Source organism: Marmota monax, unplaced genomic scaffold (genome assembly GCF_021218885.2).
Source record: "Marmota monax isolate L192 unplaced genomic scaffold, Marmota_monax_Labrador192_F-V1.1 WCK01_AAM20220418_F8-fsc00765, whole genome shotgun sequence".
NCBI classification, from domain to species: domain Eukaryota; kingdom Metazoa; phylum Chordata; class Mammalia; order Rodentia; family Sciuridae; genus Marmota; species Marmota monax.
The window spans coordinates 89,111-160,949 of NW_026694828.1; the positions used below are offsets into that span (position 1 = coordinate 89,111).

At 39.7% G+C, this 71,839-nt stretch overlaps 3 protein-coding genes across 5 annotated transcripts; 1 reads left to right on the forward strand and 2 right to left on the reverse strand.

The window, feature by feature from the left end:
- Window positions 1-11,469: 11,469 nt before the first annotated feature.
- On the reverse strand, window positions 11,470-42,445 carry Rpf2 (ribosome production factor 2 homolog). The gene is made up of 10 exons (XM_046426095.2): window positions 42,334-42,445; window positions 38,755-38,887; window positions 35,852-35,889; window positions 34,363-34,402; window positions 31,303-31,384; window positions 30,011-30,087; window positions 24,537-24,636; window positions 18,168-18,270; window positions 13,136-13,280; window positions 11,470-12,187 (listed from the first exon to the last, which is right to left on the reverse strand). The coding sequence occupies exons 1-10, from the start codon at window positions 42,354-42,356 to the stop codon at window positions 12,008-12,010; spliced, it is 921 nt and encodes a 306-aa protein (XP_046282051.1). The 5' UTR covers window positions 42,357-42,445; the 3' UTR covers window positions 11,470-12,007.
- Window positions 42,446-43,927: 1,482 nt separating this feature from the next.
- Window positions 43,928-44,363, forward strand: LOC124080242 (ragulator complex protein LAMTOR5). The gene has a single exon (XM_046426096.2). It carries the CDS (start codon window positions 43,959-43,961, stop codon window positions 44,232-44,234), a length of 276 nt encoding a protein of 91 aa, XP_046282052.1. The 5' UTR covers window positions 43,928-43,958; the 3' UTR covers window positions 44,235-44,363.
- A 6,943-nt stretch (window positions 44,364-51,306) lies between these two features.
- On the reverse strand, window positions 51,307-60,107 carry Gtf3c6 (general transcription factor IIIC subunit 6). 3 transcript variants are annotated; one of them, XM_046426098.2, is made up of 6 exons: window positions 59,903-60,107; window positions 59,457-59,537; window positions 58,841-58,904; window positions 58,633-58,677; window positions 55,702-55,815; window positions 51,307-52,953 (listed from the first exon to the last, which is right to left on the reverse strand). In XM_046426098.2, exons 1-6 carry the CDS (start codon window positions 59,957-59,959, stop codon window positions 52,655-52,657), a joined length of 660 nt encoding a protein of 219 aa, XP_046282054.1. In that variant the 5' UTR covers window positions 59,960-60,107; the 3' UTR covers window positions 51,307-52,654. The 3 variants fall into 3 exon arrangements, with proteins under 3 accessions (XP_046282054.1, XP_046282053.1, XP_058429154.1); XM_046426097.2 differs by having other exon boundaries at window positions 59,457-59,540; window positions 59,903-60,102; XM_058573171.1 differs by lacking the exon at window positions 55,702-55,815 and having other exon boundaries at window positions 59,457-59,540; window positions 59,903-60,100.
- Window positions 60,108-71,839: the final 11,732 nt, after the last annotated feature.

The following is a 71,839-nucleotide window of genomic DNA, read 5'->3' on the forward strand; positions in this document are numbered from 1 at the left end:
CAGCCACTGATCCTGTAGCAGAGACTCTAGGAAATACTGGAAGCATTGCCTTGACATGGCGCCACCAGCACCTGAAGAAGATCAGAGCAAAAAAAAAAAAACAGGATGAAGATAAAAATTAAAGCAAATGTCAGTTTTTGGCAGAAGTTCCATGTCAGGGGACTGCCAAGGGCCATGAGGAGGCTTAAAAGGACATAAAGGCTCAAGAATCCAGGATGGCAGATTAAGAGGTTCTCTGGGCTCGTTGTCTCCCACTGTCCGATGTCCATTGCATTCCATCGCGCCTGGTAGTGAGCTTCAGCAATGAGTGAGCTGTTCTCTTGAAGATGTTGGGGGTTCATCAGTCATCAGAGGCTGGTAGTACCTAAGCAGAAGCTGGTTGAAAGTTTGGTTAGAGATCTTCCGTAATTGGCCCTGTAGGAAGCGAAGCAGACAGGGCAGGAACAGACACATCACGAAAAGGAGACATATGGGCCCTAAAAGAGGCAACAGCCACAATTGGAAGTGGGCTAAAAAGAAGGTGGCAAATGGGTTTTGGTTTGGTGGATTTTTTCAAAGAGGTAGCCAAGTCAGTGAGCTTGACTACATTAGTTTCCACAAGGCCTGATTCATTGATTTAGTAACAGCATTCTTCCCTCAAGAAAAGACAGGTTCCACCTTTTTTGGCTGTGAGTAAATCTATAGCTCGTCGATTTTGAAGAGTAACTTGAGCCAAGGATGTGACCTGCCTTTGTAAAGATGCTAGAGATTCTGCCATAGAAGTGAGCGCTTGTTCAAGTTTAGAACTTAAGTCCTGTACAGCCCATAAGGAGTGTCCTAGAGCTCCACCACAAATTCCTGCTCCCGCCGCAGATGCAGCCAGTGAGAGACCCACCAGTATTGGAAGGAAAGCAGCCCACTTATTCCGCACTGGGGGAGACAAGAGGGCCTGCACTTCAGCTAGGGTATAGAGAGTCAATTGCGGGAAAAGCGTCACCAGTATACATGGGGTAGAGGTGTTGGTGAATAAGATAGTGATGAGAGAACCATTACACCAGAAGAATGAGCCAGGTGGTGCATAGAGGGTAATGTTAGAGTGGCAAAACTTTGTCTGGGAGACACCCAAGCCCAGGAGACAGCGCCGGGGAATCACAGTATGGTTAGACTCCTCGGGCTCCCATAATGGAATGTCAGGTGAAAGGGTTCGGAGAGAACGGCAAGCAGATGGAGTGGAGAAATTTGAGAGGTCAGAAGCCAAGAAGTTCAAGGGAACCGCTGCAAGCAAAGGTGGAGTCAGAGAGGCGCATAAGTAGCAATCAGGTGGTGTAATGGTGGGGAGGGTTAGATTTAAGAAGGTTACAGTTTCAGTAAGTAGTCGTAGCCATGAATACTGTGGTGAACTCCCGACATTAGGCTCATATGGATCCTGTATGGAGTCTAACAACTGCTGTTCGGAATGCTTTATGTCAGTAGAGATTATAGCTACTGAGGGCTGGGAGGGTTGAAGCTCTCAGGAGATGGAGATGGAGCCACAGGGGGTGGGAGAGGATATGTCACAGTAGAAGGAAGCATTTACCCTAGAGGTCCAGCGTGTATGGTTAGGGTCAGTGATAGCCAATTGATAGCCCCCTGAGATCAATCTGAAATTTCCAACACAGGAATCCCCGATGCATGCACGTGGGTTATGAATGTTGCATGACCAGTAGGGGCACCCCCCATAGGTTTTGGGCCACCATTTGCAGTAATCCTCTGTCTGATCATATAAGAAGCAAAGGTAAAGCCTAGTGGCTGTTTTTAAAAGTTCAGAATTCTGGGAGGAGAGGGGAAGGAAGATAGATGCATTACATCCCGTAGGGGCGCGATCAACCAAAGAAACTAGGCGAGTGTAATGAGTGCTGCCTTGGACATATGTCTCTCTGACTTTGAATCTCCAAGTATAAGAGGAGGACGATGATGTCCCCGGGAGAAGGGTGATGACTGTGAAAATACCAATTAGAAGAGTGGGAGTCATGGTGGAGTATGGGCGGTTACGCGAGACAGGCGAAGCTTTAGAGGATGTTAGGATGTGGAGAGCAGGAGTAAAGGGGAAGTTTAGGAGGTGATTCTTTTTTTTTTTTTTTTTTTTTTTTTTTTTTTTTGAATTTTTTAATATTTATTTATTTATTTTTAGTTCTCGGCATACACAACATCTTTGTTTGTATGTGGTGCTGAGGATCGAACCCGGGCAGCACGCATGCCAGGGGAGCGCGCTACCGCTTGAGCCACATCCCCAGCCCCTAGGAGGTGATTCTTGAAGTTCCTCTGGGGTAGTCTTGTCATCAGCAGGTGGGGCGGCCTCCTGGTGATATGGCTTCAACAGGATTCCTCAGTTTGATCTGCTATGAAGCATAGCATTGCTGAACATAAGTGGGATGAGGTGGCCCAGTTGAATCCAGTAACATTAAGGGCCCAATTACAGCCAGTGAAAGGGCAATTGCCTTGGCCCATAAACTGAGAGCGGATGGTGCCATCCTGCTGCCATGTCACTTGGATGTAGAAGCTCCATCTGTGGGTTGGGATAGAAGCTTGAGAGAGATTAATGATTAGTAACAGGAGAGGGTTGGCGAGAAACTTTAAGTTTGGTGGGCCCCAGCATGGTGGAAACATGACTGTATGGGGTCCTGTCTGGCGAGGTTTCAACAACTGAGAATGTAGCTCTCAAAGTAAAACTGCATCACCCGGTTGAAGAGGGTCCGATTTAATTCCTGGTTGTGCTGGAACAGAAGTAACAAATGATGCAGGAAGACACCGGTCTGAGTGTTCTCTTAGGAGTTTGTATGGAAGCATGAGATAGGGCAGGTAGGACACAAGGGGAGGAGGAGTGACAGGAAAGTTTTAGTTGATTAAGAAAGGCACCCATAGAACAGCTCAAAGGGGCTAAGGCCTGAGGGGGCTCTAGGGGTTGCCTGAATTTGGGTGAGGGCCAATGGCAAAAGATTGGGCCAGGACAGTCTGGGTTCAATAGCAAGTTTAGTGAGATGATCCTTGAGAATGCCATTAGGCCTCTCAACCTTACCCGAGGATTGGGGTCAGTGGGGGATGTGGAGCCTCCAAGTGCTGTTAAGGCCTTTGGAAAATAGTTAAACAATCTGAGAAGTAAAGGCTGGACCGTTGTCTGACTGGATGGAGGCAGGAAGTTCGAACCTAGGAATGATCTGCTCAAGGAGGATTGAGGCGACAATGTCAGCAGTTTCTGATGGTGTCAGCAGTTTTCCTGGAGGTAGGGAAGGCTTCTATCCAACTGTAAGAGAGTGCTATCCCCAAATTACAAACAGTTAAATCCTGTGTCAAGGCCTGACCAACGTGGTAGGGACTGTCCCTGAAGTCTTGGGGTAGGCCTGTCCATATCAGCTGTTGAAACCTAAAGAATGTAAGGTCTTCCCATGTGAAGGCAAAGAGGTAATAAGAGTCAGGATGCAGAGACACTTTAAAGAAATCAGCTTTAAGATCCAGGACAGTAAAGTGAATGGTCAAAGGGGGATATGAGAAAGAAAAGCATGAGGGTTGGAAACCACTGAGTGGATGGGAAAAACTGCCTCATTAATTAGGTGGAGGTCCTGGACCCAGTGATAGGCTCCAGAGGGTTTGTGCACTGGCAATATAGGGGTATTACAGGGGGAGTCAGTAAGTATTGGGAGTCCCTGGGCCAGCAACCAGTCTATAATGTGTTTAAATCCCTCCATATGGGTTTTGGAGATAGGAAATTGGGAACACAAGGAAGTTTAGTTTGGTGTTTCAGCTGGGTATGGACTGGCTTGGGGTGGGAGGCAATAACCAACATGGAGATGTCTCAGACCTAGGGATTAGGGGGCAATGGCACAGTAGGTACTGTCAGGTCATTAGAGAGGGTAAGAGTTAAAGGCCGAAGGAGATGGGTGGTAGTATTCTTGGGGTGTAATTGGAGGGTGGCTCCTAATAACTGGAGAACATCTCTGCCTAGGAGAGGAACTGGACAGGATGGAATGACCAGAATAGTGAGTGAATGAGTGTCCCTCCAGGGCACAGGCCAGCTTTACAGTTGTTTGGGGAAAAGGGTTTGTCATCAATCCCCATAACTGAGACCTGGGAAGGAAACAGAGGCCTAGAATGGGCAGGCAAGACAGAATAGGTAGCCCCTGTGTCCACAAGGAAGGTTATGGACTTACCCGCTGCCTGGAGCATTACCCTGGGCTCGGAGAAGGCTGAGGGGTTCTTTGAATCTGGGCTTCTTCAGTCTTCTGCAAACCCCAAAAGTTCAGGAGAAGGGACTGCCTGACTGGTCATACTCCTGCATAGAGGCGCCGAGGAAGGGCCAGCCATGGGGCAGTCAATCTTCCAATGTCCTGTCTGCTTACAGGTGGGGCATGGCCCGGAAGGAGGCCGTGGGTTTGGGCATTGGCGGGCCCAGTGACCTTCGCATCCATATTTGAGGCAAGCCTCTGGTGGAGAGGAATGCTGGTTCCCCTCTGAAACTTTTGCTGGAGATGTAGGCCTCAGGGCTGCTGTCAAGGCCTTAGTTTGGGGTGTTACCTTCTTTTCTGCAATTGAGCCTGCTTTAAAGGCCATTTTCACCAGATCTCAGATAGGGGTCTGAGAGTCCTCCTCAGCCGATTGAGTAATGAAATGGGTTGCTAACACTGTAGTCCTGATGGGAGTCTCAAGATCTAGCTTAGTGTATTTGGTTAGGGCTTCTGTAAGGCAGTTGAGAAATAAGGATGGATTTTCATCAGGGTTCTGGGTAATGTCCTTCAGTTTATCAAAGTTAACTACCTTATTAGAAACGACTTGCATGCAGTCCCAGTTAGGTTCAGTTATGGGACGTGAACTCGGACTATCCCTTCAGCACCAGCTACTTCCCTGAGAGGACAAAGGAACTGTGAGTTATCTGATAAGAGGGATCAGTGGGACAGGGTGTGGGCACTGACAGGAGAAGAGAGGCATGAGTAGGGGGAGGGAAAGGGCTTATCAGTAGAAGAGGTGAGCAGAGTGGCGGGGGTGGTTCCGAGGGATCCGGAGATCCCACCCATTGCAGCCAGGTAGGACCCATCCTGCCTGCCCGTTGGAACCGGGCGGCAAAGGGAGGTGCGTGCCAGTCGGGGGCTCGTGCGAAAGCTGCTGTGGCGCAATGAAGGTGAAGGATGGCGGCTCGCCCACCGGCTGAGGTGGGATCCCGAGGCCTCTCCAGGCCGCCGAGGGCACACTACCGGCCCATTTCGCCCACCGCACTGGGAAGGTAGAGCACCAGCGCATGTGTCTGGTGGCCAGGAAGAAGAGGGAGGGGAGGGGGATGTCTCTGCAGAGGAAGAGGAGGGGGAGTGCGCAGACAGGGCCTCGGGCGGTGGCTGCAGCAGGGAGAGGGAGGGGATGCGGACGCGGTACCGCTGGGAGGGAGAGCAGACATGAAGAGGGGAGGGAAGGGCACAGAGGGAAGATCGGGAGCAGAGAGCAGAAGGCAGGACGGGGAGACCTGGGAACCTCTTTCTACCCTTTCAGGTGCTAGCAATAGTTAAAAAGGTCCTGGAGGATATTTGGATCTAGCGAGCCTTCTGGAGGCCAATGATTGTCATTATCTAGCAGATATGTTGGCCAATCTTAGGTACAAAATCTGATAAGAATTTTGGGCTTGAGGTCCGGGGAGAGAGAGAGAGTAGCCAAATTCTTAAGGAGACACTTGAGTGGTGAGGTTTCCAGTATAGACGAGGAGGCACCCATAGTTAAAGATTGGAGGAAGGGACAGCAAAGGGAGAAAAAGAATTAACCCGGGCAATAGGGCTTCCTGGAAGCGTAGAGTAGATGGAGGGTCATGTGGGCATCCCGGAAGTGACCAGTCCACCGCGAGTAGGCACAGAGGGCACAGCTCGGTCGTCACCGATGAAGTGCAGTCTGTGTGACCCTGTAAAGTCGAGGCCACGGGCAACCTGACATCAGGAAAATTTTTCCACCAGAACAAGAGAGAGTCAAGGAAAGAAGGAACAGAGCCCCAGCAGAACGCAGCTCTGGGCCAGAAGTTCAGCTCCGGGCTGAACACAGCTCTGGCGAGGCACGGCCCCGGCGGGGGACGCACCTTCTGCGGAGGAGGAAGAGACTAGGGAGCCTCTCTAGTGTAAACCCAGAAGCCTCATGCCCCAAAGGAAAGCGGGTCGCCAGAGGGTCCACTGAGAACAGTGAAGGTCTTAGTGGGGTGCATTCCCTCCTCCCTACGGCGTCAGGAGCGTGCCGGACTCTCACGGTCTTGTCCCCTGCTGGCAGCCTGAAGGGAGTTGGAGAGCCTGGGAGGGGGAACTTACCTAAACCCTATCGGTGGTGAGTGCAGGGAGCCAGCGCCCAAAAAGACAGACAAGGGCGAAATGTGTCGTTGGTGACAGCAGTGGCAGAGACAGGGCTCGGTTTGTCGAGCACACCGTCTCCTGGGTTTTTGGCACCACAGTAAGACGCTGCATCACACTACGAATGGGAGACTCCACACAACACAGATCACCGGAGAGGTTCCACTTTATTACAAAAGACTGTGGGGTTTATATAGACCTAAGGAGAGGTAGCAGGCCTGAGGTAGATAACGGGTTGCCCGTTTATTGGCAAGCTCTTCCATATGTCAGTTCCGGAGCCCAAGAAGTTAATTCTTATTGGGGTTAAGGTTTCCCACCCACATTGGCGCACCAGTGAAAGAAAAAAAGAGGAGAAAGAGGGTCGTTAGGCGCCATGTTGGGGTTTTTCTTTGGGGTGCTGCTGCCGTTATATGTTTTCCCAACATCAGGTATTTTCCCTGTCTCACTCTGATTGGTGGTTGCTAGGGTGTTGCTATGGGTCCTTACCTAGGGTAACTGAGTCAGGGACACCTGGCACTGCAGATCTGTCCAGTTATTTACAGACAAACAACTCAGTAGGGTGAGAATCCTAGCCAATCACCCCTACCCAACTTGTTCCCAACAGTGAATGTGCTAATCATGTTTTAGAATTGTTGTTTGATTTTCCCGCAGTCTGTGATGATTTGCTATGAGATGCTATGATGTATGTGGGGTCCCTGCCTTCCCCAAAGAATGTATAAAGCTGCTGCAAACCCTGGGCTTGGGGCCTCTCAGCGTCACCAGTTGCTGTGTGTGCGCAGAGGACCAAGTAGCTTGCAATAAACACCTCTTTGCTGCTTACATCAATCTTGGTCTCTGGTGGTCTTTTGGGGGTCCCAAATTCGAGCATAACACCAGTCCTATAATGCTTAATTTAGGGACATTTCTGAGAAATGCATTGTAAGACAATTTCGTTGTTGTATGAACACCATACTTATACAGATGACTAAGATGTCCCTAGGTGATACAATCTCATGGGACCACTCATGTATAGTCTGTCATTGACCAAAATGTCATTATGCAGCACAAGACTACTATCACAAAGCCAAGCCTCACTTATTGTCCTCTGCATTTTTTTAAGCGGTTTGTTTATTTATTTTTGGTGCTGGGGATGAAACCCAAGACATTATGCATGGTAGGCAAGTGCTCTACCACTGAATTATATCAAAGCTATTAACTTTGACACTGCTCTCAGAGAACCATGCCACTAATTGGTATTGCTCCGCTTTATCTTTTTTTAAAAAGTATTTTTAGTTGTAGATGGACACAATACCTTCATTTACTTTTATGTGATGCCAAGGATCAAACCCAATGCCTCACATGTGCCAGGCAAGTGCTGTACCACTGAGCTAAAACACCAGCCCTTTCCCCTGTATCTTTAATTGCCTTTGTCCTTTTAAACCTCAGCTAAGCTCTCAACATCAAGTGTGTAGTTTTCTTTAAATATTTTTAAGATGTTGATGAACCTTTGTTTTTATTTATATGCAGTGCTGGTAATTGAACCTGGTGCCTTACATGTGCTAGGCAAGCACTCTACCACTGAGCCACACCGCCAGCCCAGGTGTGTAGTTTTCTTCTAATGCAAATTCTTGCCTCCCACCCTTTGCCACTCCCACTTGTTCCCAAGTCTCCATTGTGATTCTTCAGCCCTAAACTGCCAGAGGATTTCCCTTACCCTTGCAGCATTTACTTACTGAGTCTTCTAGATTCTGATCCTTCCCCAAGGATCCCTAAATGAAAGAAGGTACTGAGGGTACAACTCAGGACATATTTGTGGCATAGGCTAAATGACAAGAAATGGCTGGAAAAGGGGCCTAAGTGCCAACAAAAAATTCTCATGCACTTTCCCTCAGTACCTTAATACCTAGGGCTCCCTCTGAAAGGACAAGCTAGATGTACTGCTACAAGCTGTGTCATCTGAAGTGATGTCCATATTCAGTCAAGTCACTGTGCCATTTCCTTCCACATGTAAGTGACTCTGGCAGGGAACTAAGTAAGAGAGTAGGAAAATAAACTGCTCAAGATTTTTCTCTTTTCAGTGCTGAGGATCAAACCCAGGGCCTCATGCATGCTGGTTAGGTGCTCTACCACTGACCCACCCATTGAGCCCAATGGTTGCACTTATATATGTTGTACTCTGCCTTCCAAGAACCTCTTCCTGTCTTTACCTGTAGTGTTTGAAGGACAGAAAAATCCTTAAACCTGAGCATAAACCTCAACTTTGGCTTAGCTCCAACTCTGGTCACAAGTCCCTTCTACTTGATCTGCATCCAGAGGTATGAGTGTGCAGCTCAGGGTCCCAGTTAGGTGGGAGGGCATGACTCCAGGGCAAATATCTAGCATGTGTGAGGCACTGGGTTCGATCCTTAGCACCACATAAAAATAAACAAATAAAGGCATTCTCTCCATCTACAACTACAAAAAAAAATTTTTTTTTAAAGAATGCATTACTATACTGGGCCAGGCCTAGTGTCACCAGTCCTTGTAATTTCAGAAACTTGGGAGGTGGAGGAAGGAGAGATTGGGAAGTTAGAGGTAAGTCTCTGCAATTTAGGGAGGCTATCTCAAAATTTTAAAAAATAAAAGAATAAAAATAAAAAAGGGTGGGGATGTGGCTCTGTGGCAGAGTACCTCTGGGTTCAATCCTGCTTAAAAGAACATCATGTGAAGATTGTATTTTTGCAATATCTCTTAATTTTATGGTGGAAAAAGTACCAATTTCTGAAAGAAAAAAAAATGCTCCTTTTTTGGTCAAATTTGAGAAGTGGTTTTAACTTCTTTGTCTTAAAACTTTTTTGAATCATTCTGTCCCCACCCTCTCATGAGTGGGGGTAATGAAGGCCCTGAAATAACTAAAAATATAAAGGAGAAATTAGAAGCTGCTAGATTATCAGATTATTGAACATTAATATTTTTCCTTCTCCTTCCTTTTTTTTTTTTTTTTACAGTACTGTATTTGACACCAGGTCTCATACAGCTAGTGCTGTACCCCCAGCCCTTTTTGAGACAGGGTCTTGGTAAATTGCCCAGGCTAGCTTCAGACTTGAGATCCTCCTGCTCCAGCCTCCCTGGTAGTTGGGATTGAGCAGGTTGTGCCACCACATACATCTTAAATTTGGTAATCAGTGTTCTATTTTGGATTTTCCATAGGGGGAAAAAATCTATCTCATCTACCAAAATCTAAAGAAAACTTGTAGTCAGGTCATTTACCTCCTCTGGGATGAATAGTCTCCCATTTATATAAGCTGTGTTGTGAAGTTCAAGGACAACTAGAAATTAGAATCTTGACCCTGCATCCAAAAGTCATATAAATGGAGAAACAAGGGTTCCAGCTGTTTCAACAACTACAAGATAGGTTTCAGTAATATTATATAATACTTCTAACGAGGACACATTCTCTAGGGAGGCTGAAGCCGAATAACAAGTTCAAGGTCAGCCTTGGCAATTTAGTGAGATGTTGCCTCACAGTAAAAATTTTAAAAGGGAGGGCTCTGGGTATGTAGCTCAGCTATAGAGTATTTTTGCATAGTAAGGGCAAGTCCCTGGGTTCAATCCCCAGTACCTGCCCCACCCCCCACAATTTACATAATAATGGAGGGACGTATTACCAATCTAAAATGAAGAAAGATTACTGATGAAACCACCCACATTTATTTTGATAGGGGATAGAACCCAAGGTCCTTTCACAATTGAGCTACTTCCCCAGTTCCTCCCTTTTAAAATTTCAAGACAGGTTCTCACTGAGATTCCAAAAAGTTGGCCTTCAATTTGCAATCCTCCTGCCTCAGCCTCCCCAGTTACTGGGATAACTGATATGCACCACCATACTTTTTCCCCCAACTTCAGGGTACTGGAGACTGAACTCAGGGGCACTTACCATTGAGCTAATTTAATTTCTTAATGTGAATTTTTAGACAGGGTGTCACTAAGTCATATCAATAAATGAACAATAGCTAGGAAGCAGGGTATCAGAAACTGGATGCTTTTCTCTGACTTCTGACCCCTCGTTCATCAGGTCAGGCAATACCAATGGAGACAGTGATTAAGGAGGTAAACAATGGGCTTCACCAGCTGTATAAGGGACCCTGCCATGCCTTAACCCTTCTCCATCAGCAAGACCTACCATACAATTTACTATATAGTAACTTCAATTATAATCCACAGAAGTCTGGTTTTCTGTAATAGGATATTGTCTTACAAGTGTTTGTAGCCAGGTGTGGTGTATATACCTGTAATGCCAGTGATTTAGGAAGCTGAGACAGGAGGATTCCAAGTTCAAAGCCAGTCTCAGCAAAAGCGAGGTGCTAACTAAAAATACAAAATAGGGCAGTACCACCTCCCCAACAAAAAAATGTCCTTTGTCTCAGAGAAGTGGTGGAATTCCACATAATAGCAGCATATCTTTTGGGGTCAGGTAATTGTCAGACTACACTGTGAGAAGCAAAACTATATACCAGACTAAGCATTGTCATTCATCAAGAGAATTTCCTGTGTTTAGGCCAAGAAATTATGACTACTGCAGTGATTCATGCCCATAATCTCAAGTGATTTGGGAGGCTGAAGCAGGAGGGTTACAAGTTCAAAGCCAGCCTCAGCAACTGAGCAAGACTCTGCTTCAAAATAAAACAAAAAAGGGATGTAGCTCAGTGATAGAGCAAGTCTGTGTTCAATTCCCAGCACACACACACATACACACAAAGTGACTATAATTTTTTCCCCCCAAAAAAATGAGAATTTAGGGCTGGGGACATAGCTCAGTTGGTAGAGTGCTTGCCTTGCATGCACAAGGCCCTGGGTTCAATCTCCAGCACCAAAAAAAAAAAAAGACAGAATTGAACACAGCACTTCTGCATGCATGCTATAAGCACCCTATCACTAAGCTTTCCCAGTCCTCTACTTTTTTTTTTTTCTTTAAGTCAAAAACATTAATTCTGGGGTGTTGGGAATCAAATATGTTACGTAAGTGCTGTACTACTGAGCCACACTCCCAGCCCCACAATCATGTCAAATAATTAATTACATAGTAATATGTCAATGATCAGGTAAAAGACATCTGTTTCAAGGATCTGTGTTTTAAAATCGCAAATGAATCTTAGCAGGTAGAATTTCAGACAAAATAACAAAAAAGTAAAAAATAAAAATCATGTTGTAGATATACATAGGAGATGGGGGTTGACATTCCAGGTAGTTCATATTGAGAATGTACATGTATATATATCTCCTTCTATTCACTTCTGCTTCCCATTGCTTTCTCCCTTTATCCAAGACCCAACCTAGAAACTTAAATAACACCAATGGTTGTGGAGATCCCTTCTCCTTCATTCACCCAGTGAGAAGTTTTGAGAGGCAGGGGATATCACATCAGAGAGAAGACAGTACACCAGGATTTAACTGTATAAGTAACAGGCTTACTTTGTATTATTGTTCATAATAATATATAGTTATCATGTTATAAAAATATATGATAAAATCGTGTGTGTGTTTGTGTGTGTGTGCATGTGCACACGTCCTGCTGAGGACTAAACATCCTGCAAGCTAGGCAAGTACTCTACCACGGAGCTGCATCCCCAGCCCTATGATAAAATCTTGTAAGAAACTGAATGTACTGAAGCTTGGCAACTCTTTTTAAGAGACCAGAATAAAACTACACTGGCTGTCTAAATTCACTAATGTTTTTTCATTCTCTTTGATTTTTTCTCCTGATCTTCTGTTATCCTTTCTGCAGGTCGTTTTTTCAACCCCTTCATTTTCCTAGTTTGTAGTTTGCTTAGGTCTTGCTTTTGCATATGAATCCTTCCATAAGTTGTGCCAAAAGTATCATGGGAGATATTTTTCTTCTTCTTTGGCTACAAAACAAAGAGAAAAACGTGTGAGTGTGTGCATCTTTTTTTTTTTCCTTTTTAAATGGCATTTTACTTTAATGAATTGCTAAAAAAACAAGAGCTCAACAACTATCTTAGTAACAATTTTCATCAATGAGTGTCCCCTCAATGGTACATTGTATAGCATTATATACCTTTCTTTTCAAACATAACCATCCATACCTATCACTTGGGAATCCTGTTAAAATGCAGATTCTAATTCAGTAGGTTTAAGGTACAGCCCAATATTGTGTGTCTCTAATAATTCCCAGGAGAATTGTCAGACCACACTGTGAGAAAACACTAACTGCTGTCATACATCAAGAGAATCTCCATGTTGAGTTTAAGAAATTGTGACTATCATTTTTCCATCTCTAATATCATTCCAGAGGTAACATGTCTACTTTCTAAAACCACTTAAAAATCAAAACATATTTTATGCACATATGGTTTATATATCCTTGCTCTAAATCCCCAGTCTTCACAATGCCTTTAATGATTCTTTTTTGCTAAAAATGTCAGTCCTGGCTACCAGAAAGCTCTAAGCTAAACTTGATGCCTGTTTTTGTTTGTTGAACTGATGATTGAACCCAGGGGCGGGCTCTACTTTTGAGCTACATTCCCAAACCTTTTTATTTTATTTTTGAGACAAAGTCTAAGTTACCAAGCTGGCCTCAAATTTGCTATCCTCCTGACTCAGCCTCCCAAGGAGCTGGGATTATAGGTGTGTGCCATACCTTGATGCTTGGTTTCTGTAACTCTTTTTATTATTCTTTATGGTTATCTTTTTGGCTCTTTCTCCCTTTCCTGACTCTGTGACTCTAGCTTTATTTATTTATCTTTTTATGTATGTCCTTTAATACATTGCAAATCCTTTTGGAAAGAAGGGTGGAATATAAAAATAAATATGGCACCAAGTTATAGGTCACATACCTTGAGAGCTTTTGGCATTTTCATGGATAATTTATAAAGGTCATCTGACGCCAGGTGTGTCCTCCTCACAACCAGATCCAATGAAGGTCCCATCTCTTCCAATTCAATCCGTGGTGTTCTGCAACCAGATTTCTTCAACAGCAACCTTAATAAAATAGGAAAAAGAAATACTGCTTTGATTTTTATAAAACTCCTCCCCCCAAAATACTCCTGTTCAAGGGATTTATACTTACATATAGTGACATATTTAGAAAGGCCAAGTTTCTGGCTTTTTTGTTTTGTTTTGATACCAGAGATTGAACCTAAGGTCGCCAAACCACTGAACCATACCCCTAGCACTTTATTTATTTTTTAGGTGTAGATGGACACAACACAATGCCTTTATTTTTATGTGGTGCTGAGGATGGAACCCAGGTTCCACCCATGCTAGGCAAGAGTTCTACCGCTGAGCCACAATCCCCCCAAGCCAGTACTTTTTTAATATTTTATTTTGAGATAGTCTTACTAAATTGCATGCACCACCACACCCAGCCAGGCCAAGCTCCTTAAACACTTTAGAAATTAGACCAAGTATATCCTTTAGTTTATTTTTAAAAGTCAGAAGTCAGAAATATACTTGGGAGACTGAGGCAGGACAATCACAAGTTCAATGGCAGCCTAGACAACTTAGCAAGACCCTGTCTCATAAAATTAGAAAAAGGACTGGGGATGTAGTGTTTGCCTAGCAGGTGAGAGGCCCTGGATTTACCCAGTACCACAAAATATAAAACAAAGCTCAAAATATATATTTTTTTGTTGTGTGTGTGGGGATACTAAAGATTGAAGTCAGAGGTGCTTTATCACTGAGCTACATCCCTAGTCCTTCAGTCTTACTATTTTTTAAAAATCCTCTGACAGGGCCTAATTTTCTGAGCTGGGCCTAGAACTTACAATCCCCCTGCCTCAGCCTCCTGAGTCACTGGGATAGAGGTGTGTGCTACCATGCCTGGCACAAAACCCAAATTAAACCACTTCCTTCACCTTATCCCATCATACATACTGTACTATTTTTCTTAAGAGAAATGCTTCAGGGCTGGGGATACAGCTCAGTTGGTAGAGTATTTGCCTCACATACCAAGCCTTCATACTTTCAGCCAAATATCTACTGACCAGAACTTTATACCACATGGCTAATACTCATCTCATAATCCAATCTGGTTTTTGTTTTGCTTTTCCTATATAAGCTCTAAATCAAAAGTAATAACATTAGTTCTGCAAGATGGTATGGTACAAAAATCAGGGACACAAAGACAAAACCCTGTTACTTCTCTTTCAGATGGGCTCAAGTTATAGACATGCTAATTGCAATCCCTATGTTTAAATATCTGCCCATTTCTTGAGAAGACTGGTATTACTACTCTTGATCCTCCTGCATCAGCCTCCCAAGTCACTGGGATGACAGGTTACCACTTCCCATTTGGCCTATTTAACTCCGTAAAACCTAATCAATGTCATGGCAAAGGCATATGTGGTATTTACTAAAGATTTTGTTTCATATTAATGATTTTGAACCTATAGTGAATAAAATTTTCCAAGGAATACAAATGATACACACAAATGAGTAATTAATTATCATAAGATGTACAGGAGGAACTGGGAGCGGTGGCGCATGCCTGTAATCCCAGCAACTTGGGAGGCTGAGGCAGGAGGATCAGGAATTCAAAGCCAGCCTCAGCAGATTAGTGAGGTACTTGGCAACTCAGCAAGACCGTTTCTAAGTTTTTATATAAAAAAGAGCTGGGGATGTGGCTCAGTGGTTAAGTGCCCTGGGTTCAATCCCCAGTACAAAAAAAAAAAAAAAATGTACAGCAGGAGGTCATTAATACTATGATTATTCAACCAAAATGACATGTTGAAGGTTATATCAATTTCACATTCAAAGTTCCTTTCATTCAAGAAGCTAAAAATCATTTTATAAGCCTTATTAATTTTCACAAACAATGTCTGTGAATATTAGCTTACCTTTTACAAGCTGCTTATGGGCTAATATGCAGTAAGAGAGAGGGCAAGGACACAGTAGTACAGTTCATGAGAATGGCTGAGGTGCTGAGTTAAGTGAGAAAGACTTCTCTAGCATATTCCTACCTACATCTGTACCCTTTTCCCTCTTATAAAGGAAAATGATTGATTCCAGAATTTGCTGATATCATTCAGAAATACCTAAATGCTATTACTACACTTTTTAAAGGAAGAAATAAGGCCCTGAGAAATGACCTGGGGCCAGGTCACCAAGCTCAGAGATGACTCCCATACCTGGAAACATCCTTCTTCAATTTTCCACACCTCCCAAGCAGCGCCTATCCTTGCTAAGCTGTCATACATTTAGTGATTCTTTCCAGTAGTTCCCTCTTCATCACACTGCCCATTCTCTATTTCAAGCCAATGGCTAGCAGGTATTAGAGGTCAAATATGGAAAAACTGTGATTTAATTTCCTACTAGGGTCTCTGGTTTTATTTTACTTTTTTTTTTCCCCAATGGTACTGGGGATTGAACCAGGGGCACTTTACAAATGAACCACATCTCCAGCCTTTTTATTTTCAGACAGGTCTTGCCAAGTTGCTAAGGCTCCTTTCTCAATCTTCTGAGTTGCTGGGATTACAGGTGTGTAACATGGAGCCTGATCCATAACACTTTTTATTTTTTGCACTGCTGGGGATTGAACTCAGGGCCTCACACATGCTAGACAAGCACTCCACCACTGAGCCATATCCTTAGCCCTATAATACATTTTGGTTTTTTTTAGAGAGAGAGAGAGAGAGAGAATTTTAATATTTATTTTTTAGTTTTCGGCGGACACAACATCTTTGTTTGTATGTGGTACTGAGGATCGAACCCAGGCCGCACGCATGCCAGGCAAGGGCGCTACCGCTTGAGCCACATCCCCAGCCCCCCTACAATACATTCTTGAAAGCCCCCATATCAAGTGAGGAAATGCAAACAACACACTTTAAAAAAAAACTTCAATTTTAACTAGTTAAAAAATAATGGCAAAGCTCCATCAGGTACAGTGGCACATGCCTGTAATCCCAGCAGCTCAGAAGGCTGAGGCAGGAGACTTGCGAGTTCAAAGCCAACCTCAGCAACTCAACAAGGCCCTATGCAACTTAGCAAGACCCTATCTTAAAATGAAAACTATAAAAGGTCAGGGATGTGGCTCAGTGGTTAAGTCCCCTGAGTTCAATCCCCAGTATACGACCCCCCCCCCCAAAAAAAACAACTCTTAATTGTATCTTGCAATTAATAGATATTTTATTGTATTTTGCCTTATTATTTTTTTGTGTGTATGTAGTGGTAGGGATTGGGACAAGAGCTTCACGCATGTTAGGAAAGTGCTGTAACACTTGACTACATCCCCAGTCCCTATTATTTTACTTTCAATGAAAGGAAAAAGCATAAGTGGTACTATTAGGCAAATGGTGGGAAAAACTAAGTAAGCACTTCTGACTCAGTTCAGTTGAGATCATGATGAAAATTATTAAATAAGAGGTGAATGTTTATTTTCATTTGGATATGCCATTAGACATAGTTAGTCAGCTAACTCTTTTGTTATGAATAAAAATGAAAATCACCTTAGCCAGAAGTGGCAGTAAATGCTTTTAAGTCTCAACACTTGGAAGACTGAGGTAAGAGGATCACTTGAGGCCAGGAGTCTGGGGCTAGCTGAGCTATCACAGCAAGACTCTATCTCCCTGGGGCTGGGGCTGGGGCTATAGCTCAGTGGCAGAGTGCTTGCCTAGCATGCTTCAGGCACTGGGTTCGATCCTCAATACCATATAAAAATAAACAAATAAAATAAAGGCATTCTGTCCATCTACAACTACCACTACCAAAAAACAAAAAAGACTCCATCTCCCAAAAAATTGGACCAAAACAAACCAAAACTCTCTGTTTGAAATTCTGGACATAAATGATTGTACAATAGTACTGATGAACAGAAGATACCGTCAACACTCAGCTGCTAGCTTACAGGCTGTATTACCAGGCCACTGCTCAAAATGTCCAGAAACAAAACTCATTGTACAAAGAAAGGCAGTTTGGAGAGTCAGCCCAATTTCTAGGAAAGTGAGGCTCTATCAGCCAGTGCCAATGTTTTATTTTTTACAAAGAAGAAAAAAGGCATGCTTACCTCAAAAGATAATTTCAGCACATCATTAAGCTCTTTAATAAAAACAGAATCTGCTTGTTAGGATTTACATTTATAGCTGGACTATAGTTTTTAAAAAGATTTAGGACTTAGGGCCTAATTCCTTCTGGATTATCCCTTGCATTCTCCCTTGAGTATGTATTCCTTGCTCTACCCCAAAAGCATCTCATCTTTTGAGACTGATAGCCACCCCATTCTCTCTTGAGTATGTATCTACTTTCCTATTTAAACCTCTGTCTATGCCTTTGGGTGGGTGGGGGGGGGGGGGTTACAATTTTGAAATTTGTTTTGGCTGGCCTGATTTGTGGCTATGTTTTCTAAATCCAGTTAAGAACAATAAAGAAGTTGAGCACCTTGGTGCACATACATAATCCCAGGGGCCCTGGAGGCAGTGGCCAGAGAATAGTAAATTCAAGGTCAGCCTCCTCAATTTAATTAGGCCCTAAGCAACTTAGGGAGACTCTATCTCAAAACAAAAAAATTAAAGAGCATGAGTAGCTCAGTGGTAAAGTACCACTGGGTTCACTTCCCAGTACCTATCAAACAAACAACACAAAACCCATAAACAGATAAAGCTAAAGAAGATCATTCCTGAGTTAGTGTTCCAGACTCAGACAGCGTGCAGTATTAGATGGACCAGGACCCTGGAAAACTAGAGTTTCAGAGGCAAAGATTAGCAGGATCTAATCTCATCCTGATGGAGTGTCAGCACGAAGCTGCTGCCATTACTATTCTGCAGACTCTCCAAACTCTTGAGCAGATGCCAATTTTGCTTGAGCCCTATAAAACAGTCACACTAACATGCTAACCCTGAGAATTAAGAAAAACATGCTAAGAAACGTACTTACTTATAGCTTCGAAAGTAAATCTTCCCATTCAGTGCAGTGAAGTGCAGAACATATTCTAATCCAGCCAGGCGAATATTTGATACTGTGGGACCTCTGAAAAAGTCTAAAAGCACATGTTAAGTTATTTTTTAAAAATACATGCCAGGTATGGTAGCAAACACCCTGTAATCCCAGCAACTTGAGGCTGAGGCAGGAGGATCACATGTTCAAGGCCAGCCTCAGCAATTTAGTGAGACCTTAAGCATCATAGTGAGACCCTGACTCAAAATAAAAAATAAAAAGGGCTGGGGATGTGGCCCAGTGGTTAAGCATCCCTAGTTCAATCCCCAGTACCAAAAAAACTCAACACACTTTTAAAATCCAGTTTCAAAGAGCTGCATTCTAAATGCCCCATTTTGCTCTAATACTTACTAAAAAGATAAGCAGCACAAAAATGATTCCTGAAAAATGTGTGAAAGTTTCTCCTCTCAATTATTTAATCTCATGTCTTTTCCACTGAAATATGTAATTTTTCAGTTTTGAAGTTCTTCTTTTAAAGCCAATGTTTTTTTATTGGAGTATCATATTTACCATGGATATTAACTTTTTAAAAAATGTTAGTCAAGCCAGGCACAATGGAGCAAGTCTGTAATCCCAGCAGCTCGGGAGGCTGGGACAGGAAGATCACAAGTTCAAAGCCAGCCTCAGCAACAGCGAGGTGCTAAGCAACTTGGTGTGAGACCCTTTCTCTAAATAAAATACAAAATAGGTCAGGGATGTGGCTCAGTGGTTGAGTGTCTCTGAATTCACTCTCCAGTACCAATGTTAGTAAAGGCATAAATTTTTAACCTACAAGACAAACAGCTGAAGATTCCAAGACCTGATCAAGGAAAGTACAGATGAGTCTAAAACAAAGAGGTAATAGATTAAAATGTGTCTCAACAGAATGCTGACAAAAAGCTGGCAGGGAATGAGAGTTCAAGAAGAAAGAAAGATATTATGAGGGTACAGATAGAGGTAAAACTGCAGTTAAAAAGAAATAAGGGAGTCAGCCAGGGATATAGCTCAGTTAGTAGAGTGCTCGCCTTGCATGCACAAGGCCCTGGGTTCAATCTCCAGCACCACAAAAAATAAAAGAAGTAAGGGGGCTGAAGATAAATTAGTCAGAGATGGAAAGCTTCAGTTTGATATTTTGCAATGGATTAATTCTAGGCAAAAATAAGACTTTAAGTGTGTCTGTGTCTATAAATAAATACAGTGGAAGCTGGGCAAGATGGTGCATGCCTGTAATCCCAGCGGCTGGGGAGGCTGAGGCAGGAGGATTGCAAGTTCAAAGCCAGCCTTAGCAACTTAATGAGGCCCTAAGCAAATCAGCAAGACCCTGTCTCTAAATAAAATACAAAAAAAGGGCTTGGGATTTGGCTCAGTGGTTAAATGCCCCTTAGTTCAATCCCTGATACCAATAAATGAATGAATGAATAAATGAAGTGGAAAGGAAACAGTAGGCTGACCAGCATATTTACAGCAAAGCCATGGGATCTGTAGTCCAGGAATACAATCAGATCCTGAATCTGCCACTTACTTTTCTTCAAGCTGGGCAATCAAGCTAACTGGTCTCAATTTCCTTATCCATAACATGGGAGCAATATTACTGTTATGTACTGAATGCATCTATTCTCTCAATATTTATACTTTGAAGCTCTAGTCACCAAATAAATAAAATACTATTTTTATTTATTTATTTATTCTCTTTAGAGAAGAGGCCACTAAGGATATACTGAAGTTTAAAGGAGGTCAAAAAAGGTAGGACCCTAATCCAATACAATTTATGTTCCAGTAAGAAAAACCAAGCTGGGCACGGTGGCACACACCTGTAATCCCAGGAGCTTGGGAGGCTGAGACAGGAGCATTGAGAATCTGTCTCTAAAGAAAAAGAAAAAATGCCAGCAAGCCTATTCGGAAGCAACTCTGATCTTGGACTTTTAAGCTTTTGGAACTATGTGGGTTAAGCCCACCAAGTCAATGATGTCATGCTATGGCAACCTGAGAAGACTAATACAACTACCTCTGTGAGGCTGTAGAAAAGATTAGTAAATTACCTGACCAAACCTTTAGCAGTTATTTTCATTATTGCATGTTTTTGTTTTTTTGGATACTGGGAATTGAACCTAGGGGTGCTTTACCACTGACCCATATCCCCAGTCCTTTTCATTTTTTATGTTGAGACAGGGTTTTGTAAGTTTCTACGGCCTCACTAAATGCTGAGGATGGTCTCAAGCTTGAGATCCTCTTTCTTCAGCCTCTTGAGTTGCTGGGATTACAAACATGCGCTACTACACCCAGCTCACTGCACATTTTTCAAATGGATTAAAAATTTAGGAAATAAGGTTAAAATAAATTAAGACAATGTAGCTATGACCACTGTTATAAATAAAGGCATTAAGAAAAATTAATCTTGTTAGGTAGATAAATAACAGAGACCTTAAAGGAACATTTCATGAAATTAACCCATTTCTTGATTTACTATCAGTTTAATGTTCAATGAACAGTCACATAAAAACAGTAACAATAAAAATTAGGATAGACTAAATCTAAAAAGATTATTTACTGGTTGATAAATATTCTATCAAAGATGCAGTTCCAACCAGGCATGGTGGTACATGCCTTTAATCCCAGCCAGTTTGGGAGGCTGAGGCAGGAGGATCACAATTTCTTTTCTTTTCTTTTTTTTAATATATATATATTTTTAGTTGTAGTTGGACACAATATCTTTATTTTATTTATCTATGTGGTGCTGAGGATCGAACCCAGGGCCCCGCACATGCTAGGCGAGCTCTACTGCCAAGCCACAGTCCCAGCCCCAGCAGGATCACAATTTCAAAGCCAGTCTCAGCAACTTAGCAAGACCTTATTTTAAAATAAAAAATAATAATTTTTAAAAAGAGGGCTGGGATGTAGCTCAGTGGTTAAGCAACCCTAGATTCAATCTCTGGTACCAAAAAAAAAAAAAAAAAAAAAAACAGTTCCAGAGCTGAAGATGTAACTTAGTGAAAAGCACATTCCTAGCATTCATGAGGTCCTAGATTTCCACCACCAGCACTACAATTAAAAAAAGAAAAAAAAAAAAAAGCAATTTCCATTAGATTTATAAAACTTTTTTTTTTTACAAAAAAATTATATAATATTTAAGTAACCAAAAAAGAAACTTCCTATAAGAAAGCCCTTCATTCATTTCCTTTCCTTTCTGATCTACCATATAGTCATGTGCTACATAGGGAGATTTCAATGACAGACCACATATATGACAACGGTTCGATAAGAATACATCACTTAAGTGAGCCGTGGTGACATAGACCTGTAATCCTAGAGACTCAGAAGGCTAAGGTAGTAGGAGTGCAGGTTCCAGGCCAGCCTAGGCAACTTAGCAAGGTCTCACATATAGTGAGACTCCGTCTCAAAATAAAAAATAAAACAGGCTGGGGATATGGCTCAGTGGTTAAACACCCTGGAGTTTAATCTCCAGTATGCCCCCTCAACCTTAGGAAAAAAAAAAAAAAAAGAATATATCACCTAGTGATGACATAGCCATTTAGTTTGGGTAGATACACTTTGATGCTTATACATTGATGAAATCACCTAACACATTTTTAAGGCCACATGCACATTGTTTTGTTTTTTTTTTTAATAATTTTTAATATTTATTTTTTTAGTTTTCGGCGGACACTATATCTTTGTTTGTATGTGGTGCTGAGGATCGAACCCAGACCGCACGCATGCCAGGAGAGCGCGCTACTGCTTGAGCCACATCCCCAGCCCCACATGCACATTGTTAAATGACACATCATTATATTTCATTTGAACACATAACATAACTAAAGGACAGTTATTAAAACCCACTTCCCTTTGTGTCCTACAATTTTATTCCATTCCTCTTCTAACTGTCCCCAGATTCCATCAGGTTTTCACTCGCTTCGCTCATTATTACATTATGTGGTCATTAATGCCATCTAGTGGAAACACAAAATAATGAGAAGTTTAGGGCTTAAAAAAGCCATTAAAATAAAGGCAAGCAAAAGCCCTCTCTCTGCTATAACAAATCATAAGTACCTACCTCACCTAACATAATCATATGGGGACATGGTGGGAAAAGGTAGGAAATCTGAGCCAATAGAGTATAAGTAATAGAAGTATTGCCTGAAAATCTGGCTGAAATATTGGCTAAAAAAATAATCTTGCTGGGCACAGGGCACATGCTTGTAATCCTAGCAACTCAGGAGGCTGAGGCAGGAGGATCACAAATTTGGGGCTAGCCTCAACAATTTTACAAGACCTTAAAGTGAGACCCTGTCTCAAAATAAAAATTAAAAAGGACTGGATATGTAACTCAGTAGTAAATAGTAGTAGTAGCTTAATCCTTAGTACCAAATAAACAAAAACTCTTGATATTTTGGGCTTTAATATTAAAAGTAGAAAATATTAATCACTGTCACTCATGTATGAATTTACTTCATGGACAATATAGGAAAGAACCTAAAAAAAAGATTCTGCCAAGAGAAAATGGACAACAGAGGCAGAAAAGCTCAGGTATTGAGTTTCAATTCTGCTTCACCTATTTAATACCCCTTATTTAATCTCCATGAACTTCTGTCTCCCATTTCTGAAATGAATGTCACCAAATTCCAGAAATTTTGTAAAGATTAAAACAGATAATACTAATGCTCAGCCAGGTGTATAGCTCTGTGGTAAAGTACTTGCCTAGCATTCAGAAGGCCCTGGGTTCAATCCCACCCGATCCCCAAAACCAAAAACAACATACCCCCAGACTTATTAAGAGAAATGAGAACTCTGGAAATTATAATCTCAACAATAACACTGTTAATAGTACCAACAATAAAAAAGAAAAGCAATGTGTCTCAACGTATCTACCTCAAACTTTTTTGATATTTTGGTGGGCTCAGATTTGTAAAGTCTAAGAATATAATTTAATACATAAGCCACCAACTTTCCAGCAATAATCTAGGGCAAAGTATATAAAAAGTTTTTAAAGGGCAATTTAGGATAACAAGCCTAAATTTATAAAAGGGATGCAAAAAAAAAACACAAATGAAATACAGTATAAATTACTGAAAATTGAGAAAATATTGCTGCACATCAATAAGGAACCTTGAGGCTGTCAAAGCAGAGGTGAAAAGGGAACATAAAAGAGTGCTGCAGAGTTCACCAAAAAGTTAACCAGACCCTTTAAATTAGTGCAAATCTCTTGGACAAATCATTTTCCAGAGTTATAATCAAACAAACAACAATTAAAAAAAAGAACTGGCAACTGTGATTAGTAACATTTTAAAAATCACAGAGGGCTAAGAATATAGCTCAGTTGGTAGAGTGAAAGGCCCTAGGTTCAATCCCTAACATCACAAAAATTATTAAAAAAACAAAAAACAAGCAGCTACGCATGGTGGTGCACGCTTAGAAACCCAGCTACTCCAGAGGTTGAGGCAGGATGGTCCTAAATTCAAAGTTAGCTTGGGCAATTTAACAAGACCTTGTCTTAAAATGAAAACGACTGAGGATATATCGTTCAGTAGTAGATCAACTGCCTACTATGAATGAGATCCTTGGTTTTATGCCTAGGACTCAAAAACAAAAGACCTTGAAAAACAGTAAAGCCAACTTATCACAAAAGGAGAAATGTGAATTAAAAAATGGTTAATTGGCCACTTGTGGGCAACAGGGTGGTGGTGGACTGAGTTGTCTGTAAAATGAGCCTGTAAGTTTCTTGTGAAAATCAAGCAATCAATGTAAAGTACATAATAATGGTTTGGCACTGAGGGTTTCCTGAAACAAAACCTGATATGAAACTTCAAAGAATTTTAGAAATTGAATAAATAAAAATGACCTCAGAAAACATAAGAGGTATGTTCATAATACATTTCAACAAACCACTTTTTCAAAGAAAAAGAAAGAAGAAAATTGAAGATCAATAAGGTAAGTTATACTGGGGTTACATTATGAAAGTCCTTACATATCAAACTAACAGGTCTTAAACGAATGCAAAGTGAAATCTGAGCTTAACAATTTAAGTTTAAACTAATGACATTAGTAATAACAGGAGATAGGTGTGAGCATTTTGTAAAGTATAAAACACTTTATATAAATAGGATATTTTAATTACAATATCAAAAAATAATAATAATCCATAAAATGTAACATTCCCTTTAACTCTATTTGAGATAATTAAGTAGTTTCCTGCTATTGGTGGAAGAAAAATAAAAATAAGAAAAAGAAAAAAAGAAAGGAAAAAATTGTACGCCCAGAGCAAAGTGCCATCAAGGACAGTCTTAAATTGCCTACCTCAGTTACCCTACAAATAAAATGTATTAAAATATTTACCAATGAGAAGACTTTTTAGTCTTCTATAGTCTTCAGTTGTATCAAAAGCATCACCAGCAAATATTAACATGGGTTTTGTTCCCTCAGGACATTTACTATTCTGTGAAATGGAAAAAAAAAAAGAATAATTATATAACTGTCAAAGTCTACACTGTTTATATGCTGATTTTAAGGCGGTCAATACAGTAATTTGTTTTCAGATTACATTAACAATTCTAAAACTATGTCTGAAAATACTTATTTTGTACTTAAAAAAAAAAAAAAAAAAGAACACACAGGTGGGATTTTTAGGCTTACAGATTTTTAGACTGAAAAATAATTGATCCAGGTACAGTGGCATGCCTTTAGTCCCAGCTACTCAGGAGGCTGACCACTGCAGGGAGGATCCCTTGAGCCCAGGATTTCCAAGACCAGCCTAAGTAACACAGCAAGACCACATCTCAAAATAGAAATAATAAAAAATAAAATTCTTTATTCTACTTTATTCATTATCACATAATAAGAGATCAAAGAATGATGTAAACTACTTTTTTAACATTAGTTTATATAAAGAATAAAATTAAAAGCTACACTTGAGAAAGACAAAACCCAACCAACCAAAAAAAACTAAAAATTGGCCTCTTATAACCAGCATTTCAGAATCAAAATAAATTTAATTGCAATTTCTTTGAATTATTTGTACCACTGTGCCTTTCCTATTGCATCATATTAAAAGTGTTTTTAGGAGCAAGGTATGGTGATGCATACCTATAATCCCAGTTACTGGGGAGGCTAAGGCAGAAGGATTTTAAGTTCAAGGCCAGCCTGGGCAACTAAGTGAGATCTGGTCTCAAAATATAAAATAAAAGGGCTGGGGATATGGCTCAGTGATTAAGAACTCTTGCATAACACAAGTGAAGTTCTGGGCTCAATACATATAAGGTTAAAAAAAAAATCACTATATTTAAAATTTAAACCACTAACCAAACATTCACATGGGAAACAATATTATTCTACACAAGCTATAGAAAATATGGGCCAATTCTCACTTCATATGCTTGAAGCACTTGCTATAAAAAAGTATTTTGTCAGGGCTAGTGTTGCAACTCAGTGGTAGAGTACTTGCCTCACATATGTGAGGGCACTGGGTTCGATTCTCAGCACCACATATAAATAAATTAATAAAATAAAGGTCCATTGACATCTAAAAAAAAATATATTAAAAAAAAAAGAATTTGTCTTAACTCCAGATTTTCTATATTAAAAAGAATGAGTGATAACAAGAGGATTTAGAAGCTACCAAGAAAAAAAAAATCTTTAAGTATTAACTGTTGAAGGTTGTTGGTCTGAGTTTCCCATTAATTCTAATACCTCCACTCTGACAGTAATCAGAGATTATCCAAACACAGCAGAAAAACAAACATGACAAAAAACAAACATTTTTTGCCCTAGGACAAGAGGTCACTTGTTGTTTCCCTGCTCACCATGACCACGCTTGTTGACATTCTCTGTTTCCAAACCCTGAAAATCAACTATCTGTATTTAGAGGATGAAGTTATGCTGAAGGTCTGCCTAATTGAAAGCTTGAATGGACCTTCCAGCCGCAATAACTCTTATGTGCTCCGTTTGTACCTGACTCCAGGACTATGGGGAATATTTAGGTATATAGTAGGTATGACAAGGTGGAGCCCTACAGTTCTGGCTTCACCACAATGCATAGTAATTAAAAAATACTTTTTTATTTTTTTGGTACCAGGGATTGAACTCAGGGACACTTGGCCACTGAGCCACATCCCCAGCCCCATTTTTGTATATTATTTAGAGATAGGGTCTCACTGCGTTGCTTAGTACCTCGTTTTTGCTAAGACTGGATTTGAACTCCTGCCTCAGACTCCCGAGTCACTGGGATTACAGGCATGCACCACCACACCTGGCTAAAATTACATTTTAATCATGACCCAGTATACACATCATAAAAAGAAAACAAATGTTATATGAAATAATATTTAACATGTAAAGAACTCTATTCCATTAAAAACAAATTGAATTCTGAAAGGAACTAAAAATTCAAAATCCTAAAAATATTATAAATAAAGTATACTAAAAATACTATAATTATATGGAGCCCCTGAGCCACCCTTTTCAGTTCTGTTTTTTTTTTTTTTTGGGGGGGGGGGAAGGATACTGGGAATTGATTGAACCGAGGGGCACTTAACCACTAAGTAACTTCCCTGACCTTTTTATTTTTTGAGAAAGGGTCTCCTGAGCCAGACTTCAAACTTGAGATCCTCCTGCTGTATAGCCTCTTGAGTAGCTGGGATTATAGTGAGATTATAGGTGTATACCACTAGGCCCAGATTGAGTTTTTTAAATAGAGAAAAAACAGGTAAATAATTCTTACGTATTACACAACATTCCAAAAATTTCTCAAATAAAATTTCTCAGGCAGTTGCAATATGGCTACCTTATCTAAAATAAAATCAACTTGTCACAAAATTTAATCTGTTTATTAAGGCTTACTTGGTCATCTTAGAAAACAGGATCCTAGAATACTTGCTGAATTCCTGGTAAAGTCTAATCACCTGTTAATTTATTTTTATTGTGCCTGTATAAAAATTCATTAATAGAGAGAAGAGGCTTGGTAAACACAATAGGCATAAAAAAGAAATACCAGTGAAATGTCTTAAAAATGAGATGGTAAAAAAGGAAATTAATTGAAGGAAACGTATAAAAAAATATACAATTTTAAAACAAACTAAAAATACATGCTTGTAACCCAAGATTAGGGTGAAAAGAGAAGAACTATATAATAAATCTCAGTGTATGCCGGAATTGTTGGTGTAGGCACATTTCTTATCAATTAATGAAATCTGTAGTTTTTGTATGAACACACACACAAACTCACTTATTCCACAAATGAAAAGGTTTTTTTGTTGTTTTGTTTTGTTTTTTGTATGTGTGTGTGTGGTACTGGATTTGAACTCAGGGCCTCATGCATGCTAGAATCACATGTCACATCACTGCATTCAAAGAAAGGGTCTCACTAACTTGCCCAGGCTGGCCTCAAATTTTCAATCCTCCAGCCTCTGTCTCTTCCCAGTAGCTGGGATTACAGATATGCACCACATCAGACTTGTGTTCCACTTTAGAAGCAGCACAGTGAATGGAGGATTTCATTGCTTTGGAAACAGAAAGAATAGAGGGATTGATAACCACTCATCCATCAGTCAATGCTCACACCCACCAATCTAGTAAGCAAGTAAGCAGTAATCGTAAAGGTAAAAATGGGGATATGCTGCTCATCTCCAGGGATTTGTGCATAGCCCCAAAGAAACTAATAATATGATGGCTTCCACAATAATATGTTCACTGATGAACATTTACACAGACATTATCTCATTTGATGTTCCTACACTTATTTCATACGTGGTTGCAATTGAGGGTCAAGAAGTCATTAATTTGCACTGGGGATGTGGCTCAAGCGGTAGCGTGCTCGCCTGGCATGCGTGCGGCCCGGGTTCGATCCTCAGCACCACACACATACAAAGATGTTGTGTCCGCCGAAAACTAAAAAATAAATATTAAAATTCTCTCTCTCAGGCTGGGGATGTGGCTCAAGCAGTAGTAGCGTGCTCGCCTGGCATGCGTGAGGCCCAGTTCGATCCTCAGCACCACATACAAACAAAGATGTTGTGTCCGCCAATAACTAAAAAAAAATAAATATTAAAAATTCTCTCTCCCTCTCTCTCTTAATAAAAAAAATTATCTCTCTCTTTAAAAAAAAAAGTCATTAATTTGTCACATGACAAATTTCATTGTAATCGAAAGAAAGGCCTCAAAATCTTGGGTTCTGCCTCTAAATCCAATTTCAGGCCACTGTTCTCTTATACTTGAAGAAGCTAGAATGACTGACCAAATGGTGATGTCATAAGACCTTCTTTCCAATCTGCAGGATCGGGGATATTTAATTTAGGAATTCTTTTAAACTAAATGGTGCGTTCCCTCTTTAAAGAAGGGCTGACAGAAGGTATTGAGATATATATATATATTTATACACACACTATAATTCTTTCAACTATAGCATAAATCTCAAAAAACTATTAACTAAGAATAGTTACATAACTTTCCACTACAAATGACAATAGCCTTTCTCTCAAAGATCTTGAGAACCAGGCGTGCTCTCAAAAAAAGGACTGGAAGGAAAATGGATAGAACTAGAAACCATCACATTAAGTGAAATAAATCAAATAAAAGAAGATTAAGGATTGTATGTTTTCTCTCATATGCAGAAGCTAGAGAGGAAAAAGAAAAACAAAGTTGGGGGTGGTTCTTCTAAAAATTAAAGTCAAGCTGGGCAAAGTGGCACATGCCTATAATCCTCAGTGGCTCAGGAGGCTGAGGCGTGAGCATGGAGAGTTCTAAGCCAGCCTCAGCAAAAGTGAGGTGCTAAGCAACTCAGTGAGACTCTGTCTCTAAATAAAATACCAAATATTTGGGATGCAGCTAAGTGGTTAAGTGTCCCTGAGTTCAATCCCAGGTGCCACCACCCACCCAAAAAAAAAAAAAAACAAAACAGAGAGAGATCAGTACAGGAAAAGGACCAAGAGGTGGAAGGTCGGGAGGGAGAGGGGAAGTGTTGGGGAATGACACTGGTCTAATCATATTGTGTGCACGTATGAATATTTAACAACAAATGCCATCAATATATACAACTATAATGGACCAATAAAAGGGGGTGGGGCCTGGGATATAATCAGTGATAAAGAGCCTCTGGGTTAAATCCCACTACCAAAAGAAAGAAAACTTCTTGAGAACTAATCTTGGTTCCACTTATTATATGTATGACTCCAGATCACCAATGAAACCCCTCTGGGTCTCAACTGTAAAATCTATATATAATAGGGAAAATTATTTTGGCCATGCACAGGACAGCTATGAGTTTTAAGGGAAATAATACATTTGATGGGATAAAATCAGAAGCAGAGTTCTGAGAAAGTAAGAGCCCAATTTGTATCCAGGAGCTGAGATGGAACATTCTTCCTAATTGCTTTCTATTTCATAATCCCATTCAAACAAAGGAGATACAAAGATGCCAAGTCCTAAAGGGGAAATTAAGCTAGAAATTTGATGGCCAAAATACTACATAATCAGCCAGAGCTTCCTGGATTTAGAATACGCCTCTATTTCTGAGGTTCTATAAAATAGGTGTCATAATCATTCAGAGGGAGACGACAGCATTTAAACCACGGGCCTAGACAAGAATTAGTAACCACAATATGAAGTCTATCTGCCACAAGACCCACATGTGTTATATGCTCTAAATTATATTTCTTACTTTTAAAGTAAAGGTAAAATAAAGTAGTATTTGTTGTGCATGCCAGAATAAAAACATGAAATTCTCTACAAAATTCTAAATTAGTACTCTTCACCTATGGTCACTATTGGCCAAGAGCAACATTACAAAATGCTTTTTATTTTTATAATAAGTATCTTACCTTAATATCTTTGAGCGACACAAACTTCTCAATACCTAATTCAATCATATCCAGCACATGGTAGTCATACATTCGACCTAGAAGAAAATACATTTTAAGCATTGTTTTTCCAAACAGCAACCTAAATCTAATTGTGATTAAATTCTGAGATGGAAAATATACAAATATATGTTTCATATTATAAAAATATCTTCAACTTGAAATAGGGTAATCCCCACCACCAGTGGGGTCCCCAATTCCAATGGACCTATATCGTGTGACAGCTCAGAGATGCCCATTGCAAGTAGAAGGTAATGGTGTTGCATCTATAACTGAGTAAGTGGAGATGCTGAGAAACCTAAGAAGCCATACTTCCTATTTAAACCCAAAACTTATTTCCCATGGAGGCAGAAGCAATGGCATTCTGAGAAGAATTAATAAATAAGAAACTCTTTCATATTCTTCCTCATTTATATAACTCCCATGTATTGGCAGCATAATATTTATATACCCAGGCTAAGGATTACAACATAGTGGCAGCGCACTTACATATACAACACCTTGGCTCAATTCTAGCACCACAAAAATATATATATATATATTGTGTGTACACAAAAATATATATGACCCGTTCTTTACCTAAAGACTGTTTACTTCTTTTCTTCTACTGTGCTGGGGATAGAACCCAGGGCCTCACACGTGTTAAGCAAGTGCTCTACCATTGAGTGATGACATTAAATAATTGTATTTAATGTCTTAAAGTAAAAAACAAAACAAAAAGTTACTTCAGAGCCTAATGGTTACTCCTAAATTCCGAACACAGCTTATCTGAATCACAGAGCTGACTCTATAAATAAAAACATTAAGAGGCTGAGCGCAGAATTACAGGTGCATGCCTGTAATTCCAGCAGCTCAGGAGGCTGAGACAGGAGAATCATGAGTTCCAAGCCAGCCTCAGCAACAGCAAGGTGCTAAACAACTCAGTGAGACCCTGACTCTAAATAAAATACAAAACAGGACTAGGGATGTGGCTCAGTGGTCGAGTGCCCCTGGGTTTAATCCCCAGTACCACCTCCCTAAAAAAAAAAAAAAAATTAAAAATAAACCAGGGTTTGATGGTGCAAGCCTGTAATCCTAGCCATTCAGGAGTTAATTCCTGGTTAGCCTGAACATCTTAGTAAACTCTTGTCTCAAAATAAAAAAGAACAAGGCTTTTGAGGTGTACTTCAGTGGTAAAGCACCCCTGGATTCAATCCCTGGTTCCACACACACACAAAAATTAATTAAAAAAAAAAAAAGTAAATCATACTTACCTATTACTAGGTTATTTGGCCGCTTCTTGTTATGGGAGCCAAACATAAATAAAGAACAATCTGACTTCTTTGAAAAGAATTCCTATAAAAGCAAATAAAAAATAAGAACCTTGAGAATCTTACCTCTGAACTTAAAGTATATCACTTCTTTTCAGTAGGAGTTAATAAAGACTTTATGAACTAAACAAAAATATGCACAGGAAAAATATTCATTTATGGCCAGGGTCAGTAGTGCACACCTTTAATCCCAGCAAGCTCAGGAGGCTGACTTCAAAGCCAGCCTCAGCAACAGTGAGGCACTAAGCAACTCAGTGAGACCCTGTCTCTAAATAATATACAAAATAGGGCTGGGGATGTGGCTCAGTGGTTGAGTGCCTCTGAGTTCAATCTCTAGTACCTACCTCCCACCAAAAAAAAAAAAAAAAATTACTATCATCAATGCACATCTTAACATATAGGATACTTATATGAATTTATCAGCATGCTGTTTTGGGGATGTTTACAATTGGATCCATGAGTTTACAAGGTACACTGCACTTTTTATTGCAAACTGCAAGTATAGAAGGATCTGGCCCTAAAAACTCCATGTCTCCAATGACAACAGGTTCAATGTTGTGTACACAGACAGGACTGATAATTCAATGTAAGAGCTATCTCTCTGTTTGGCTCTCAGAAGTACTGGCTTCCATTACAGAATGGAGAAGAGTGAAAATATATGTATGGAGTTTCAGTCCTATACAGATTCTTTTCTACTATGCCTATACTCTCTATATATCCCAAATACTGATTGAATTTATTGAGAGTACCAATCTTAGCACAAAAATTAGATCTGATTTGTTCTAGTCCAAAAATCAGTAAAAAGGCCTCCAAAATCAATTTTAAAAAATTTAAAGAATAGATGAAACAGCCACAATTCTCAACTTTTCTTCACTGGTTATAAGATATGGGTACCTAATTTGGTTACTATTTAAATTCAGTACCTAAGTAGAAACAAATGAAACAAAAAGTTCCACCCGCTTATCCACTCCTAGAGTGAAAGACATAGAATCACAAAGTCCAAGAATTAAGGGTATGCCGCTTAGTATGTCATCTAAACAAATTAATCTTTGTTTTTTTTCTTTGGTACTGAGGATTGAACCCAGAGGTGCTTAACCACTGAGCCACATCCTGGCTCTTTTTACTTATCTATTTTAGTTTTGAGACAAGGTCTCGCTAAGTTGCCAAGGCTGGTCCTGAACTTGCAATCCTCCTTCCTTGACCTCTTAAACTGCTAGGATTACAAGTGTGCACCACTATACCAGGCACAAATTAACCTTTTTGAGAATTTTATCATCAAAGACAATGAAACCTCTTGTAAAACATGCAAGGGCTTTATGAGATGTCATATGTGAGTAAACTATGCACAATGTCTGATACAAGAAGGTATTTAAAAAATATTTTTTAAACCAATGGAAATGGTTTTCTTAAAATGTTTTCAAAAACATTCTTATAGCCAGGCATGGTGGCACCCACCTGAAATCCCAGTGGCTTGGCAGGCTAAGCTAGGAGGATCACAAGTTTGAAGCCAGCCTCAGCAACTCAGTGAGGCCCTAAGCAACTTATGGAGACCCTGTCTCAAAAGAAAATAAAAGGATTGGGCATGTGGCTCAGTAGTTAGGCACCCCTGGCTTCAACCCCTAACCCAAAAATATAAAAAATTAAAACAATTTTATGGCCAGGCATGGTGGCACACACGTGTAATCCCAGCCACTTGGGAAACTGAGGCAGGACAACTGCAAATTCAGAGCCAGCCTCAACAACTAAGCAAGACCCTGGCTCAGGATAAAAAAATTAAAGGACTAGGGGCTGGGGCTGTAGCTCAGTGGCAGACCGCTTGCCTTCCACATGGGAGGCACTGGGTTCAATCCTGAGCACTGCATAAAAAAAATACACAAATACAATAAAGGCATGCTGTCCATCTACAACTACAAAAAAAAAAAAAAAAAAAAAGGAAATAAATAAATTAAATAAATAAAAAAGGACTGGGAATATAGTTCAGTGGTAGAACACTCCAGTACTGCAAAAACAAAACACAAAACTATAATTTGGTAACCACAAAGCAAAGCCTATAATACCTAAAAAATAAAAAGGCAACAAATCAAAACATACTGCTAGAGAAAGTCTCTTAACCACACAGGGGAAAAAAAAAAGATCTAGCCAGGTGCAATGGCACACGCCTATAATCCAATTCTAGCTCAGGAAGCTGAGACAGGAGGTCCTGAGTTCAAAACCCAGCTTCAGCAACTCAGTGAGGCCCTGAGCAACTTAGCAAGATCCTATAGATCTCAAAAAAAACCAAACAGGGGTTGGGGGTGGGAGTGGGAAGGAAGTCGCAGGGCTGAGATATGGCTCAGTGGTTAAGTGTCTCTGGTACAAAAAAAAAAAAGAGAGAGAGAGAGAGAGAGAGGATCTGAAACAAGCTTTCATTTGACAATTATGTGCTTAAAATGTAATTCAATCTATAAAAATTTCTATCAATATACTTGTAAGCAATGAATAATACATTTACTAGCAAAAGTGAAATAAAACATCTTAGGAGACTGAAGCAAAATAGCTTGAAGTCAAGAGTTGAAAGCGAGTCTGAGCAACATAGAGAGACCCACCCATAAAATAATAAATAAATAGTAAGATTTGTAGGAACAGAAATTATAGACACACACACACACACAATCTGCATTCCTATTATTGGGATCGAAGCTGGTTTCAAACTTGCAATACTCCTGCTGTAGCCTCTTCGGTAGCAGAGATTACAGGTGTGCACCACTGTGCTCAGCTATAGTTATATTTTTGAAACAATAAAGGTCTTACCCCTTCCCATATCAAAATTATCTTCCTTTTTTTTTTTTTTTTTTTTGGTGGTGCTAGGGATGGAACCCAGGGCCTTGTGCATGCAAAGCAGGCACTCTACCAACTGAGCTATATCCCCAGCCCAGGATGACTTAATTTTTAATTAGGGTTATAATATCAGTCTTGAATAATCATTTACATGTTCTCTTAAATCAGAAAGATTCTTGTACTTACCAGTGATGTCTGATCCTCAAATGGTCTTGTAATATTTTTCCTAAGAATATTAAAAAAGTAACCCCAAATTTAATAATCTTGATAAGTAAATTCAATTAATATATAAAAGATAATTTTTATTAAGATGATTTAAAAAACAGAAATCTGGGCATGGTGGCACACCAGCAATCAGGAGGCTGAGGCAGGAGGACCACAAATTCAAAGCCAGCCTCAGAAACTTAGCAAGGCCTTAAATAACTTAGTAAGACCCTACCTCAAAATAAAAAATAAAAAGGGCTGAGGAGGTGGCTCAGTGGTTAAGTGCCCTTGGGTTCAAACCCTAATACCAAAAATAAATAAAGAATAAAAAACAGAAAGATATCCATTCAAATATTTATTTAGTGACAGGCAGTATTATATGACAGGCAGTATTCCAGGATTTAGGGATGCTATAATACTACATCAAATAAGGTACTTTCTTTCATGGAGCTATTCTAGTAGAAAAATAAATACATTCAAAAAGTAATAATTATTATAACAAAAATAAAATAGGGTATGGTGTTACCATAAAGAGTATAACATGACAATTTCCGCTGAGACCTGTGAGTTAGTCATAGAACTTTTATGGCTATTATTCTAAGAAGGGAATGGCAGTGTCCCACACTTGTAATCCCAGTAACTCAAGAGGCTGAGACAGGAGGACTGAAAGTCCAAGGCCAGGCTCAGCAATTTAAGAAAGGCCCTCAATAACTTAGCAAAATCCTGTCTCAAAATAAAAAACATGAAAAAAAAAGGGGGCCTGGGGAGGCAGCTCAGGGCCCCAGTAATGAAAAAAAGAAAGAAAATGATTCCCTAAACAGTATATCATAACAACCATGTACGTGGTATTTACACTGTTTTAGGTATCATAAATAACTTAGAGATCATTTAAAGTTTATGGGAGGATATATGTAGGTTCCAAGCAAAACCCACACCATTTTATACATAAGGGATCTGAATATCCACAGACTTCAATATCCAAAAGGAGTCCTGAAACTAGTCTCCAACAAACAATGACAGATAACCCTATTTGCACAGTCTTTACTTAGTCTCAAAGTATCTCTTCCAAATATTTACTAACTACAAAGGGAGTTATAGTGGAGAAACCCAGCAAACACCACTTTAACCTACTACTATCTCTGAATCCAGAGGTACTTTACCACTGAGCAGCATCCCCAACCCTTTTTATTTTGAGACAGGATCTTGCTGCTAAATCATTTAATCACTTAGAGCCTTGCTAAATTGCTGGGGCTGGCCTCAAACTTGTAATCCTCCTGCCTCAGCTTCACAAATCACTGGGATTACAGTTGTGGGCCACCATGCTCAGCTGGAACAACATGGTCTTTTTACACACACACACACACACACACACACACACACAATTTCCCTTCCAAATCTTTTATAAAGTGGTTGTTACTTTTATAATAAAACAAAATAATTTAAAATAAAATTTTTTTAAATCATGACTTACTTTTTATATAGAACGCCATATGGTTTTTTCAGTGCATACTGTAAAACATAATTTATAGCTTTTAAAACAAAACATTCTGAAAAGCAGAAATAACAATAAAGCAATACATGCATTCTACAAGACTGCTCTAGTCACTGAATCCTGTTCTGATGTCTTTTGTTTGGCTCCCTTTTGATCACATACAATAATTTGTAACATAAACTTAATATTCTTAGACTAGATTTTCCTATTTCAAAGTATCCATGCCCTTTCAACAGTCTATCCAACTTAAAATAATTCCCTTCATTTCTTTAAACTCTACCTAGTCCATTCTCTCTAAGCAAATAACCTAGATTAGAAAGAAGAGCAAAAGATAACAGAAAACTAAATCCTATCTGAAAGCACTTACAATCGAAATGACTTTGGAGATACAAGAACTCAGCAAAAGTCACAATGATGACAATTAGAATACTAGCCAGAGTTTATTTCATTTATTTTGCAGTGCTGAGAATTAAACTTTGGCACTTATGCACACTAGGCAAGTGCTCTACCACTAGTCTACATCATTGGCCCTACGCTGGGTTTAAACACAGCCCTTAAAAAAATTGCTGCTGCCAAGTGCTATAATACACACCTGTAATCCCAACAACTCAGGAGACTGAGACATAAGGATTACAAGTTCAAAGCCAGCCTAAGCAACTCAGTGAGACCCTGTTTTAAAATAAAAAATAAAAAAGGCCTGGGGATGTCGCTCAGTGGTTAAGCATCCCTGGGTTCAATCCCCAGTACCAAAAAAACAAAAGAAAACAAAACAAAAAATTGCTGTTACCCAACCCTCTTCTTTGTTTTCCCACTTCTTTCCACTGATTCATTAATAATCACTTATTATCTGTATGACCACCAGTACTGCTCTACCAAAAAGAATAGCAAATATGTAAAGCATTGTCTTGTATTAGAAAAAGGAGTCAGTGAGAGAAAACAATGAAAAATAAAAGGAAATGATCATTCATCAACTATAAGAGCTAGTAAATAGAGAAACTCTTGTGGATTGGGGATATAGCTCAATGGTAGGGCACTTGCCTGGCATGAAAAGACTCACCAGTGAAATATACCTTCTCAAATACCAAAACTCTGGAGGATTCTTCTTATCCAATGTTTCCCTGTCTCAGAGTAATGAACATTACTACCTTTTTTTTGACAACACAGTCATTGTTATGAATGTTAACTACTGTAATAATGTGTGATGCAGATTATACCTATTAGAGCTTGTTTAAATATGTAGGGATCATTCAGTTGACAGAATAGTGTCCTAACAAAACAATGAGATTTAGAAACATTTCAAAAAAGGATGAGTACAAATTAGGTATTTAGATATCTGAATTGACTGTATTTAATAAGCATAAAGAGTTCAGTCAATTTCAAAAACATGTTCAACTATTTTACTTGATTTAACTCAAAGAATCTATCAGCTATACTCAGACTTCGATACTCAACTATCTACAAGTATCTCCACACATTATGCCCCATTCATTGATTAAATACCCACTGAGCACCCAATATGCCTAGACTCTGGACTAGGCACCAGGTATAGAAGTAGGAAAAAGTTTTATATCTTCACTATGTAAATTAGGTCCCAAACTTGAGTTTGGGACCTAACTTAAATAGTGAACCTGCCCCACCTTTTACAGTCTCTAATCACCATTACTGCCCAGCAGGCACACAGGCCAAAAAGCTGGGAAGTTGTACTTCTCACTAATGCCCAAACTATTCTGCCCTCAACATCTATTTTCTGATCAATCCTTGTTTTCATTTTACCATCACCAGACTCCAGGTTCTCTTTACCAGGCTAACAGCAACAACGTGGTTGCCCACATTTGCTCTCTGGCCTTTCTAATCAAGTCAAGAAAATGAACTGATCAACTCTTTCACTTAAAATCTGCCAATGACTCCACAGGACTTTTGGAATAAAATTCAAATTCCATATTAACATATGACTTCTGACTCTTCTGGCTTCACATAGTACATCTCCTTTAGCCAGCTCAATTATTTGCAGTGCTCTAAATGCTCCTTCACGTGCACTTTTGCCCAAGATTCTTCCTCAGCTTGAAAGCCCTTCTTTCTATCCTCTTGCTCCAAATGCTCCTTCAAAATGAAGCTTACATGTTATTTTCAGGAAGCCCATTTTTTTGTGGGTCCCCCTAAGTGATGTGAACTATGTCCCATTCTACCCTCTGCATACCTCCAGCACAGCATTTAATTCTTAATACTTTAAGCTCACTAAAAGGAGATGCTATGTTTTTCTATTATTCCCAGTACTCAGGACAGTAAATGGCATTGTTAAATGAATAAATACATAGTGATATTCAGTTACTTCACTTTGCAAATTAAATGTGTTCCTAAAAGGGCTGGAGATGTAGCTCAGTGATAGAGTGCTCTTTGTCTACCATGTATAAGATCCCAGGTTCCATTTCTAAGGCAGTAGGGTGGGAAAAAAAAAAAAGTAGAGCTGAGATACATTCCTAAAATGTATCAAATTCTGTAATTAAAACTAGTTTAATTTACCTGCTTTAAGGAAAACCAATAGTCAGTGAGGTGAGAAGAAAAATAACCTCTAATTTCAGATCTTCTCGAAGGCTGTAGATCTTTTTATTTTATTTATTTATTTAAATGTTTATTTATTTGTTTGTTTTTAGTTGAAGGTGGACAAGAGACCTTTATTTTACTTTTTTTTTTAATGTGGTGTTGAGGATTGAACCCAGTGCCTCACACATGCTAGGCAAGCGCTCTACCTCTGAACCACATCCCCAGCCCAAGGCTAGTAGATCTTAAGGTAACCTTACCATTTCTCCAGCAGCCCAAACCAGTATGCTGAAAGCTTCTAAAATGACTTCAGTAGTACTTAAACATTAAGTATATATACATACCATATCTTTAAGTACTTGTGTCACTATTGCATTTGCATTTCCCCCTTTAATCAGCATGGCATTTTTAATATTTTCACTGAGCTTTGGTTCTCTCTTCTCAAGGAATCTCTTGGCCCTTTTCGTTTTGGGTTTTCTGTTAAGAAAAGCATAATTCATAACAATGCAAACATTTTCCTCACATTGCAAAATCAAGACTTTAACAAGGAGAAAATTCTAAAAAATCAAGGACACATTACATTCACATATTTATCAGTTAGGATTCCAACATTAACATCTCACATTTTATTAGAAAAAGACACTCTATCACTATTAAACAAGCGTTTTGTTAGCTTTTGGTTTTCTTTAAAAAGCTTTCATTTTAATATTCCTAGTATTCTTCTTCTTCTTCTTTTTTTTTTTTTTTTGCGGTGCTGGGGATTGAACCCAGGGCCTTGTGCATGCAAAGCAAGCACTCTACCAACTGAGCTATATCCCCAAGTTGCAGCATTCATTTATTATTGTTGTTTTCTAAATCTTTATTTTTTTTAATTGTAGAGGGACACACAATATCTTTGTTTATTAATTTATTTTTTATTGGTGCTGAGGATCGAACCGGTGCCTCACACATTGCTAGGCAAGCGTTCTGCCACTGTGCTACAGCCTCAGCCCATCTTTTTATTTTTTATTTGATTATTTTTGGCACTGGGAATTGAACCCAGGGGCACTTAACCACTGAGTAATATCCCCAGCCCTTTTTATTTTGAGTAGGGTCTTGCTAAGTTGCTTAGGGCCTAAGTTGCTGAAGTTGCCTTTGAATTTGCGATCCTCCTGCCTCAGCTTCCTGAGCTGCTGGGATTACAAGTGTGTGCCACTGGGCCCAGCTTCCTTTTTTCTTTTTAATTAAAAAAAAAAATAAAGAACCAGACAGATGTGATGGTGTACACCTATAATCATAGGTAGGAGGATTGCTATTTGAGGCCAGCCAGGACAACACAGCAATACCCCAACTCAATTAAAAATAAATAAGCAAATAAAGGGCTCAAGTAGACATTATTTTTATTCCCCCCAACCAAATTTAAAATAGACAAACTGTACCCTGTACACTAACACAAAGAATTGTATATCAACTGCTGATCAACCTGTGGATATTTATTAAATATAGGATATTTACTAAATATAGATATTATTTACTAATATAGGTATTGCTTATCTTTTCTTCCAGATTTAAGACCAAGTACCTACCAGGAAGTATATATTATCTCACTCCAATATCACTGCTGAGAAAGTCTAATAACTACCAAAGAGTAATCTTGGATATTAAGACTTAATTTTCACCACAACCCTAAGAGACAGTACACTTATGATCTTCACTTTATAGATAAAGCAAAGACTTGATAAGTAATCTTCCTAAGGTCATGCAGCTAGTAATAAGGCCCAACTTCACAATGAGCTAGATTTAAAAACTCATCTAAGACAATTACCTAAGAAACAAAGAAGGGAAAATAAATTATTATTCTGACTTCATGGTGTGAAAATAGAACTACCATGTTTTGTTTTGTGTTTTGTGTGTGTGTGTGTGTGTGTGTGTGTGTGGTATGAAGGACTAAACCCAGAGCCTAGTTCATGCCAGGTACTTTACCACTAAACTATAATCCCAGCCTGGGAGTACCATGTTTTTATACATTTCTTTTCAAAAAAGCGTGTCACCTTTGCCTCCTCTAATGGTGAACATTATAGGCAAGCATCTTGCTTTTCAAACAGTTCTAAGCCATCTACTTAAAGAATTCATCCACTCTTAAATAACCATGACCCTCCTTCTTTGGCCCTATGAATACTACAGGAAGGAAAAGAAACACAGAATACACACAACTTTAAATTCCCATGTAGAACTAATAAGGTTAAATCAGTGGGATCAATAAAGCCCAGGAATTAGAGACCAACCTGGGCAACATAGTAAGACCAGGCTTACAAACAAAAAGTTCAATACAAGATTAGAAAAGGTTTGCTTTTTGTTGTTATTGTTGTTTAAAACTATGCGAAGGCTTATTCTTTCATGTATTACTTTTCATCTCTAAACAGTTCTCAGGAGACTAAGAGAATAAAATTTCCAGGAGCTGTATGATGAATGAATCCTTTTTTATATTTGGTAGTGGGAACTGAACCCAGAAGCAGTTTATTACTGAGCCACAGTCCTTTTTATTTTGAAAAAAAAAAAAAAAAAAAAAAAGTTGCTGAGGTTCTTGCTAAATAGCTGTGGCTGGACCTCAAATTTATAATCCTTCTCTCTCAATCTCCAGAATTGTTGGATCACAGTCCATGAATCTCTATTTATAAAGTTGTAGTGGAGTGGCTGGGGATGCAGCTCAGCAGAGAGTAGCTTATCTGGCCTACCATACACCCTGGGTTAAAAAAAAACAGTTTAGAATTTCCTCTCCAGATAAATGTCAATATAAAGTTTTTAATCATTTACTGGTTAATAAAAATACACATTATTTACTAAATCAAATCAAGAAATATGTAGTGTGAGCCAGGCACAGTGATGTAATGCCTTTAATCCCAGTGATTAAGGAGGCTGAGGCAGGAGGCTTGCTAGTTCAAGGCTAGCCTCAAGCAATTAGCAAGACCCTGAGCAACTTGGCGACACCCTGTCTCAAAACATAAAAAAGGCTGGGGATGTGACTCACTGTTTAAGCTTCCCTGGGTTCAATCCTCAGTACAAAAACGAAAGAGAAAAAATATGCAATGACTTTATGGCAAAAAATGGTATGCGCTCTACATTCTATGTGGTTTATTACTTCTCACGAACCAGCAACGAATACCAAAAAACACTTTTACATGTTTTATTAGCTGTTTGTCCCTCTATTACACTGAAAATTAGTCACACTCATCTTTATAGTCCCAACACCTAACGGTATAGTAGGTTGCAAAATCTCTGAATTAATGACTAAAAAGAAACAATCACTTAGAATACACATTAACCTCGGCAAGGCCCAAGAAAACCACTGCTAATCAGAGTAGAAATATTTAGGAGCTCAATACATATTTTTTGTACGAATTTAAAATAAACATCACTATAGGATAACTCCAAGATAACAAGTGTGCAAAGCTGGAAGGAAAAGAAAATGCCAATGAACATTTTCCACGTGCTGTAGCAAAAGCTGTAGGTACATTCGCCAAACTCACAGCTCTATGAAGCACGAATTATGATCACTATTTTAGAGTGAACTGAGTTCTAGGTTTAATGGCAAAAGTTTCAAAGCCTTACGCATGCGCCCGGGTAGTCACCTAGACCTGTCAGGTTCTGAGGCCTGGGCTCTTAACCCCTTCCTCTACCATCTCCCTCACAATTCAGAAGTCAGGACATTTTTAAGAGACTGGAATAAAAGCGGCAACGTCTCCGTCCCTCCTCTCACCCTGCCGCTCCCAGTTGCGGGTTTCCCTCTCTCAATCTCCCAGCCGAGAAGACCCATCCAGGCACCGCAGGCAAAGCGCGTTAACGGGAGCGGTCACCAAAGGAGAGATGGCAGCACAGGCAATATCTGTCTCCTCACAGGGCACCCTCTCCCCAACATTCCCCAGGCAGTGTCCCAACGCACTTACATAACTCGATCCAAGGCGTCCATGACTACCACAGCCCCAGATTCGAGAAAGGGAGAAGTCGCACGGTTACACCAAGCGGGCGCGTGCAACCTAGCAAGCGGAACCGGAAACCGTAGTGACGATACTTCCGGAGGCTGCCCCGCCCCTGGCGGCCATCTTGGGTCAGATCGCGTTTTGTTGCCTTGGTTACCTAGCTCTGGTTCTTTCCCAGAAATTGAAATAATACTTAAAATGACCTAGCCCCTCAGCTTGATGTACACGCTCGTGTGTACCTGGAGTAAGGTATTTAGGGAACACAGGATATCAAAAAGGTTGAAAGGGTGATGAGTACTCATGTAGTAACCAAAAAGCAAAATGTGAAATATCACTAATAGAACTTTAAGCTCCGATAAGGCAGTTTTCTGCTTTTTTTTTTTTTTTTTTTTTTTGGTGGTGGGGCGGGGGTCGGGGGTCGGGCCGAGCATCGTCTCACTAACTTAGGGAGCCTGGCATGGAATTTTCCGTCCTCCTGCCTCAGCCTCCCTTGTCAATTATATTACTGGCATGTGACACCTGCTCTCCAAGACAGTTTATGACAACCGTAGTTGCCTAGTATATAAAAGGCATGCCAAAAGACCACTGATCGTGAATTTTTCCCAAATATTTTAAGTTTTTTGTGGTTGTAGATGAACACTATACCATTATTTTATTTGTTTCCTTATATGTGGTGCTGAGGATTGAACCCAATGCCTCACATGTGCTAGGCAAGAGCTCTCTACTACTGAGCCACAACCCCAGCCCCCAAATTACCACAAAATTCTCACCTTTATGTGTACTATTCAATGGGTTTTGTTACATTCACAAAGAGATGCGACCATCAACAGTAATTCCAGAATATGTTATCGCCTCAAAAAGAACCCCACCTCGGCTGAGTACCGGAACACACGCCTGTAATCCCAGCGGCTCCGGAGGCTGAGGGAGGAGCATCGCAGGTTCAAAGACAACCTCAGCAAAAGGTGAGGTACTAAGCAACTCAGTGAGACCCTGTCTCTAAATTAAAAAAAAAAAAAAAAAAAAAAAAATAGGGCTGGGGATGTGGCTCAGTGATCCAGTGCCACCGAGTTCAATCCCCAGTACCAAAAAAAAAAAAAAAAAAAACTCACCCCACCCAGTAGTATTACTACTCGTTTTCCCCTTCAACCAATCCCTGAGAACCACTGAATCCACTTTATGTTCCATGGCTTAGCCTATTCTGAATATAAATATGTGCATGCGCACAAGTACTCATATGATGTGCCTTTGTGAGCCTGCAATCTCAGGGACTTGGGAGGATGAGGCAGGAGGACTGCTAATTTGAGGCCAGCATCAGACCCTGTCTCAAAATAAAAGACTTGTGTGGATAGCCGCAGACTGTACTTTGCTCTGAGTTCCTACATGACATATGGAACAGCAGTTTTCAGGTTGTACCTAAACCTGTTAGATCATTTTGTAAAGTAGTAGTTTGCCATTGAATGCTGAGGTGGAATGACTATAGTTTGTCTACACAAGTAAACATAATATCTGCTTGGCACAGTCTGCTAAGTTAATTGTGCTAATAAGAATGACCACCTAACGGAGGACCGGCGCCGGGGTGGCTTTCGAGCGGGATGGAGGCGACTTTGGAGCAGCACTTGGAGGATACAATGAAGAATCCGTCCATTGTTGGAGTCCTGTGCACAGATTCACAAGGACTTAATCTGGGCTGTCGTGGGACTCTGTCAGATGAACACGCTGGGGTTATATCTGTTCTAGCCCAACAAGCAGCTAAGCTAACCTCTGACCCCACTGATATTCCTGTGGTGTGCCTAGAATCAGATAATGGGAACATTATGATCCAAAAGCATGATGGCATCACCGTGGCAGTGCACAAAATGGCCTCTTGATGTCTCTCATCAGTTCTCCAGCAGCCTGTCATAGGGACTCAATCCTACTATGTTAATCATCTTACAAAACTAGTTAAGTTGCAGTGATTAAGCCATTCATTGAATATGCATTGGGTACTTTTCTATTTATTTTAGAGTGAGTTGCTTTTTAACCAACGTATCAGGATATTAATAAGGATCATGTTTTGAAGCAGCATGTCCAGATCACTTTGTATATAAAATTTTGTTAGGTTAAATAAATCTGCTTGGAGGGAAAAAAAAAAAAAAAAAAAAAGAATGACCACCTGGGGCTGGGGTTGTGGCTCAATAGCAGAGCACCAGAGCATGCACCAAGCTTGTGTGAAGCATTGAATTCGATCCTCAGCACCACATAAAAATAAACAAAAGTGTTTTTAAAAAATAAAAAGAATGATCACCTGTGAGCTTAATGAATTAATCAGAAGTACATGGATGCATGGGATATAAAACTCATATTGGAAAAAGGAGGCCTATGAGCTTTATTGAACACCCCAGACCACCAAATAATGCAACCCCCTTAGCTTGAGGACCATAGGAGAAGCACCCCCAGATTGGACACAGTGGCAGTGGCACCCTGACCCGATCACCTGGTTATTCATGAGTCTTGCCCAGGAAAATCACCCATGACTAAACCTCTGAATCTCTCCTTGGGTTTTAGCAGAGTGGTTTCTCCTCCCATGATAAGGAAGCAAGTTCCACTCTACATAATACTGTGAAACTGTCCTAGGCCTAGAATAACTTCTTGTGCTTTGACAGCTCTGCACCCTGAGCAAGTTCTTTGGCTGGTTCATAATCTTATCTGACCACCTACATAGATTATTTATATTTATATCTGCTCTCTGCCATTGCTCTCATGAAGTTCAGACTCCTGAACTCCTGTGGTTGCTTTAACCCTTAATTCTTAATTTCTTATATCTATAACACTTAAGCCACGTATCCCACTAGGTGGGATAGATATTAGAAATTAAGATTGGAATAAAAAAAATGTGTGATTGCCTGGCTTATAACTACCAAGTGACCCACAAGTATTCAGTGAAGTGCCACTGAGGAAAGTGAGGTAGCCTGTGGATTTGTTTTACAATAAATTCTGAGATCATAGAAAGATACAAAGTGTTGATCTATGTTTTTTTTTTTTTTTTTTTTTTTAGTTTTCGGCAGACACAACATTTTTTTATTTGGATGTGGTGCTGAGGATAGAACCTGGGCCACATCATGCCAGGTGAGCACGCTACCTCTTGAGCCACATCCCCAACCCAGTGTTGATCTATGTTAATGATGTAGTACGCTCAACAACTGGGATGTAGCTCAATCGCAAAGCGCACCAATCCTCAGCACCAAACCAAACATAAAAGCAGGATAAAATCTTGGTGTCTGGTTCCGTTTTGCATCTCTTTTGTTGAGTCATTCTCTATGGCAGTCACCAGAAACAATAAGTCTGCTACAAGATATTCAAACAAAATATGACAGAATTCAATGGAGAGCCTAAGGAATCTGGGATTGTTCTGGATTGGTGGCTATTTCTGACATAGTTAAAAGTAGGACTTTACTTGGGTTTGGATGTCATAAGGTGAGAAGAACTTAGATGGGTATAATGTATTTGGTTTCAGTCATTTCTTGACACTCAGCCCCCCAAATTCTTGTAATCTCTGAAGTAATTTTTCTTTTGGTATGCTGAGATACTGTAAGTGATGGTTGGGGGAATCCTGGATAGCCTCAAGATAGGAAATGGTTTCCAAGGGAATAATCACATGATTAATAAAAGTTTGGAACTTTGAGGCTTGGGTTGTCACTCAGCAGTAGCGCTTGCCTCACACGTGCAAGGCACTGGGTTCGATCCTCAGCACCATATAAAAATAAATAAATAAAATAAAATTATATAAAAAATATATATTAAAAAAAATTTTGGAACTTTCAGGACTGAGAATGTAGCTCAGTGGTAGAGTGCTTGCCACATGTAACCTATGGCTCAATGCCCACCACAGCAAAACAAAAACTAAAAACAAGACAGCTGAGCATGGCATGACTGATCCCAGCAACTCAGTAGGCTGAGTTCAAGACCAGCCTGGGCAACATAGCAAGACCCCAAGGCCCCACCTCAAGAACAGATAGCAAGAATGTTGGAATTTTCAGTCCCACCCTCTGACCTCCAGGGATTGAAAACTGACTTAATTGCCAATATTCAACAATTTAGTCTGTCATGGCTACTAATGAAGCCTCCACAAAGCTCCCAAAGGACAAGGTTTGGTGAGTAAGAAATGATGGGAGAGTGGTCTGGAGAGGAAATGATGTTCCACATCCCTTCTTGTTATACAGCTGTTCTATCTGGATGTTTTTGAGTTATGTCCTTCTATAATAAACCTCATAAACTTTTCCAAGTCATTTTTCCAAGTTCTGTGAGCTGTTTAAGCAAAAGATTGAAATTGAAGAGGGGGCTATGGGAATATTCAATTGGTATCCAAGTCAGATAGAAGTTGTAGGTAACCTGTGGGTCTATCACTTGGATTAGTATTTAAAAATGAGGAGGCAGCAGGCAATCTTATAGGATTTAGCTCTTAACTGTGGAATGTGACACTAATTCCAAGTTGATAGTGTCAAAATTGAGTTAAATTTCACATTTGTAATCCTAGCACTTGGAAGGCTGAGGCAGGAGAATAGCAAGTTTGAGGCTAGCCTTAACAACTTGGCAAGACCCTGTCCCAAAATAAAAACTGAAAATAACTGGGGATGTGGCTCAGTGGTAAGGTTCGATCCCCAGTATGAAAAATAAACTTCCCTTTCCTTAAGTCCCTCCTTTGAAATCTTAAAATTTAACCGTGGTCATTTTCTCTGATCTTCAATGAAACAAGCAAGCCAGGTTACCTTTCTGGCAATAACTATTTTCCTGGTTTTCAGCAGAGAAGCCTAGGGAAGGAATCCTGGAAAAACAAAAACTGAAAAACTACTGATCTTAGTTCATTGGTCAAACTGGCCCAATCATGTACTTTTCCTCAATTATGCCACCATCACCACCACGCTTACCATAAACATATTTTCATATGTACTCAACTTGGTTTTCTTCCTGATCAACTTCCAACTTACTTCCTTAATCACAAAGCCACTTGAAAGGATTACATTCTTATAAAAAGTCAACAAATATCCTAAGTCCCAGGCACTGTAGAAATACAAATATTGATCCCAACCTTGAGTTTTCAGATCTGGATCAATTTTGAATTATTGACTTTTCTTCTCATTATGGGTTTTATCTATTTCTTTCTATACCTGGTATTTATTTATTTTTATTTTTTATTTTATTTTTTTAAGAGAGAGGGAGAGAGAGAATATTTATTTTTTAGTATTTGGCGGACACAACATCTTTGTTTGTATGTGGTGCTGAGGATTGAACCCGGGCCGCATGCATGCCAGGCGAGCGCGCTACCGCTTGAGCCACATCCCCAGTCCCTTTATTTTTTTTTAATAATCACTCTACTGACTAAGCTATATTCTCAGCCCTGATCTGTAATCTTTTTTAAAATTTTTTATTTATTTTTTAGTTTTTGGCAGACACAACATCTTTGTTTGTATGTGGTGCTGAGGATCCAACCCGGGCCGCACGCATGCCAGGCGAGCGCGCTACCGCTTGAGCCACATTCCCAGCCCCTAAACCTGGTATTTATTGAATGTTAAGACATTTTGAATTTAATTGGGTATTAGAGATGTTAAAAAACATTCTCAAGTGTTCTGAGATGCAACTATTTGGAAACAGTTTGATCCTTTCAGGTCTTGTTTTTAAGCTTTTGTTAGGTGGGGAAAGAGCCATATTTAGGCTCATTTTATCTCACTATTGAGACAAAACCCTTCTAAGTGTTCTATCCCATGCTCATGAACTAGGTTTTTCTAGTTAAGCTCCAGGGATTGTTCATGTGGTCCTTTCCCCTGCTCTGGTGGTTTTTGAAACACAGGTCATCAATTCTACTGGAGTCTAGAACCTTCTGCAGACCTCTGGAGTTTTCTTTCTTCTGAATTCTGATCTGTAAACTCTCTCTTGGTCTTTCTGGAATCCCTGTTCCATCTCCTCAACTCAGGAAAATCACCAGGATCCATCTAGATTCCCCCTCCCTACACTGTAACTTGGAATCTCCCTCAAGGCAATATGCTGAGGCAGGCATATGGCTCATCTTGTTTCCCCAATTTAAGCATCTGTTATGATTTTGATATGCGGTATTCAAAAGTTCATGTGCAAGACAATGCAAGAAAATTTAGAAGTAAAATGATTGGGTTATGAGAACTTGAACCCAATCAGTGCATTAATTCACTGATATGGATCAACTGGGAATGACTTTGGGGTTTATATTTTGTTCCTGGTGAGTGGGAACTCCGTTTCCTGATTGCCATGTTCTGAGTGTCACTCCACCCCATGCACTCACTCCATCCTTTGCCTCTCCTTGGGCCCAGTGCTATGGAGTTGGCTGTTCATGGACTGAGACCTCTGAAGCCATGAGCCAAATAAACTGTTCCTCCTCTAATTGTTATTGTCAGGTCTTTTGGTCACAGTGGTGAAAAGGCTAAGATAGCCTCAAATATGATAGTGTGGTAGTCTAAGAATAAATTCCTCTTAAAACATCCACATCCTAATCCCTAGAAACTGTGAATATGTTAATTAAGTGAATATCACACTTGCAGATGTTATTTAAGAATTACATAAGATTACACTAGCTGGGATTGTGGCTCAGCGGTAGAGTGCTCCCCTAGCACGGGCGCGACCCGGTTGGATTCTCAGCACCACGTAAAAATAAAAGGCATTGTTAAAAAAAAAAAAAAAAAAAATTACACTAGGTGAGCCCTAATCCAACTACAAAAGGACTTTATACAAGAGAAGAAACTGGGCACTGTGGTACATGCCTATAATCCCAGTAACTTGGGGACACTGAGGCAGGAGGACTCCAAGTTCCAGGCCAGCCTTATCAACTAAGCAAGATCTCAAAATAAAAAAATTAAAAGGGCTGGGCTATAGCTCTGTGGTAGAGTACCCCTGGGTCCAATCACCAGTATCCCCCTACCACCACCAAAAAAAGAAAAGAAAAAATGTGAAAACAGAAGCTGAGATCATTGAAGTCATAGTGAGAGACTGAACGTATATTGCTAGCTTTAAATATGGAGGAAGGGACAAAACAAGAAAGGCAGTCAGCTGGAGGTGGGTGTAGTGGTTCATGTCTATAATCCCAGCAAATGGAGGCTGAGGCAGAAGGATCACAATTTTGAGGTCAATCTCAACAACTTAGTGAGGCCCTAAGCAACTTACAAGACCCTATCTCAAAATGAAAAATAAAAAGGGCTGGGATGTAGCTCAGTGGTAAAGTGCCCCCTGTTTCAATACCCAGTACCCAAAAAAAGAAACGCAGACACCTTTCCAAGCTGGCAATGACAGCCTCTCCTGAAACCTCAGGTATTTTCATATAGCAACAGAAAATGGACTGAGGCACTCCAGTAATAACAGAAACAGACCATAAGTATAGCTTTGAGATCTCTGCAATACAAACACCACAATTAAGGAATCCCAAAGTCCATGCTTTACAATGGGCATTTACAGCACTTGTCAGTATTCCTTATCCCAATATAGTTTACCAATAAGCAGTCTTTTTGTTTTCTTTTGGAGTGCTATGGGTCAAATACAGGGCCTTCTGCATACTTGGCACTCTTATCACTTAGTTAAATCCCTAGCCAAGGAGTCATATTTAATTATAAATAATATTACCAAGTATTACAGATGACATTCCATTATTATTTTGCCTTGTGAGTATCCAAAGAGTGCTGACAAGTAAACTCGTCAAGTGCAGTGCCACAGTTATCAGAATACAATTTCTATTTTTTTTTTTGTACTGGGGATTGAACCCAGGGGCACTTTACCACTGAGCTACATCCCTAATACTTTTTTATTTTATGAGACAGAGGCTGTCCAAGTTGTTTAGGGCCATGCTAAGTTGCTGAGACTGGCCTCAAACTCAACGATCCTTCTGCCTCAACCTCCCAAGTCCCTGAAATTATAGGCGTACACTACCAAGGCCCATCCCAGTTTCTATCTTGTTTCTTTGCCCATAATGGCTTCTATTTCCAAGGTTACCTTAAAACCCAAGAACTCTGCTGGGGCTCATGCCCCCATACCCATGTTTCAGCAAGAAGAGAAAGATAAACCTACACACTTTCCTTTACGCCTTTCAGTTGTAGCATCACTGAACACTTCCACGTCCAAGTCAGTGGTCATAACTTTGATCATATGACTACATGTATCTGCAAAGGAAGCGGGGACTTTGTTAACCTGAATAAATTCTGGGATTCTGTTACAAAGTAAAAAAGGAAGCCTGTAATCCCAGTTACTCCAGAGGCTAGTCTGGGTAATTTAGCAAGATCGTGTTTCCAAACAAAATAAAAAAGGGTCACTTGGAATGGAACTGAGATTTGACCCAGCTATCCCACTCCTCGGTTTATATCCAAAGGACATAAACCAAAGGCAGAATGTTTTCTCTAATATGTGGATGTTAATTCACAATAAGGGGGGGTGGGACACTAAAGAAGAATAGAGTTACCTTAGATTAGGTAGAGGGAAGTAATAGGAGGGTATGGGAGGGGATGTAGGTGTAGAAAGGATAGTTATGAATGAAACAGACATTATTACTTTATGTATTATGTGACTGCATGACCAATGTGATTCTACAACATGTACACTCAGAAAAATGAGAAATTATATTCCATCTATGTATGATATACCATAGTGCATAAATGCATTCTACTGTCATGTATAACTAATTTAAAAAAAAAAAGGAGGGGGGGGCTGGGGTTGTGGCTCAGTGGTAGAGCGCTCACCTAGTACGTGCAAGTTGCTGGGTTCAATCCTCATCACCACATAAAAAACAATAATAAAAAAAATAATGAAGGTATTATGTCCAACTACAACTTAAAAAAAAAGGTGGTGGTGGTAAATACAGCAAGTGATAGTGCACTTGCCTAGAATGTACAAAGCCCTGAGTTCAATCTCAGCAACACACACACAAAGGGGGTAGAGAGATAATGGCTCAGGCAATTAGCAGTCTCCTTGTTATATTTCTATCAATTGTAACATGTAATTAATATGAAGAGTGTTTTAACTTATTAGTAGTAGGATACATGTATCAAATTTCTGGGTTCATAGTCAGAAACAATCAAATATTGGCAATTCCATACAGCCAGTCTATAACAAAGTATCAAAGTTTGTGAATAATTTACTTTAAATGGGAGGGCTGGTGGTATAGATCAGTGGTAGAGTATGCCCAAGATTCTAATTTTGCTTCCCAGCACTAAATATTTACATTTAAAAAAAAAAAAAAATTATAGAGTGGAGCAAATCTAGGTTACTGTTATAATAAAGATGACTATTATCATTGAATTCCAATAAACTTTCTCAAGTGGAAAAGGAGTGAAATTATAGTTGTAATATTAGGAATTATGCCCTTATCCTTAAGCACTTAAATTTTTTTTTTCAGTTCTTAGATAAAATATTATAGTAAACTGAAAATGGATCCCAAAGATTACAATATCCTAATGGTTCTATTCCTGTGTATATTAAATTACATGGCAAAAAAGGGACTTCAATGTAATTTATTTTTTTGGTAGTAGGGATTGAACCCCGGCACTTTACCATTGAACTAGATCCCCAATCCTTTTATGTTTTGAGATAGGTGCTTGCTAAATTGCTTAGGATTTCATTAAGTTACTGAGGCTGGCCTTGAATTTATAATCCTCCTGCCTCAGCATCCTAATTTGCTGGGATTAGACATACACCACCGCACCCAGATATAGATTCAGTCAAATTAAAGAGGGAAATTATCCAGGTGGGCCCACTGTAATTAAATAGTACTTTAAAAGTGGAAGTAGAAGCCAGGTGCGGTGGCACACACCAACTCTGAAGACAAGGGGACCATGAGCCAAGGAATATGGTGGTCTCTAGAAATGGCCTTTATCTGACAAATAGCAAAGAAATGGGACCTCAATACTTTATCTACAAAAAACTGAATTTTACCAACAAATGAACGAGCGAATGGATTCATCCTCATCCCAGCCTCCAGAAAGGAACACACAGACCTGCCAACATTTAGATTTTGGCTAGGCTGAGACAGTGTCAAACTTCTGAATTATAAAACTACAAGACAGTACATTTGTGTTTTAAGTCACTAAGTTTATAGTAATTTGTGATAGCTGCTATAGAAAATTTTTTCTTACTTTGGTAAACTCCCAGTTTAATGTACTCATCAAAATAAAAGAGAAATGACCCTATAATCATTTAAACCATACTTAAAAAATTTAATGAATGTCTGGTCCTGAATGATTATGGTATATTAAAATTGTGCTATAACTGGAAATGTATGGCCAACAAAAACAATATGAAAATCATTTCATCTAGGAGTGATTTCCAAGGGAGCACCTTGAGTTTCCGTAAAAACAGAACCTTCCATCTCAGAAGAAGGGATATCAACAAGAGGACTTGACTCCTCTGTTTCCAAATGCAGTGATTTCTCCTGTTCATAGATCAGGTTTGAACTGTCTTTCATTTGACTCTCCCGCTCTTCCAATTCCAAAGGTTTATCTGAGGCTGCAGCTACACCTTCATCTTCATTTTCATGTAGGAAGCTACAAATCATGTTAGGTCTGTAGGAGAAATCATTATCCTTCATTTGTAGCCATTCTACTCCACCTAATTAGGCGGGGATAGGGGACAGGACAAGAAAGAAACATGAGAAAGAAATTTTAGTTGTCCATTTTTCTTTAAATTTTCAACCAATGAATATGTCAAAGCAAAACTCCAAAATAAACCAAATATAAATATCAATAAAATAATTATGTAATTTTCATTTTCCATGAAGGCCTTGGAATGGAGTATGTATCATCACAATCACTATAAGCAATTAACTTCCATTACTGTTCCATGCCTCTTTTCCAGTTAAATTCTTTTTTTTTTAAAGAGTTTCTTTTTTCTTTATTTTTTAGTTGTAGGTGGACACAATATCTTTATTTCATTTTTATGTGCCTCACATGTGCTAGGAGAGCACACTACCATAACCCCAGCCACTCCAGTTAAATTCTTGACTCATTCTGAGAAACTAAGTTCTCACTGGCTTCTCATGCCTTAAAGAAAACGGTTACTTCCCTCCAATTTTAATATATGATATTACTATATTACCTTCCAAGTCAGGACTTTCATATCATTTTCTCTTTCCTTTCCCCTCCCTCTTTCTTGCTTTCTTTGTTGTGGTGGAGTTGGGTGCTAGGGATTGAACCAACAGCCTTGTATATGCTAAACACATGCTATCAGTGAGCTACACTCCCAACCCCTCTCATTCTCATTTCTTATTTTTTAATTTGTTTAATTAGTTATACATGACAGTAGAATGCATCATTCTCATAATTTTATGAGTTGGAACATTCAATTGTGAATGAAATAAGAAAGGTCTCAAACAAAAAAATCACCTTAAAACCAATTCTGCTCTTTTCCACACTCATAGGCAAAGCCCTCAACTCTCAATTAAGCCCCCACAATCAAAGTCTGTTCCAATAATACCAGTCATTTTCTTTCCCCCTCTTGTCCTTTAAGAATCCACTGAATTCCATTAGATATCTGCAAAATCACAGGAAGTCCCTAAATCAGAACCACCTACCTCTATTCTTCCTAAATTCCTGATTCCTGAATGTAAGATACTAGTTTTGTTGCTTTAAGCCATCAAATTTAGGGGTATTTGTTATGCAGCAATTGAGAGAGTACAGACTGAACATCCATATTATTTGACTGAACATAACATCCATATCTTCCCAAAGAACTAGATTAATAATCTAATAGTGAATACCATGAGAAGAAATTCTGAATTTCCTTTAATAAGAAAATATAAATAATAGCTAAGCTTATGATATGTCTTTCCCTTTCAAGCTCATTCTTGAACCTACCACTTTCTTCCTATTATTTTTAACAAGACACATGAAAAAGGAATAGTTTGGGGATATACACAATAAGAACAAAGGTTTCTAAGTAATTGTGTATAGGGTGGTGCACTTACTTTCTATATGATCGATATATCTTCAAATATTTATTTCTTGCCTAAAACAATAAATCTAATAAGCCATGTGAGTAGCATCTAATTGACTAGAATATCAAATGTTGTTGAACAATGAAGTTTTAAACCACGAAGTGATTATGTGTTAAGCTCCACAAACATGGGGCAAGACACTCTGCTCTACAGTCTCTGTGATGTCAACAATTAGAAAAGACTAAATGGATGCTAAGAACTACACTCAGGATGAACAATTACTGTCCTACAGTTTCGCCTGCATATAAAGCCAACTTCCTCCAACTGTGAGCTTGTTGGGGAAGGTTGCTTCTTCTGCCAAGTTCCCAGGGGATGCCCTAAATTTACACCTTGGAAATGCCAAACACTAGCATAACTACTCCATTTTCAAGCTGGCTTTTTGTGAAGAGATGGAAAGAAGCAGACACACAGAGAGAAACAGACAAAGAGAGAAACACTGCTGAATTCCCTAAGGACTGGAAATCGTATAACATTGCTTGGCAAACTTCTTAGTTTCTTTCCTCACCTATATTCAAGTTCGGCTGAATTTTAAATCTGTTTGGTACTTTTCATGCAGCATTCTCAATTTTACTCATTATTTCTTGTGATGCTAGAGATTGAATGCAGGGCCTATCTATTTTTATTTTTTTGGTGCTGGGGATTGAACCCAGGGCCTTGTGCTTGCAAGACAAGCACTTTGCCAACTGAGCTATATCCCCAGCCTGCAGGGCCTATCTATACACATGCTAGACAAGCACTCTACTATTGAGATACACCCCTAACCCAAATGAACGTCTATTAATTTTTAGGTTTCACTGATATTGGCTTGTAAACAGGCTCATTACAGTGGGGCTCTGAGGCACATGGCTGAAATCTTAGTGACTTAAGAGGCTGAGGCAGGAGGATTGCCAAGTTTGATGCCGCCTCAGCAACTTAGCAAGACCCTGTCTCAAAATAAAAAGGAAAAAGGAATGGGGATATGACTCAGTGGTAAAAATGCCCCTGAGCTCAAACCCCAGGACTAAAAAATAAATAAGATAAAACTGAACATATTACATACAGTTATTACTACAGAGTACAGGGAATATCCTGGCAGCAACATGTTTTGTTTTTGTTTTTGTAGTCCTGGAAATTGAACCCAGGGTCTCATGCATGCTAGGCAAGTACTCTGCTTCCATCTTTTCACAGTTACATTCCCAGCGTCTTTCCTCTTTATTTTGAGACAGGGTCTCACTAGTTTGCTGAGACTGGCTTCAATTTGCAATCCTCCTGCCTCAGCTTTTAAAGTCAGAGATTCAGGTGTCTGCCACCCCATTCAGCTAGCAATGTGTCATTATAGGATATAATACTACAGCACCTCTGTTCAGAGAATTAAGTGAACTAACCTATGTTTTCTTCTCCTTCCTTCTTCTCTGTCAGAAGAGTTCTTGTCATGCTGAGTTTCTTCATTGTATGGCATTTGTATTTTAGCAGTGTTTTATTATTGCCTTCTGCATCCACTGGAACATAAAATGAATTCAATTATTACACTGCTTGATACCAGCAAATAATGATGCTAAGCCATAGTAATTCCAGTTTATGGAGTTTGACTAAACTACTTCCTATTACCATGGTACAGTAAGTTCAAAGTACAATTTATCTCTCCTGTTCCAAGCACAGAGAAATGATAGGTAAAACACTACCACTTGAAGACCCTGACTAGATTCAAAAACAATACACACCTACAAGGGAGAGAAATGCAAAGCTATGAGTGAAATTAGAGTCATAGACCTCATAGGCTCAAATCCTAAAATGGGAAATTGAGGTCAGGAATTTGGCCATAGCGTAATGGGATCTATAATTCTAGCACTTAAAATATTTAGTGCTAGACCATTATTACTTGATACCAGAGGTTGGAGTGAGGACATTTTTTTTAATACATTTATTTTTTAATTTATTTTTATGTGGTGCTGAGGATTGAACCCAGGGCCTTGCACATGTGAGGCGAACCCTCTACCGCTGAGCCACAACCCCAACACCCCCACACACTTCCATTTATAAAAGAAGGCTCAGGAAAAAAAAAAAAATTGCTGACAATCGCTGCTAGAATCATGTGCATCTAGGCAGAAGGAGGAGGCTCTGAGCCAGAGATGTGAAGTAATGAAAAACTTATATATTGCTCTTTGAGTGTAAACTGGTATTAGTGATATTTAACAATTTGAAAATGAAATTATTGATATGGGGTCAAATCAGTAATTACACTTGATTCAACTAAAATTGAAGACAACACACTCATCAATCTTCTTTCTTCCTTTCTTTTTTTTTTATTTTTTTTGGGGGGGCGGTACTGGGGATTGAACCCAGACATGCTCAACCACTGAGCTATATCCCCAACCCTTTTTGGTTTTGAGATAGGGTCTTGCTAAGGTGCTGAGGCTGGCCTCAAACTTCCAATCCTCCTGCCTCAGCCTCCTGAGCAACTGGGGGATATTTGGAACTATAGGTGTGTGCCATCTCACCCAGCTAGGAGCATTTTTATAGTGAGAAAATAAAACATATCACCATGTTATCTAAAGTGTATTATCAAACTAGGCAAGGTGGTAAATATCTATAATCCCAGCAACCTGAGGCAAGAGGATTCCAAATTTGAGGCTAATTCAGCAAATAAGCAAGGCCCTAAGCAACTTTGCAAGACTCTGTCTCAAAAGGGTTGTGGATGTAGCTCAAAGGTAAAACATCCCTGGGCTCAATCCCCAATACTAGAAACAACAACAAAAAGGATAATATCAGTTTCCATTTATAGTAGCAGTAAAATGGAAAAGAAATAAAGAATAAACTGTGATACAGTCACAAAATACTAAGCAGCAAGGAAAAGAGATAAATTAGCACTATGTATATATTAACAAGTAGAATCCTAAAACATATCTCAATCCTAAAATGAGAGAAAAAAGTTACAGAATTATTTGTATAGTGTGTGTCATTGTTTATTTATTTATTTAACTGGCACCAGAGATTGAACCCAGCTGCACTTAATCACTAAATCACATCTCCAGCCCTTTTTATTTTGGGCTAGGGTATCATTAAGTAGGTTAGGATCTTGCTAAGTTGCTGAAGCCTGCCTCAAACTTGGGATTCTCCTACCTCAGTCTCTAGAGTTGCTAGGATTATAGGTGTGTACCACACCTGGTCCTAGCATGTTATATAAATTTTTTGCTTTTCAGTGCCTGGGAAATCAAACTAAGGGCCTTGCACCTGCTAGGCAATGCTTTCCCACTGAGTTATACCCCAGGTCAAGTTTGAAAATATATAAAACAGTGCTATTTATTGTATGTAGACGCATACATATGTAACATAGAACTAAATATAGGAAAGATAAACAGCAAATTCAGGAAATTACTTCTGAAGACAAGAGAAAAGAATAAGTTTGGGAGGCTGGGGTTGTAGCTCAGTGGCAGAGTGCTTGCCTAACATGTGTGAGGCACTGCGTTTGATTCTCAGCACTGCATATAAATAAATAAAATACAGGTCCACCAGTAACTAAAAAATAATTAAAAAAAGAAAAAAAGAATAAGTTTGGAAAGGGGTATACAAGAATGTTTTTTAACTATAATCTGAGTCAGCCTGGCAAATGATAGAATATGATGCAGCTAAAAAATTAGGCATATGAGATGTTTAATTTTAAAACTTACTATATATGGTATGTTACAAATTATTTATTTTATTTTGGTTCCAAGGATTGAATCCAGGGGCACTTAACCACTGAGCCACATCCCCAGTTCATGTTATTTTTTATTTTGAGACATGGTCTTGCTAAGTTGCTCAGGGTCTCCCTAAGTTGCTGAGGCTGGCTTTGAACTTGAGATCATCCTGCCTCAGCCTCTAAGCTGCTGGGATTACAGGAATGCACCACCAAACCCAGCTTGATACAAATAATGTAGATGAAACAAACAAACAATTTAACTAGGGGTTAAATTACAGGAGCCAGGGCTATAAACTGAGTAACTTGGGAGGCTGAGGCAGGAGGATCACATTAGAGGTCTCAGTAACTTAGGAAGACCCTGTAGTCTCAAAATAAAAAATAAAAAGGACTCGGGGGCTGGTTGTGCTTAGCAGTATAAAGCGCTTGCCTAGCACGTATGAGGCCCTGGGTTCAATCCTCAGCACCACATAAAAATAAATGAATGAGGGTATTGTGTCTAACTACAACTAAAAAATAAATATAAAAAAAAAAGGATTGGGGATGTATCTCAGTGATAAAAATGCCCTGGCTGGTTTCAAACCCCAGAGGGCAAAAAAAAAAAAAAAGAATCAGTTTCACTTGCATAGTAATTACTTACCATGTTCAGCATTTTCTTCAAATATAACACATGTTCCAAGAGTATCTGCAGAAAAAATCAAAGACAAATTGTTAAGGAATAACAGAGAGGGGTGGGGTTTTGTCTCAGTGGTTGAGCACTTGCCTAGGATATGTAAGGCACTGGGTTCCATTCTCAGCACCAGATATATATAAATAAATTAACAACTAATAAAAATATTTTTTTTTACCTTCATATTCCCCAGCAAAGACATAGCTATCCAATTGCATAATGGGCCTTTCAGTGTCGATTCCCTACAACAGAATAAAGGATCATAAATATCATCCAAAGAACAAGCCTTCAATGTGTGACCTCCATACCAAGGAAAATGATTTTCCAAACTGGGAAACTAAAGAGTAACTTGCTCTAGGAAGCCCAAGATAAGCACTGCTCTCATCCCAGGAGCTCCAACCTGAAGACTACTTAATTAATACCCAAGTAGCAAGGTCTACTTCAATCAACGATAAGAACACAAAGTTTTGGGAGAAGTATTCCAGGGATTTTAAGGTAAAGGGATAAGAGCGCATGATATAGCTTGGTGGAAGAGGTGTGCTTAGCATGCTCAAGGCTCTCGGTTCCATCCCCAGAACTGCATGGAGGAAAAAAAACAGGTAATAATTTAAGATATCATAGTTCAAATCTACAACATGTGATGTCTTAGAAGTCCTTTGTTTCAAATTACCCAGTCTGACCTGAAACTTGCAATTCTCCTGCCTCAGCCTCCAGAGTAGCTGGATTGCAGACATTCACCAGTAATTTTTGTTTTAAGAAAATCTGTAACAATCCCCCAATTCTAGAAGACTCACCAAAATCTTGCATTTATTCTCACATTTTGAGAGGAAGTCTGAATCGATGATTCCCGATAATTCAACTAGAACAAACTGCTCCTGCTGGAAGAAAGAAGAGTTAGCTGGCTAGCATGTGAGCGAGCAGGAAGAGGCAATAAACATAAAAAGCCAAAAATTCCCATTGTAATGAGTCCGTCCACCTTTGTGGAAACTGGGTCCGGTTTTCAATGAGAGGATGCAAGCGACGTTACCTAAGGAACCTTCCCAGCACTTCTGCATTCTTACTGTGGTGGGGCAATCAAGACTGAGACCACACGCTCCCCAGCTCTGCGCGCCAGGGACCGGGAAGCGGCCCAGGCGCCAGGGGGCCTCCCTCCCGCCTACGGCATCCCTGAGCCCTTCCCACCCCCAGCCCGCACACCCATCACTGCGACTGCGGTGCAGGCTTCCGACAGAGTGCTTACTGCCTCATCCTCTTCCTCCTCTCTGTCCTCCCGGATCGGCTGCTCGGCCGCTGCCATGAGCTTTAGACCTCCGCGCCTGGGTCATAAGACAAGCTCTCCCGGTACCGCCATCTTGAGTACGGGCAGCAGCTCCCGTGGGCCTCGCCGGCCAGAACGCGAGATGGAGGCCGCCGCGGGAAGGCCGGCTGCCGGCGCTCAGAGCGCGCAAACCCACGTGCGCGCAGGCCCCGCCTCGCCGCGTTTCTCACAGCAGCTGTACGGCGTCCTGGCGTCCACCGCGGAGCTCTCTGGGCTGTGCAGGGACCCTTGGGACTGGGAACCCTCGGGCTCCTGACCCAGCTGGCGAGGCAGAGGGGAGAAAGAAGATGAAGCAAGGAAACCAGGGTGTGCGTGGAAGTGCACAAAGCCTCTTGTTCACTCACCTGTACGTTTCTTGGAAAGAAATTCTGAATGTTGTGTAATCGCTAATACTCAACACAGGGTCCCCCGGACCCAAGTTAAAGGCACATTCAGTTTAACAGGTATTAAGTTCCTGCTGCGTGAAAAGCACCGACTTAGACGCTATGAAAAATAGGAGTTGGATTTCTTTTTTTTTTTTTAAGAGAGAGAATTTTGGGGCTGGCGTTGTGGCTCAGTGGTAGAGCACTTGTCTAGCATGTGTGAGGCACTGGGTTTGATTCTCAGCACCACATAAAAATAAATAAAATAAAGGTCCATCAACAATTAAAAAAAAATTTAAAAAAAAAAGAATTTTTTTTTAATATTTATTTTTTAGTTTTAGGCGGACACAATATCTTTGTTTGTATGTGGTGCTGAGGATCGATAGTTTGTGTGACTATGTCATAACTTAATCCTTTTTTTTTTAATATTTAGGCTATTTTACAAGTTTGTAGGTGTAAAGAACACTTTAGGAAACAACCTTATAAATATATTTTCACCCATTGCCCAATTAAATGAATGAAGAGGTTCTTTTAGCTTTTTGTTTTTCAATTTTGAGACAAGGCCTGGCTAAGTTGCTGAAACTGGTCTATAACTTTTAACTCTCCTGCTTCAGTCTCCCCAACTGCTGTGCCTGGCTAAGTGAGTAAGATTTCATAGTTTAAAAAAATGGAGAACTGCTGGACATGATGGTACATGCCTATAATCCCAGCTGCTCAGGTACTAAGCAACTTAAACCCTGTCTCAAAATAAAAAATTTTAAAAAGGGATAGGGATGTAACTCAGTGGTAAAGTTTCCCTGGGTTTAATTCTCAGTACAAAAAAAAAAAAAAAATGATGGTTGAGCCCTATTCTTTCTCTTCCCATCCCCCTGCTTATATCTTTGTCTACCTGCCTACTCTAACATTCTGAGTCCCTCAAGGACTCAGAATTCTGAAACCCTTAAGATTTGGGGCAACAGATCACCTGTTTGCTTCCTGCTAGTCAGGGGCAACAATTTTTTCAGAGTCTGGTTCCTTGCTACCAAGTGGTCAGGATAGGGAATTTGGGGGCTTTTGCTTTAGCTTAAGAGGAGACATTTGATGGCAGGTGAGCACTACTGGAATCTTCATCTCACATGATCTAATACAGCTGATGATAGCAGCAGGGCCTCAGACACAACACATTGATAATCCCCAGCAAGACTTTGGGACGTCTGGAGGTTGATGCCCTTTAGATAGGAAGAGATGAAATTAATGAGGAGGGTTAATAGGGGATGAATAAGAGAATCAAAGAAGATTGAAGCTAATAGTTCTATAGAAGGGAAAAACCAAGAGAACTGTGCCCAAGTCTCCTCCCAAGAGAACTAGCCCTGGGCTGCTTTCTCCCTAAATTTGTGATGCCTGGGTGATTAGTTTATGAATCTGTCCTGATTTGTTTGTTTTGTTTTTGTTTTTTGGCTGTGAACCCAGGGCCTTGTGCATGCAAGGCAAGCACTCTACCAACTGAGCTATATCCCCAGCCCCCTGACCTGTTTTGTTGACACAAAGACAGCACTCCTCTTGGAGGATTATTCAGACTCCTGTTTTGTAGGACTATGGCCATCAAGGAATGGACCATGTTACAAGTCAATGAGAGCTCAGCCATGGCATCCAGGCCATGAGCAGTCACTAGGAGAGATCAGTGTATAGGAACATTGTGCCAGGTAATATTTAAAGAACTGTGCTGGAGACAAGCCTTTACAGTGACTAAATCTGAGAAGAGCGAAAGGGCTTCATCATGGAACTGTTGTAATTTGGAAGTTACCAATTTTACTTGGAGATTAAAAAGTATAGTAGTCAAAGGTCCTGATTGTGTTAACAGCCAGGTGAGGTTAGGCAAGTAATTTTTAATAGTTTCTCATGTCTATACATCTTAAGATCTGGATTTAAAAAAAAAAAAAAAGCAGACTAAAATTAGTTCAGGACAAATATGAGTTTGGCAGAGGCTCTTGATAGTTATTGTCAAACATGTATAAGATCCTATTTTACTTTGGATAGGGCTAATGTAAGTATATATTCTCAAGTTATATTTAAAAGGACTAATGTCTTTCCCTTTTAAATGTTCATGCATGACTGTACTTTGACTTTTACTTTACCCTCACATTAGTACATGTGTCTTTGGTTATATGATCTTGCTGGGTATTTGAGACCAAGGAGGTGACCAAAAAGTAACCTCTTTCCTTCCCACTGTTAAAGTGAGCTAAGATTCCTCGGGGTTACTTTTTAGGAACTATGAAACACCTCTTCACTCCTTCAGTCTTTTCCTCTACCAGTTGTGCCATCTGCCAGGATGAGTCAGAGTCTTGCTGACTGATGACCACATATGGCTTCCCTTGGAAACATTGGAGACATTTCCCTCTCAAGTGACCCTCCTCTGTGCAGAATGATACTGGTTAGCTTCCTTTTCTCTAGGGCCTTCACAGTCTCCCCAATTGGGAGGTTGGGTGACTCACTGGAGTTGTAGGTCCAATTTTCTCTGGGTCCTGGCTAACCTTTGAAGGCAAGGGCCAAAGCATCGGTTTTGTTTGTTTGTTTTTCCTTACACCTCTATTTTCTTTGACTTTGGTCTCCAAGTCTTGGTTGTTGAACACAGGTCATGTCCACCAGTCTTTTTTTTTTTTTTTTTTTTTTGAGATAGGGTCTCACTAAGTAGCTTGGGGCCTTGAATTTGCTATCCTCCTGCCTCATCCTCATATTTGTTGGGATTATAGGTATACACTACCATGCCCCACTAGGTCCACCAATCTTGAAGTGGGAGTAGTTTTTATGTGTGTGTGTGTGTGTGTGTGCTTCTGGGGATTGAACCCAGGGCCTTGTGCATGTGAAGCAAACACTCTACCAACTGAGCTATATCCCCAGCCCTGGGAATAGTTTGTTTTAATTGTAACTTTTGGAATTTTACAATTACCCATTGCATTTAGTTGGGATCAGTATTAGTACTGGGAGTCAGTTTCATATTGTCGTGAGGGGCCAAAAATTGCAACATACACAGTCTAGGGGAGAAATAAAGAATGTCCACGTGCTTTTGCCCCTTTCAATGCTTTATTCACTCAAATTACTCGATACAATTTCATTTTATAGGTTCTTAATTAAAAAAACGACAATCCTAATGCTAGGCACTGCAATAGACATAATCAGGTCACAGCAAACAATTCTAGATTAATTCTAGGCACTGCAAAACACACTTAATCATGACAGGCTAGTGACAGTCATTCCCTCTGCATTCTAAGTTCAAAAGTCTCAAGCCTTAGGCTTTATGTCCAGCAGATGCACACTCACTCAGACCGCGGTGATCAGGTCCAGAACCAAGGCAGGCTTTTCCTGGCGTGGAATGGACGACTGCTTGAGGAGAGGGTCCTAGGGAGAAGTTGTGGTTCTCACCAAGGTCCAGACAAGGTGGTAGAGTTTGAGAGCGGTGAGGATCATGCCGAGGATCAGGAAAAGATGACAAGTGATGGGATGTCAGGTCCTCATCAGGCTCTCCAGTGCATCCTTGTTTTGGCTGGCTGAATCCCTGTTCATCAGCTCTATTATTTATACTAAATTGGGGGCTTTTGACCCCTTTCAATCCTGATCAGCTACCACCAGATTTCTCCATGATATCATTGACCCTGGGGTCAGAAATATCTGGTCTGGTGGTCTCCACCCTGATCTTCCCTTCTTAATCTGGCAAAGACAGCCTGCTGGGGGCTTCACTCTGTTTATCAGGGTGAGGGGAAGTAAGTTGTTTGAGGCCATACTGCAGGGCTCTGTGGGTGTGCCTGATGAGACTGCAGGTTTCAAACTGGAGTTTTTAAAATCTAGTTGCTTAGGCTCAGGCCTAAGGCCATCCTCACACAGATCCCATCTGTCCTGTAGGTGATGGCTTACTATCTCTAGTTAACATAGGTTATTTTGTTAGAAGCTGTACTTCTGCAAAATACAGACAGTGGTTATAGGTTTATGCAAAACAAAATTCACAAGAGTCATTAACAATTGATATTTTAGTATTAATTTAATTCAAATTATTTATTTATTTATTGTCACTGGGAGTTGAGCTCAGGGGTACTCGAGCACTGAGCTATATCCACAATCCTTTTATTATTTTTTACTCTGAAACAAGGTCTCACTGAAGCTGGTGGCCTCGAATTCATGCCTCAGCCTCCCCAATTGCTGGGATTTCTGGCATTTGCTGCAACCACTGTGCACAGTGATGTTTTAGTATTTAACTTACAAATGACTCAGATGTTCTCCCCATCAAATATATTTATAAACGTTTATCCTATTTACAGCAAACCTAACTTATCCATTTTTAACAGCTACTTTAAGATTACCCATGAATACCAGGATTTCAGACTAGTTAACATTTTAAGCCATTTTTTCCTGCTGAAGAAAAATCCTAAAAGCAATAAATTATTGTACTTTTTTTTTTTGTACTGGGGTAGTGGGGTTTGAACCCACCAGGGTTTGAACCACTGAGTTATATCCCAGGCCTTTAAATTCTTTTATTTTGAAACTGGATCTTGCTAAGTTGCTTAGAGCCTTGCTGAGTTGCTGAGGCTGGCCTCAAAACTTGCAATTCTGCCTCAGCCTCCAGAGTTGCTAGGATCATAGTTGTGTGCCACCATGCCCAGAAGGGGTACTTTAAACATTTTATTTTATTTTTTAATGTTTATTTTTTAGTTTTCGGCAGACACAACATCTTTGTTTGTATGTGGTGCTGAGGATCGAACCCGGGCCACAACCCGGGCCGCACGCATGCCAGGCGAGCACGATACCACTTGAGCCACATCCCCAGCCCACTTTAAACATTTTAATCAAAACAAATACAGTTCTGACTGGTTAGTAACCTAGGCAAAAAAAAAAGTGTGTGTTAATAATTTATCCTCCTGCCAAATTCAAATTAACCTATTTGTCAAAGATTTATTTAAGTTATGTGAACTAAAGCCATTTGGATTTTATGTCTTTTTAAATTCATGTTTTTGGTTTTGGTACTGGGGATTGAACCCAGAGTTGTCTTTTACTAAGCCACATTCCCTTTTCATTTTTTTTTTTTTTGAGACATAGTCTCTAAATTACTGAGGCTGAATCCAAAAAACAAAACAAAACAAAACAAAATGTTCTCTTTGATATGCAGATACTGACTCACAATAGTGGTGTGGGGAGGTTCACCAGATTGGACAGGGGGAAGTGGGGTAAGGGAGAGGAAATGGGAATAGGAAAGATAGTAGAATGGATCAGACTTAACTTTCCTATATTCATATATGAATACACAACCAGTGTAACTCCATATTGTGTACAACCACAAAAATGGGAAATTATACTCCAAATATGTATATGTCAAAATGCATTCTACTATCATGTATAACTAAAAAGAACAAATTAAAATTTTTTTTTTTTTTTTGAATGCTGTGGTTGGCCTCTAACTTGCAATCCTCATGTCTGAGCCTTCTGAGCCTCTGGGATTATAGTCATGCATGACTCATCTGGCTGTCTTTTTATAAACCAATTTGATACTATATAGATACAATATTCAATATACACATGTACACAAAAAATACAGACAGGAGAAAAAAATTTTATAATTTTCATTTAGATTTCCTACTTGCCATTTTTCAAAATAGCTAGATGGTTGATGTGATTATCATATCTGTAAGCAATCCTTAATCTTTTTTTTTTTTTTTTTTAGTAGTGAGGATTGAATCCAGGGGTGCTTAACCACTGAGCCACATCCCCAGCCCTTTTTATTTTTTATTTTGAGATAGGGTTTCACTAAGTGAATTGCTTAGGGCCTCAGGATGTTGCTGGGATCACAGGTGTGCACCACTACACCCAGCACCATTCAAATTATTAATCTATTAAATGGATCGATCCAATGATTAGGTTAAGGCTCTCTTTTTTTTTTATTTTTAACTTTATTTAGTTGTCAATGGACCTTTATTTTATTTATTTATATGTGGTGCTGAGAATCCAAGCCAGTGCTTCACACATGCTGGGCAAACACTCTACCACTGAGCCACAATCCCAGCCCCAAGTTATAGCTCTCTTAATCTAATCACTTCCTCTTTTGCATTAACACAGAATTTTTGGGAACGCCTCATATCCAAATCATAACAGTTAAGAAGTTATGGGTTAACAAAATGAGAAAATTTAAAAATCAGATTAAAAAGAACCCTGTTAGAGACAAACTTAATAGTTTTTGTGGGCACTGTTGGAGCTAGTAAAGAAAAATATGTAATTTTGGGGAGGTAATTAATTTTAATTGTAATCAATAGAGGTATCATTAAAAAAACAGAATATAATTGCTGAAAAATGCAAATAGGGTGTCGGGTGCAATATTTAAAATGCTACCACTAGGAGGAGACAAATGAATTAAAAATCGTAAAATCTGCTCATATTCCTTTGGAACATGTTATCTAAATGAAGAAAAGCCTATATGAAAAAATATTTTTAGTAGTAGCAGAATTCTAGTAAGACAGCCTTTAGTATTAATATTTGTTTTTTGTTTTTTGTGTTTTTTTTTTAAAGAACATTTTGGGGCTAAGGTTGTGCCTCAATGGTAGAGCATTTGCCTAGCATGTGTGAGGCACTGGGTTCGATTCTCAGCACCACATATAAATAAAAAAAATAAAAGATCCATTGACAACTAAAAAAATATTTTAAAAAATGAACATTTGCTGGTCACTGTGGTGCCCACCTGTAATCCCAGTGACTCAGGAGGCTGGGACAGGATGATCACAAGTTCATAGCCAGCCTTAGCAATTTAGTGAGGCGCTAAGCAACTTAACAAGACCCTGTCTCAAAATAAAAAATAAAAAGGGCTTGGGCTGGGATCGTGGCTCAGTGGTAGAGCACTCGCCTAGCATGGGCCGGACCCGGGTTCGATCCTCAGCACCACATAAAAATAAAGGCATTGTGTTGTGTCCATCTACACCAAAAAATAAATATTAAAAAAAAATATTTAAAAAAGAAAAGGGGCCGAGGATGTGGCTCAGTGCTTCAGTAGGTTGCTGCCAGGTATAATGATGCCTGCCTATGATTACAGGAAACTCCTGAAGCAGGAGATCACAAGTTTGAGGCCAGCTTCAGGAATTTAGTGAGACCCTGTCCCCCAAAAAAATTCCTTTTAAAGGGCTGGAGATGTAACCCAGAGGTGAAGCACCCCTGGGTTCTATACCTAGTACCCACCCCACCCCATCCCCCAAAAAAGAAGAAGTTGAAAATGCAGAATGCTCAAGTCCCATACCCAGAGTTTGTGGTACAGCATGTCTGCTATAGGACTGGACAAGAAAAAAAAATTATCTATTTTTTTCACTGAGCTGCATCCCCAACATTTTTATTTATTTTATTTTGAGACAGGGTCTTGCTAGGTTGCTTAGGATTTAGCTAAGTTGCTGAGGCTGGCTTCAAACTTTTGATCCCCTTGCCTCAGCCTACCAAGCCACTGGGATTAGAGGTGTACACCACTGCTACCAGTGAAAATGTACATTTCTAACAATTTCTGAGGTGATACTGATGTTCTGGTCTGGGAAATACACTTTGAAATCCACTGTGCTAGATGACAATAGAAGTAAACATTTGCCAACAGCCAGATTCAATTAAGTACTGAGAACATGCTAAGCAAAGTATCCAGTTTGCTAGAAAGTAACTTAGTATTAGAAATAAGACTAAAATAATCTTTTTTTTTTTTTGAGGGCCTTGAATTAACAAGAAAGTGTTTCATACTGTATTCCGTAGCATGCATTATCACTGGAAACTTCTGGAGCCGTAGTGAGGCAGTGGTGAAGTAACAGCATATAGAGAGACTGAGGGTGAGGGGACCAAGATGCAGTCTACAAGAGTCTTCAACTAGGGCACAGGAACCTTATATGAAGCTCCTGATAAACAAAAAGTGTTCCCAAACCATCAGTTTGGTTCACTGACCCATAACAAAAAGCATTCTTTTTATGTTAAAACAAAAATAGATGGAGGAGGGCTGAGGATGTAGTCAGTGACAGAGTGTTTGCTTAGCATGCATGAGGCCCTGGGTAAGATCCCCAACATCACACCAAAAAGAAAAAAAAAAGGTGAAGGAAATTGCAAAATCTACATAACTGTTTAAGATGCCAGAGTCTACTAATGAATTTCTCTAAAGTGGAAAAAAGATTTATAAGCTATTTAGAGCTTTATCTGTGAGGGTACCCTCCTTCCCATTCTTTTATTTTATTTTTTTCCCTGCAGTTACAGCTACGTTTGTGAAAAAACTTGGGAAATTCTTGTCAAAAGTAAATGAAGTTTGGAACATCACAGTGACACCTGTAGTTGGAAAAGTGCCAAATGTCAGTAGTCCCTGTGATGTTGTAGAATCTATAGAATTTGGCTTTTCTTTTTTTCAGAACTGGAAATTGAACTCAGGGGTGCTCTACCACTGAGCTATATCCCAGCCCTTTTCATTTCTTATTTTGACAAAGGGTGTCATCAAATTGCCCAGACTGGCCTCAAATTTGTAATTCTTTTTCCTTAGCCTCCAGAGTTGCAGGGATTACAGGCATATGCCCACAGATAATAGGACTGGCTTCTAATTAGATGGAGTAGGATGAGTGAAAAGAGAAGAGGAATAGATGAAAGCGGGGGGGGGGATCCAAATTACTATGATTAGCCACCTGGATGGATGGTTAAGTAGTTTTTATTTGTGTTTTGTAAGGAGCAACAATAAAACAACATAAAGCCAGGAATGGGCACATGCCTGTAATTCCACCTGCTGGGTAGGCTAACCCAGAAGGATTACAAGTGTGAGGCCAGTTTTGGCAATTTAGTGAGACACTGTCTCAAAACTAAAAAGAACTGGGAATATAGATCAGTAGTAAAGCATTCCAGGTTCTATCCCCATTACTGTCGGTGGGGGGTGGGTAAAAAAAGAGAGAAAAAAAGAAAAGAAATAAGAAAAATATGTGTGAGGCTTTGGGTTCAATCCCTAGCATAGAATTTTTAGAAAAGAGAGTAATAAAAAGCAAAAGAGGGGCACTGGGGATATAGGTCAGTTGGTACAGTGCCTGCCTTACATTCACAAATCCCTGGGTTCAATCCCCAGCTCTGCAAAAAAAGAAAGAAAGAAAGATGAAAAGAAACTGGTGTGAGAGGATAAATGTTGAGCTTGGCCTTGGACACTGAATGTGATTTTGTGGGAGGACTCAGATGGAGCTAGTTGCTAGTAGTTGACTACTACATGGAACCAAAGAGAATTTAGAAGTTGTTAATTCCAGAGTTCCAGAGTCATTTTTTTTTTTAAGTCAGAGGCACTTAACCACTGAACCACATCCCCAGACCAGTTTTACTTATTTATTTTTTAAAGTTTGAGACAGGGTCTCACTAAATTGTTGAGGCTGGCTTTGAATTTGCAATCCTCCTGCCTCAGCCTCCCAAGCCACTGGAATTACACGTGTGGGCCACTGTTCTGGGACTGTGGCTCCCAGAGTCATCATTACAAAAAAGGTTGACACTTTATTTCAAAAAGCTGGTCCTAAGAGGTTTTAGTTAGGTGGGTTTCTCAAACCAAAGGGTAGGAGGCCTTGGTAGGAAGGAAATATCAATGTGGAAAAACAATATTTAAATGACTTGGACTTGAAGCCAAAATGTTTAGAAGTGTCCCAGAGTTTAGTTTAACCTGATAACCAAAGAAAAGAAATGGTAATTCTTTAGGGAATCCATAAGGCATTTAGGGCTGTCTGTGGGGGAAAAAGATATTTGGGCAGCTATGTAAACATGTGGTGACACAGAATAAAAAATTTTTCTATAGATCTTCAGGTATGGGGACACAAAACCCTGGATAAGGCAGTAATTGAAGAAAAGAAAAGGAGAGGTCAGAGACATTCCAGTGGAAAAAGTAATAGGACTTGGATGATTGCCCAAACAAAGAGGCCAGTAAGAGAAGGAAACTGGGGGGAAAAAATCTAATTATGAGCCTGAGAGTCAGTTCAGAAGTATGGTATTGGCAACATGAAGTAGCTTGCCCCAGGTGCTCTGTCCAAACAGATAAAAGAATGATTAACCAGGCCATGGGTTCTCAAGTGTGGTTCCCAGGCCACTGGAGTCAGCAGTATCTGAAATTCTGTTAAAAATGCAAATTCTCAGGTCTTACCCAAGACTACAGAATCAGAAACCCTAGGAATAGGCTGACAAATCATGCCTTAAGCTCTCCAGGTGGTTCTGATTGATGCACATATAAATTTGAAAACTAAGCTAGGCCAGTCCAATTTTTTTTTTCCTTTCAAGAATTTGCCCTGGGATATACAGAGAGAATCAGTCTGTTGATTGAGGTGAGAGAAGCTGAAAGTTGGTTACAAAGAGATTATGAGTAAGCTGGAATAATGAATAAGCTGAAGTAAGCAGAGGCTATGACTAAATGAGGTTTTTGGCTGTTAGTCACAGAGTCAGAGGAATGGGGACACACACCCTTGTGGTTGGGGAGTACTGCATGCCTGCTGCAGCCCCAGGTGACATATCAACCTGGTTCCTAAGTGTGAACAGAACCTGTTAACTTTCATGTTCATTTTTGTTCCCAACTAAAATCCAACTATGTTGCTATTCTTAGGATTCTATGATCCTCTTATCTCCTTTATTCTCATGTAGACCCTTAAAATAGACTTCCCAGTACTTGAGGTGGCCTGAGTGAATCTGAGTTTCCAAAGCACTAAAAGCTGATATAGCTCCAAAGTAGACTGAACAAAAGTTTAAATGAATGAAAGAATTATTTATAAAAAAATTATGGACATTTTAAAAATTATTTTTTAATGCCAGACATGGTGGTGCATACCTGCAATCCCAGAGGTTAAGGAGGCTGAGGAAAGAGGATCAAAAGTTCAAAGCCAGCTCAGCAATTTAGTAAGGCCCTAAGCAACTTAACAAGACCCTGTCTCAAAATAAAAAATAAAAAGGGCTGGGGAGGTGGCTCAGTGGTTAAGTGCCCCTGGGTTCCATCCCTGGTACAAAAAAAAAAAAATTAAAATAAATTTAATGTCTTAGTTTTTGTCTTGGTTTTGTTTTATACTGAAGATTGAAGGCAGAGTGCTTTGCCACTGAACTACACCTCCAGCCCTTTTTATTTATTTTTTTATTTATTAATATTATTTTTTGGTACCAGGGATTGAACCCAGGGGAGCTTAACCACTGAACCACATCCCAAGCCTACTTTTTATTTTTTATTTAGAGACAGGTTGCTTAGAGCCTTACTAAATTGATGAGGTTGGCTTTGAACTTTTGATCCTCCTGCCTCATCCTCCCAAGCCTCTGGGATTACAGTTGTGTGCCAGCACGCCCAGCGGCCCTTTTTATTGTTTATTCTGAGGCAGGGAAATTGCGCAGGCTGGTCTCAAACTTGCAATCCTCCTGCCTCAGCCTTTGGAGTAGCTGGAATTACAGGTGTGTACCACCACAGTAGGCAGTACTATTACTTTTGTGACTGAAATGTCTCTTGATCTCTCATTGTCCTCGGCCACTGACTTAATCCACATTTAAACTTCCC

What these genes read in the sequence shown, in the direction of transcription:
- Gtf3c6 (XM_046426097.2), bottom strand. Translation starts at nt 59,959, where the DNA reads ATGGCAGCGGCCGAGCAGCCGATCCGGGAGGACAGAGAGGAGGAAGAG. An exon ending in AGAATAAATGCAAGATTTTG is followed by an intron (nt 58,905 to 59,456) that starts GTGAGTCTTCTA and finishes ATTCTGTTGTAG; the next exon opens with GGAATCGACACTGAAAGGCC. An exon ending in TGAAGAAAATGCTGAACATG is followed by an intron (nt 55,816 to 58,632) that starts GTAAGTAATTAC and finishes TTTATGTTCCAG; the next exon opens with TGGATGCAGAAGGCAATAAT.
- LOC124080242 (XM_046426096.2), top strand. Translation starts at nt 43,959, where the DNA reads ATGGAGGCGACTTTGGAGCAGCACTTGGAGGATACAATGAAGAATCCG.
- Rpf2 (XM_046426095.2), bottom strand. Translation starts at nt 42,356, where the DNA reads ATGGACGCCTTGGATCGAGTTAT. An exon ending in CACAAGTACTTAAAGATATG is followed by an intron (nt 35,890 to 38,754) that starts GTATGTATATAT and finishes TATGTTTTACAG; the next exon opens with TATGCACTGAAAAAACCATA. An exon ending in TATGGCGTTCTATATAAAAA is followed by an intron (nt 34,403 to 35,851) that starts GTAAGTCATGAT and finishes TAATATTCTTAG; the next exon opens with GAAAAATATTACAAGACCAT.